This window comes from Macaca mulatta, chromosome 12 (assembly GCF_049350105.2).
Source record: "Macaca mulatta isolate MMU2019108-1 chromosome 12, T2T-MMU8v2.0, whole genome shotgun sequence".
Classification (NCBI taxonomy): Eukaryota; Metazoa; Chordata; class Mammalia; order Primates; family Cercopithecidae; genus Macaca; species Macaca mulatta.
Genome location: NC_133417.1, coordinates 47,256,710 through 47,328,798, shown reverse-complemented (window position 1 = coordinate 47,328,798; position 72,089 = coordinate 47,256,710). Strand labels below are relative to the sequence as shown.

At 36.3% G+C, this 72,089-nt stretch overlaps 1 protein-coding gene across 1 annotated transcript; it reads left to right on the top strand.

Moving 5' to 3' along the window:
• Nucleotides 1-40,285: 40,285 nt before the first annotated feature.
• LOC144333269 (uncharacterized) lies at nt 40,286-53,610 on the top strand. Its single transcript, XM_077956518.1, has 3 exons — nt 40,286-40,521; nt 45,797-45,965; nt 51,341-53,610. Exons 1-3 carry the CDS (start codon nt 40,286-40,288, stop codon nt 51,866-51,868), a joined length of 933 nt encoding a protein of 310 aa, XP_077812644.1. The 3' UTR covers nt 51,869-53,610.
• The last annotated feature ends 18,479 nt before the right edge of the window (nt 53,611-72,089 follow it).

The following is a 72,089-nucleotide window of genomic DNA, read 5'->3' as shown; positions in this document are numbered from 1 at the left end:
GGGGTTCTTGACTTAGTGGACTGCAATAAATCAGATCGCACATGGGCTTGGAGAATGAGTGCAAGGTTTTATTGAATGGTGGAAACAGCTCTCAGCAGATTGAGGGGGAGCAAAAAAGGGGGATGGAGTGGGAAGGTGCACTTCCCCTGGAGTTGGGCCATTCAGTGACTGGGCTCTCCTCCGACCACTCAGCTGAATTTCTCTTGGCATCTGGCTTCTGAGTCATTTTGCTGTCAATGGCCTGTTGGCATCTGTGTGTTCTTCTGCTGCTGTGTTCCTCCTGATGCCCAGCTGCTTGCGTGTTCTTCCACCAGTGTGTTTCTCTCTATGTCCAGCCACTTGTGTCTGTGCCTACTAGGGTCTCAGGGTTTTTATAGGCATGGATGGGGAGCGTGGCAGGCCAGGCTGGTCTTGGAAAATGCAACATTTTGCCACAGAACAGGAGCTGTTGTACTCAACCTAGGTCAGTGGGCAGGCACAGGCCCCAGGGTGGAGCCTTTGCCAGGAACCCCGCCCTCCTCTACCCAGCACTTCCCTGCCCCACTCTCGTATCAGTGTGACTTTCTTCATATTACTAAAACGTTATAATATAATGGATTCTTTTTTAAAACTTTCTTGTCTTTTCCACACGTCTGATAACTTATGTGTCAGTTTCATACTACTCCGATTTTTGAGTCTTTAAAGTATATTTTGTTATTTGGTAGGTCTAGTTTCCCCTCGTTAATATCCTTTTACAGAGCCTTCCTGGCTTTTGTTGAATGTTTGTTCCATATACTTTAATTTCATTTATTTATCTCCCAAAGTCTTTCTTTTTATCCAATTTTTATGTTGATATGGGGATAATTGACATTTGTATAATGTTCTGTGTCTTAGTCCATTAGGGTTGCTATGACAAAATATCATAAGCTGGGTAGCTTAAACAGCAGAGATTCTTTTCTCACAGTCCTGGATGTTAGAAAGTCCAAGGTCAAGGCACTGGGTGAGGGCCTGCTTCCTTAGTTCATAGACAGAAGTCTTCTTGCTGTGTCCTAGGATGGCAGAGAGAGGAATCAAACGCTTTCAGGACTTTTAAAGGACACTAATTCCATTCATGGAGGCTCTACCCTCATGTCCTCATCTAATTGTAATTACCTCTCAAAAATCCCTACTGCCTAATATTATCACATTAGGGGGTAGAGTTTCAACATATGAATTTTAGGACACAAATATTTAATCATAACATTTGGCCATCATATCTAAGAACATAAGATATTATTTAAATTTAACTTTATGTCTTTTCAAAGTGCTTTTCAGAGATTTTCTCTGTCAATTTCTCAATTTTTTAATTAAATTTATTCACAAATATTTAATACTGATTATATATGGAACTTTCCCCTTACATCTTCTAACTGGCCATATTTATACATATAAAAACTGATTTTTATACACAAATTTTAGATTATTTAGATTATTTTATCATTGTGAAAATTTTATCATTGTATTTCTTAGGTTATCTAGAAAAACTGTCAAATCATCTGCAAATGAAAATAATTATTATTTGCTGGTTTTTAGGCATGTAATTGTTTTCCTTTTTCTAGTTGCTTTGAATAATATGTCCAATAAAACGTTAAATTCTAATGGAGTTAGTGGGCATCTTTACACACTGAGATAGCATGTATTTAATAAAATTTTCTTTCACTTGTTAAATGAATTAGCCACTTTTAGGACTGAGAAAAGTGTGTGTGTGTGCGTGCGCGCACACGCGCAAGTTTCTACTTTACTATATATTGAAAAATTAGGAATGGGTATTGATTTTTTTGTCAAAATCTTTGCAGCACCAGCATGTGTAGAGACATTTTCTCCCGTATCTCCTTCTTTAATTTCTTTTAGTTTGAAATGTATTAGGACTTATAAAAAACTGCAAAACGAATACAGACTTTCTATGCATACTTCACCCCATTTCTCCAATTTTTTATTTTTATTTATTTATTTTTTTTGAGACAGAGTCTCGCTCTGTCATCCAGGTTGGAGTGCAGTGGCGTGATCTGGGCATACTGCAACCTCCGCCTCCTGTGTTCAAGCGATTCTCCTGCCTCAGTCTCCTGAGTAGCTGGAATTATAGGCACCTGCCACTAGGCCAGGCTAAGTTTTGTATTTTTACTAGAGACAGGGTTTCATCATGTTAGTCAGGCTGGTCTCAAACTCTTGACCTCAATACCTTACATAACCATATAGCATTGTCAGAGCCATGGGATTGACACTGATACAACACTAATCACTCAAATATAATTGGTATTTGTATTTTACCTTTTTATTACACATGTACTATTTACATTTTAGTACCCATCACTGAATTTGCCATAGAGAATTGTTCTATTATCACATAGAAATTCTGTTGTGTTATCCTTCAATAGTCATACCTTCTTCAATCCTAACCCTTGCAACAATCCATTTGTTCTCTAATCTTTTTTATAGAAATGCAATTATATAACACATAACTCTTTGAGATTGACTATTATTTTCTTCATTCATCAGGTGCCATTCGGATTTATCCACACTTTCATGTGTATCAAAATCTATTGTCTTTTATTGCTGAATAGTATAATGGTATGGATGCACCATAATCTGTTTAACCTCCAACCTGTTGAAAGATATTTCAGTTGCTTGAAGGTTGGGGTATTAAAAATAAAACTACATAAATTCATGTGTAGGTTTTGTGTGAAATTAAGTTTTTATTTCTCTAGAGAAATGTCCTGACATATGTTTGCTGGATCATACAGGCTGTGTATGTTTAACTATATGTGAAATTGTCAATTTTTCAAAGTTGCTGTAGCATTTTACATCCTCCATCAGTATATGAGATATGTAGCTGTTCCACTTTCTCACCTGTACTTCATCAGTTGGTATCTTTAAAATTTTTTAAAGTCTATTCAAGTAGGCGAGACCTTTTACCTTATGTTACATTTATTTGCATTTCTCTAATCGCTAATGATTCTGAACATTTTTTTCCTGTCTATATTCGCTGTTCACATGTCCTCTTTGGTGTAGGGTCTTTCTTCCTATTGAATTTAGGAAGTTATTTGTATATGCTGGATCCAACTCTTCCATCTTGAAAACATGACATTTATGAATACTTTCTCCTGGTCTGTGGTTTTTCTTTTCACCCTCTTTATAAAAATTTTATTTTATTTCATTTTATTTATTTTTTGAGACAGTCTCACTCTGTTGCTCAGGCTGGAGTGGCAGTGGCGCCATCTTGCATCACTGCAATCTCTGCCTCATGGGTTCAAGAGATTCTTGTCCTTCAGGCTCTAAAGTAGCTGAGAATACAGGTGTGTGCCACCAGGCCCACCTAATTTTTTGTATTTTAGTAGAGATGATGTTTCACAATGTTGGCCAGGCTGGTCTTGAACTCCTGGCCTCAAGTAATCTGCCAGCCTTGGCCTCACAAAGTGTTGGGATTACAGGCGTGGGCCACCGCACCTGGCCTTTTTCATTCTCTTAACAGCTCCTTCTGCAGAGCAAAAAGTTTTAAAATTTGATAATGTCCAATATATATTTTTAAAATTTTATTTGAAGCCATGTCTAAGAGTCTCTGCACACCTTTGGCCATAAATATTTTCAATTGTTTTTTAAAAGTGTTTGAGTTTCACATTTTACATTTTGATATAGAATCCATTTTCAGTTAATTTTTATATAGGAAGTGAAGTTTAGGTCAAGGTTTATTCTTTTTCCTGTGAATATCCAATTTTCCCATCACAATTGCTTGAAAAACCTGTGCTGCCACTGTATATCACTTAAGGATAAAAATAGTCTAATACTGTTATCAAAATTGGGAAATATAAAATTGATATAATACTATCATCCAATCTATAATATCCATTCATAAAGGTGCATCAATAATATCTTTGTAGTACAAGAATATGAAGGTGAAAAGATAAAAAAAAGAAAGAAAAGAAAGAGAAGGAGGAGAACAGGAAAAGGAAAACAAAAAGATACGGGAAAAGGAAAGAAGAGGAACAAATTTTAAAAATTTTCTGCTGCTAGATGATACATTAGTAGATATGTATCTGGTTTCTTAAAAACTTTTTCTGAGCCTTTTTTGGCCTTTCTTGACATGGACATATTTGAAGAGTATCAGCTAATGTTTGTATGCTATCCCTCAGTTAGGTTTGTTTGATACTTACAATTAGATTACTGGATTTTTAGCATAAATATGACAGTTGTGATTTTTCTCTTTGAATTATTCTGATAAGGAGATACCAGATTATGTTAGTTTGGCTGATTATTGGTAATGCTAACTTTATTTACTCATTTAATGTAGTATCTTCCAGGTTTCCCTATTATAGGATTAGTTCATTTTCCTGTTATTAATTTTAAAAAATTCTTGTGGAGATACATTATGATTATATATATTTTGTCCTTCATCAAATTTTCACCCACTAATTTAGCATTCATCTATTTTAATACATAAATATCCTTTCTGTTTTAATTGGTATTTTTGTCATACTTGTCTTATTATCTTATATATTTTACTATTTAATTATGCTATTATTTCATTGTGCAATTTTCTTGCTTTTTCAGATTTAAAAAAATATTTTGATATTTTCAAAGTTTGTATTTATATTTAGGTAGTTACCATTATGAGATTGACCTTTAGAATGACATTAATGCCCTTAAGCATCTATTATTGGATAGCACAGATTTAAATGATATCCTTTGATGTCAACCTCTTGTGTATGCTTTTTTTTTTTTTTTTTTTTTTTGAGATGGAGTCTCGCTCTGTCGCCCAGGCTGGAGTGCAGTGGCCGGATCTTGGCTCACGGCAAGTTCCACCTCTTGGGTTTACGCCATTCTCCTGCCTCAGCCTCCTGAGTAGTTGTATATGCTTTTAAAAAGGAGCTTCTTTTACTTTAATTCTGCCCCCTTCTTTTTGAACCCATTTATATAATTGTATTTTTTCTTCTTGTCCAAGGCATATAGGATTTATATCCTAATCTGCCACTCTGCCCCCAACTTTTATATCATTTTATATATGTTCCCATAAGTCATTGGGCTAAAGTGTCCCCTGTCACCTTTAGTTGGGTGATGTGCTTCTTCTAGTAGACATCTTAAGTGCTGTGTATGCATACAGAGTGCTCCCTGAATGCTTGTAGCTTTAAAATTATTTAACTATAAGCATATTCCTAAATGACAGGTGAGCTGTATATATATTGGCTTTTGTATTTTAAATTTAATTTAATCTGTAACTGACAAAAAATAAGTGTACATATGTACAGGGTACAATGTGACTTTTTTTTTGTTTGTTTTTGAGATGGAGTCTCACTCTGTCACCCAGGCAGGAGTGCAGTGGCGCGATCTCGGCTCACTGCAAGCCAATGTGATTTTTAATATAAGTTTACAAATATTCACACACTGATATTTTGTTCATCTTTACATATCTAGGATATAAAATATGACCTTGAAAAAAGCAGGTGATCCATAAAGGTTTAGCAATTGAGTAAAATAATGTAACCAGAAGAAAACATTATATTTTAGTTGTAGAGGGATGGAGCTCAACTGCATGTAGATTCCTTAATATGGAATGACAACATCTGTAGAACTTTTAGAGGACTTTTTTCATGAGGATATTAATATACTCACATTCTTCCTTTTCAATATTGAAGCAACTTGGTCCTGTCTCTAAAAAGTCATGTTTTGGCAAGTTCCATGTATATGCTCTTAGATTCAATTTCTTCTTTTAACTGGCTAATTAATACTTCACCTATCTAACAGTTCTGAGAGTCAGGATAAATGCAAGTGAAACCCCATTATAAATTATGAATTAAATTTCACTACAGAATTGATTTTAAGAGAGTGAAAGCTTTAGTATGACTTTCTTTAGTAGAAAAAAAGATTTTCATGCAATAATTGAGACAATATCAGTTATCTAAGATTGAATCCCCCTCCCCTTTTTTCTATAAATTACTTTTTTAAACTACTCAGATAAAAAGTAGATTTAGAGTAACTTTCCCTCATTTTTAGATATAAAGATTCATAATTATAGTAATATGACAGGATATGCTGAAAATCTGGTTAGAGTGGCCTACTTTTTCTTTGCTGTGGTAGCACAGATCTCTCAAAAGACCACTGAGATTTTGTTTGCCTTTGTCATTCTTCTAAAAGTGTTTTAGTTTCACATTTTACATTTGTCATATTTAGTTTGTCAACTTCGTTTCATCTTCTGTTAGCTAAATGTAATATTGTACATTTTCTGTAAGAGACGTGAGACAAAACATCTAGGTCATCCTTTCTTATAGTAAGCTTAAAAAATATCTTTCCCACTGGAAAGTTTCTCTGATATTATAATAATGAATATGCAGTGAACTTTATTTTGCCAAGTTGCCTCGGTGGTTAGGAGGGATGTGCAGCATGTGCCTCTCTAGTTATGAGTGAGAGACGACCTCATTTAGTTTTAATAACATGTTAGGTGATTATTATTTTATTATTTCTTTATTTCTTTATTTTCGATGGAGTCTCACTCTGTTGCTCAGGCTGAAGTGCGGTGGCACGATCTCAGCTCACTACAACCTCTGCCTCCCGGCTTTGAGCAATTCTCCTGCCTCAGCTTCCTGAGTAGCTGGGATTACAGATGTACACCTGGCTAATTTTTGTATTTTTAGAAGAGATGGGGTTTCACCATGTTGGCCAGGCTGTCTTGAACTTACAACCTCAGATGATCCACCTTGCTCGGCCTCCCAAAGTGCTGGGATTACAGGCGTGAGCCACTGCACCCAGCCAATTATTTTAATGATGCATTTTCTACTTTTTATTAGCTTTGGAGAGAGTCATTGGCAATAGTGGTCACTTGTGGCTGGAGTGTATAAGCAAGTGTGAGTAGCACATGCATCAACGTTTAAAAATATATTGCAACCCCACACAGTGTGTAGGCCAAAAATCTGCAAAGTGGTATTATTTTTTAAGCTATGTGGTACTTTGCTATTTTAGGCAAGCTATACTTCTTACAAAATTGCACTTCCAAACACTATATTATAGAGCAGATGGCCATAAAATCAATTGTATTTCTTCAGAAATAATGCTATATGTAGATGCTATGCTCTTCATCAAAATGTGTTCTCATGATAGCTGTAGAATTAACAATATGTCAAAAAATTAAAACATTAAACCTCAGAAATACGCAGTTATTTGGATAGAAGGCACATGTTTTCATAATCATATTATTTCAATGATACAGATACCCTAAAGATCAGAATTCCAAGATCAGAATTTAAACCAAATTTAATTATTTGCCTGCTGTTAACTATCTAGTTTTTGAAAAATATAAGACTAGATTCTAAATCTCTGTACTCCAGGCCTAATTACATTTCAATTACTTTAAAGCAACCTCCTTTACAAAAATCTAAAAACTGAAGTTATTTATAAGTGAGTTCGTTTGTCTGAAGATACATCATGTCTGACAGGTGTTCTATTAGGTCTTGCACCTGCACAGCTCAAATACTTTCGAAGAATTTTATTTACAACCAGATTATGAGATCCGTTTTGTAGGAAATATGTAACAACTGCAGATATAAACAAGATGGCTTACAGAATGGAAATTTACCATTTTAATTTAGATTCTGCTGGAAAAGGCAGGGGTGAATAAGAGTTACATGTCCATTTCTCACTAGAGTGGTTATGACTAGAAATTCACAAACCTGACTTTCTATTTTTTTTTTTATTTACACATTTACTCAATAAATATTTATGGAACACTCACATTTGACAGGACCTGGTTTCATCCTAGGGATAAAATAATTCATGACCTCTTATTGCGTATTTACTCTGCTTTCATAAAATATCATTTGAAGAAAGTGTATTGAACCTACAAGGTATCTGCTTTTCAGTCTTTGGTATGGAAACTCTCTAGTTACTGTTACTATACACTGTTACTATACAGTATTGTAGCACTCAAAGAGGTAGAAACACAGGAAGATTGTGACTAGTACTTAATACATGGTAGTTGTTCTTTTTCATTTTTCTCTAAAAAGCCATACGTGATTATTCAGTTGTATGTATAAATGAGCTCCGCTGTTGGCCATCTTTTTGCAGAGGACCTCTGTGGGGAACATGAATTGCCCTTAAATCAAGTAGGCTTATATCAAGGAACTAACTCCCAAGCCTTAAAGTGGTTATGCATTCACATAAGGAAGTATCAATCATCAAAAAGTCAGATAAGAAAAAATTTACATGAATCAATCAATGGGAGATTTCCTGGGTGGCCAGAAGATACCTGATTACTCTGGAACTTCACAGAGCTGTTTATATTTCTAATCTGTGTGCTAGGAAAGAATCTGCCCAATGTGAAAGTCCCAAGACTAATCCAGGTAGTGCCGAATCAATCTCTAACAGTGATTAGCGTGGCTCTTAAAAGGGAAGACTTCCCTAAGTGTTGGTCCATAAAAGATAAAAAGCGCAATTTAATGTCCAAAATTTTTTTTAAAAGCTAACAGGAGAAAGCTTCATACCTACCTTTTTAATTAGTTTACAGTCTATGCAACAAACTGTGGTGTCTAAGGGCATGGTTACTGGAACCATAATTATGGAAACCACTTCCCACCTCCAGCACTTTCTATGTTTCCCCATCTGTAACATGGAGCTCATAAGAATACCTACTTCAGAAATTACTTGTAAGGATTAAATGTGTTATTACATACACATATACAACATCTCTCTACTTATTCACCATTCTAATTTCATTATTATTATTACTATTATCATTTTTGTGACAGGGGCTCACTATTTTGTCTAGGCTGGTCTTCAAATCCTGGGCTCAAGTGCTCTTACTGCCTTGGCATACCAAAGTGCTGGGATTACAGGTGTGAGCCACTATGCCAGAGTAATTTTACTATTACTTGATAATGACGACAATGATGATAATGACAACGAGGTAACTCTTCTCTGATGTCTGATATTTTGTAAATATCTGAAGTCTAGAAGTGACTTCAGATAGTTACATAAATCTGCCAACATTTTAGTAAACTAAGAAGGATAAGTTGTTTTAAAATAAATAATAAAGTTTTTAAAAATCAGAATCTGTAGTAGTGGAGAATTACCAAGAGAATTTCATTAATGAAAACATCAAAAATATCTTCCCATCATGACTGTAACACTTTACTACAGATAATGAATGAAAAAAGAGACAGAGAGAGAGAAATAAGCATTTCTAAAAACTAAGATAAATTTGTGTTTAAAAATAAAAGAGAATAGAATTATTATTATTTGTGATATGGGCAGGAGAGGGAAACACTGGTAAAATAGGGCAGTTCCCCAGCAAAGGCCCCACCCTCAAGCCTGAAGATCCCTGGCCCTAAATGGAAACAGGCATTTCTGGTTTTTCACCCAAAAAGCTGCCTTTTGGACTGCCACATTCCCCTATCCTGTACCCATATAAACTCCTAACCCCAGGCTCCAGAAGCAGATGAAAGACGAGACCCGGAAACAAGCAGGCAAGCAGAGGGACAGTGGAGCAACACAGCGGAGAAAGAGAGGAGGAGGAACCTCTAAATGCCCAGAGGAGTTCGGCTGGGGGTGTTCAGAAAGGGGTTTGGCCGCTGGATAGCCAGGATCCAGGGAAGAACATCTTCCCACTCCACGCCCCTCTTCCAGCTCCCCATCCATCCCACCGAGGGCCACTTCCACCACTCAGTAAAACTTCTGCACTCATCTTTCGAGTCTGTGTGTGACCCGTTTTTCCGGGAAGCTGGACAAGAGCTAGGGATACAGAAAGCTATTGCACTGCCCCTCTCCCCTTGCAGAAGTCCATTGAGTTGATTAACACTTAAGCAGCAACTGAACAGGTGAGCCACACCCTTGTCGCATGTCCTGCGATGGGGATCAGTGAACTCTCCCGTTTCAACAAAAGGCCACAAAATTTTCTTTAAGAAAATCCAAAAGAATCAGATAAAATAAAATGAAAATCATTTGTGACTCAATATAAAAGCTAGAAATAAAACTAAAATGCATAAACATTTACATATAGGTCAGCCAAAGTGAAGAAAAAACTATAACAGAAAAAGACACCATTTCAAATTGAGAAAAAATTTACAACAGATTTAGCAATACACCAAAGAGAAAATGTTCAAGCCTCCAGGGAAAAATATCAAAGACACAAAAAACGGTGCCAGAGTGAATGTTAAAGTACTAATTGTGTTTTCAATAATTCATAAATTTAACACATATTGTTAAATTATTAACAATAATTCATAAATTTAAAAGTTCAATAAGATTATTGTAGAATTTGGAAAATGATCCTCATTAACTTTTAAAAGTACAATTTCATAACCAAGAAAATTATAAAAAATTGATGACAAAAATTAAATAAGTATCTTATATAACATAAGTATCTTATATTACATACTACAAAGTTATAGCAATCAGACACGTAACATGAGCACAAGAAATAGACAGCTGGACTAGTGAAATCGCTAAAAACTGCTGTTTCAGAGATCACAGAAGAGTTATATTACCTGTAATATGAGCAACAGAAATAGACAACTGGATTAGAGAAATGGCCAAGAAGCAGATTCATGAAAAAGTTACTTTTAAATATGTATGGAAATTATAAATGCCATTTATATACAGTGATTGATTTTCCATTAGGGAAAACTCTTTGTTGTCCAATTTACATTATACACAAAAATACAAGAATTAATTCCCTTAAATATTAAATAGCTAAAGGTTGACGACATTATTTTTAACTGGTCAAATATGAAAGAATAATTTTATAGAACTGTGGGGAGAATACTTTTTTAAGCAACACAACAAATTGAACAGAAAATCAAAGACTGACAGACTTGATCACATAAAAATTAAAATTTCTGCAAAAAGTTTCATGAAGAGAAATAAGAATAAGCAACAACAAAAAATAGAGTAAGTGACACATTAAGAATAAATATTTTTAACAGATAATAGTTAAACAAAACAGAAAAAACAACCCTATTAAAAAACTGGGCAAAAAATATAGGCAGATAATATACTCAATGAAAGCATGTGAAGTGGCCAAAATGAAAAGATGTTCAATCTCTATAAAAATATGAAAAAAATATCAACCTCAATAGTAATGCAAATTAAAACAAAAATAATTCATGTTTTACCCATCCAGTTTGGGAATAATTTTTAATCCAGTTCTGGCAAGTTTTAAAAATGAAGTGTAAATTGGTTTAACATTTTTAAATGGCAATATGGCAAAATCTAGCAAAACTTTAAATTTGCATACTCTTTGTTTCAGCAGTTCTACTAATCTGGACACACACACATACGTAAAAAAAAAAAAAAGGGTAACTGCTGCATTTTTATAATCGTTCAAAATTGGATGGAGCTTTGAATGAATGATTGCCCCTAAGTACTATAGCAGACACTGTTTCTGATACGAAATAGTTTTTCTGTTAACATTTACTATAATTTTAGTAGTAATTATCATTGTTAGTATCTGTGTTGGATATTTTCCATTTCTCTTCCAGATCTCCACTCTCTACCTATGTCTATCTCGTCTGGACCTGGGAAGCTAAAGTCTATGGAGTACAGCCACAGACCTTTGCTTCTGTTTGGGCCTCACTAGTAAGTGGAAGGATGATTAGAATAAGGCTAAATATTTATTATACTGACTCCCTCCCTGCTAAGTTACTGTGGGTTAGATGCTTCTCTCTCATACAGGCCACAGTTTCAGTCAGGTCCCCTTTCTGGTAGAAAACTTTCTTTTCCTTGTTTCTTCAGGCCTGAGGTGGTAACAGCTCCCTGCTATAGTGAGCGACAAGGTTCTGCAATGTCTATTGTCTGGATTTTTAAGCCTCACTCACACCTTTGTAAATGGTTCCTATAGTTAACTCTCCTCAAAGTTTCAGTGAATCATTGATTTATTGCCAGTCCCCTTTCTGACACTATACATAATAATGTTTAATTTTTCTTTACTGCAGACTATAATAGACTGAATGTTTGTGTCCTTCCCCAAATTCTTTTGTTGAAATCCTAGTCACCAATGTGATGATGTTAGAAGGTGGACCCTTTAGGAGGTGGTTAGATGATAAACGTGGAGCCCTTGTGAATAAGATTGGTGGCCTTGTAAAAGAGGCCCCGGTGACTTTTTATCCCTCTTTCTGCCACGTAAGGATACAATGGGAAGATGGGCGTACACAACCTGGAATAGGGTCTTCCCCAGGGCTTGACCATGCTGGCACCCTGATCTCAGACTTCCAGTCTCTAGAACTATGAGAAATACATGTCTGTTTTTCTTTTTCTTTTTCTTTTTTTAAATTAGCCATCCAGTCTATCGCATTTTGTTATAGCAGCCCATATAGATTAGGATACTAGCAAAGCTCTATTTTATTTGCAGGCCTTTGCCTTCTCTTTTACAGCTTTTTTGTTCAGAGAAGGTAATTTTTTCCTCAACATAATGATCAATCTTGATTACTCTGAGTTAAACATGGTAATTCTATTAACTGGGAAGAATTGGTTTACAAGTGGCTAATGGGGTATGAAGAGAGGGGCTTCTAGGGAAAGTTCTCATGAACTTAAAAAACAAACAGATGAACAAGAAGAAATGTTTTCCTGGTGGATATGGTCAAGTCTGGGTTGATATCTGGCGGCCATTTTGTAACCATTACTGGAGCTAACTTGTGCACCACACATTCTTGCTAATGTGGCATGGAAGGCAATGGCAAGACCCTGGGCTTTGAAGGACATTGATGAACTGACAAATCTATCAACCTTAGGGTTGCCTTCTCTTGTGTATCCTCTTTGGTGAGATAATTGTCCCTTATTATTTAGTAACCTACTTTGAGTTGATTTTCTCTTAGTTGGAATTGAAGACATGCCCACTGACATGAATACTATTGAATGTTGAATATTGAATGTTGAAAAGCACTAAAAAGTATGGTAAATTGGCTGTTATTGAGTTGCCAATATTTCTGAGAATAACTGTTCACAAAAGAAAATTAAATGAAGATTTTATATATATATATGCATATATATCATTGGATATTGCTATACATAAAAAACATCATTAGATTATACATATTTATAAAATAATATTTTGCCTCATATCCCCAAACAAAATAAGTATACATGTTATCTATGTAATTGGTTTATTGAATGTTCTGGAATCAATAGAATATAAAAAGAAAACAACTTATTTTTACCTCATGATACTCCATTGAGCCCGCTCATCCACTTATTCTTCCCTCCTGTGGATGTAATATTTGGCAGATCCCATAGCTCTTGTGAGAAACCTCAAGGATTCATGTGTAACCTGTGTCTCCTTTATTAAATGATCTAGTCTAACCTAATGCAAAGTTTCTATCTTTGATTAAATTTAAATATTTTTTTCAGTCCAACTTGGGCCTCCTTAAATTTTTAAACCTGCATTAGAAAGGCAAACATTTAGGTCTGCTTCACTTTTTCACCACCTCATTCATCTACTACCCCTGCTCGTGTGCTCTCCTTGGCTCCTGTAGAGTTGCAAGAGGGAAAGAAGGTGAGGGATGTAAAAAGTCTTAATTTATTGGCTGGCATATGTGTATCACATTGACAATGCTGGCTAGTTCTCTCATGAAGTTGATTTACATGTTTCTTGGGAGATTTTCTCTGGTGAGGGGCTCAGGCTGAAGCTCTATGTAATGGCAATGCCTCCTTTACCTTATTGTATATCTGTTTCTTCAGCACTGATTTTCTGAGCTCCATCCCTTTGTAGTGGTCATCTCATCCTGTGTGAAATACACTTCGAAGGGATTCATTAAAGATTAGCCATGTTTTTCTTCCTTTAGCAGAGTATATATCTGAAGAATACACGTCTTTTTCTCACTCCTTGTTGTATGTATTAAATATACATCTCTCTGTAATCTGTCTTTCTCAAGCAATTCTACTCAAAATTCAGCTCTTGAGATTTCAATTTTTTTTTTTTTTTTTTTTGAGATGGAGTCTCACTCTGTCACCTAGGCTGTAGTGCAGTGGCATGACCTTGGCTCACTGAAACCTCTGTCTCCCAGGTTCAAGCGATTCTCCTGACTCAGCCTCCCCAGTAGCTGGGATTACAGATGCCTGCCACCACACCCAGCTACTTTTTTATTTTTAGTCGAGACAGGGTTTCACCATGTTGGCCAGGCTGGTCTGAAACTCCTGACCTCAGACGATCCGCCTGCCTTGGCCTCCCAAAGTACTGGGATTATAGGCATGAGCCACCATGCCCGGTGATTTCTGGTTTTTATCAGACCATAGTCTTAGACTCCAAAAGGCCAAGTTCTAAAACTGCTTATCCCAAGTTTTGCCTATTATTTACTTCCAAATATATAAAAGAATGGTAAGAATCCATTAGGTTTCTAAAGGAATTGGAGAATATGAATTTCTTTAGAGGGATATTTGGTATGCTGTGAGATGATTTCTATGTTCTTTTTTTGAGAAAAAAGAGGGTATACCCTGTCATGTAACTGATGATAAGCCGATCATTGAGCTAGATATAGCCACTCTCTTTACAAATGGTTTAAAAGTTTAACTTATAATTTGCCATGAATTGAAACCCCATTTTATTGGCTTTGAGATAATTAAGACTGAGTCTTCAGTTAAAATGTTAAGACCTAGAAAATTTCATTTTTACATGTCATTTCCAGTAATAGATGCGCAAATGCCTAGAAAAAGGATGTCTTGGCATTAAGGAGAAGTATCAAGAAGTATCAGAACAATGTACTTCATGCTAAAGGGGCTAGTTTTAGGGAAGAGAAGGATATGGAATAGGGTGTCGGTCAAAGTAGAAGAGAACATTTAATATTCATAGTATACACTTCTCTTTTGTTCAGATTTTTAAAATGAGCATTCATATATCATTTATGTACCTGTAAACAGCAACAATAACAAATAAAAAAGATGTGAGAGCAACTAGACCTTTGGAGCCAAAACTATTGGAGAATTCATTAGATCACAAACTGTTCAATAATGGAATTATGTATTTTTGTATCACCGGCTCCTTGTACTTACAATCTTGATGCATGGAAAGTTTAATAAATCTGTGCTGAATGTGGAAACAGAAGTGAAAACAATATACTTGAAGTTTCTAATCATGGAGTCAGGGTATATTATGTTTAGACAAGTTGAGGACACTACCACACCAGCTAGAAAGAAAACAGGGGCACACCTTACCCTCAAGTATTATGCAGGAAAGGGAACATGTGTCTTTTTCCCCCAACTTTATGAGATTCATGTGGAATTAAGATTGGCTGTCCTGAGAAGTGAAAATGACCACCTAACCTCGTTGCCTTTGGCACAATTAATATGGTTTTTTGGCAACCTACATATGTAATAAAACATTTTATCTGACTAGGAATTCCTAGAGTAAAAGAAAAAATCTAAACCCCTGGGGCTGCACAGGTGGAGTATTAGATTATGGCAGTATTAACAAAAAGACTTTTCTAGTTTTGTTTGACATAAACACAAAATATACATAAAACATTAATTATGTAGGGAGATTTCACTTATGAAAATATTAATATACAAAAAATGTAACCCTTTTCCAAATTTAGACCATGAAAAATGAATCTACTAATCACCCAAAATGCTAAGTATATTTTTGACTGTTTTTGCTTGACTTAAAATTTAGAAGGGCTTTCAGGGATGTTTGCAAAATCTATCATTAAAAATCAAAAAAAAAAATTGCATTATTATAAAGCTAGCTGAAATATTCAAAATCATTCTTCCAAAAGCTTATTTGAATAATGATCCTCATAGCAATCTCAATCTTTAGAGACAATGCTAAATATTGCAATTTCTAGGGATTAGAGAACGCAGTCCTCTCTTACCATGTACATCTCTTGATCATAGCCTCTAGCACCCTCACCTTATTTCTCTACTCTCCCATCCCCAAGTTTAAAGGCAGAACACAAAGGAAATAGTAGTTTGTATGTCCTAAAAGACAAGAAGCATGACCAGGACTGTAGGATAAAGGCAAGAGCGGGCAGTCTACATTTGCTGTGATGGAGGATGGGAGAACGAACCATGAGCTAATTGGCTTCAGGATGTTCACACCAGCTGTTGGAGCCCTTTTCTTGATCATTGCTGCAGGGTTGCTGACTATGTGGGACTCTGCTATAGAAACTAACATCAAGTAAGAAAAGGTCTGAAAAGAGAGAAATAGCTGTTAATTGGATAGTACTGAACAAGCTGAGCAGTGAAAATGTGGGACTGCCATACCTTGAGGAGAAATTTGGCCAATGCGATAACCTACATATTAGTGACAGCAAAGAATGTCTGCAAAGGATAATTTTCTAAAGGTTGAGACTTTATTCTTGCTTAAAAGTTCCTTACATAGCAAAGGGGTTTATCGTTCACCTATCACTGTCACAAAAATAGCGAGGGCTTTGAGGCTTTCTGCTGAACTTTACAGATATTTGCAAAGCATTTATGTGGCTCTTAAAGGTAAATGTGTTTCACCAGACTTACATAAACACTATTAGGATGAATACAGCTTCTCAGCCATTTTTCTCTTTTTAATGTCTTTGAGTTTACAAATATTGCCTCTGGAATGTAAATGGAACTTCCTTGTTCTCTTACTGTGGTATAGACTCTCAACTCTAATATTGAAACAGAATAAAATTATCTTGCAATGCAGCTGAGATCCTGTATTTGAGATCGTATAATAAAGAATCATTTGTGTGCTAAAAATTTTGACACAGAAGTCTGAGAGGTATAATGAACAATGTGAACTCCCTGAATGCATACAATCCCCATGCACTTTTGGCATTTTTAATGGGATTTTTAGGCATAACATCTTACATAACCACACAGAAACTGTTTCATTTCTAGTCTTTTATCATGAGCAAGAAATCAGAAAACAGTGCTTTCTATGCTAAAGAAAAATTTGCTGGTAATTACACTTTTTATAGTTGAGTTCCTTATAGATGTTTTTTCCCACTTGTAAAGAAAGTGATAGTAACCATCTCATATTTTAACAGAAGAAATGGCAGGAAATAGATCCATTTGCATCACATTGCATTGTATGGAGTTTGTAAAGAAGTTCCTCAATCTTCTGAGATTTTGTTTACAAAGATAGTTTCTATATACTTGGCAATAGTTTCAGTGCCTCTGCAGTTTACAAGCCTCAAAATCTATGAGATTGACAATGATCCACATATACAACCATGTAACTGCTCCAGAGGAAATCTTTTCCCTTTTCCTTTCTACTTTAGATGAATGGCCAGTGGGTATTTTAAAATGGGTGAAGGTCTAATTATATATACATTTTAATGCTAAGAGGAATAAGATTTTTCTCATAAAGTTGGGATGGCCACAAAGAGCAAGGCATTGCTTTCTTGGACATTCAGGGACTTCTAAACATTCTGTGGAAAATACAGACAGAAAATCTACACAATATAATTTAGTTCGGTGCCTTCCACATATAGAAAAATTATATTTGAAAAGCCAATATTCAACTAGAATGGGAATCTAGCCTGTATTTGGGAGTCAACATTAATATCAGAAGAAATATTTAACTTTGATTAATGAATGACAGAACTTGGGAATTTTTAATAGAAATGTATATGTAAATTATTTTAATTAGGGTACACTCAAAGTTTTATAATAATGACAATAATATTGAGCACTATATAAAATGCCAAGGGCTAGTTATGCTCCAGATCCTGTGAAGGATACTTTGTGTACATTTCATTTATACCCAAGCCAATTTTATGAAATAGATACTTTTATTCTCAATTTACACATAATTTAAAGCAACAGTTCTGAAGTAATGTAGCTGGAAATCGTTAAGCTTAAATCCAAGTACTAGTCCCTTTGATTTCTTAGCTTGTGCTCTTGGCAATTGTTTTGATTGTTAATGCTACACGACAAATCACCACACACATAATGGTGTGCAACAAAAACAATACTCACTTATTAATATTAACTTTATGATTTGGGAGTTGACTGTGCAAAAGCAGCTGAGTCTCTTATATTACTACACTCAGTGTCTGAGGCTGGAGTTATTAAAAGATTTCTCACTCACAGGCCCAGCTATTGGGCAGAGAACCCTTACACACGGTTTCTTCATGTAGCTCAGGCTTCCTCAGAGCAGAACAGCAAGGTTTCAAGGGGGGAGTGTCCTGAAAGACAGAGCTCAGAGGAACCTTTATTGTCTTTTCTTAACTAGTCTTCAAAAACACAGCAACACTTCTGCAGCATTGTAAATAGTTGAAGTGACTCACTGAGGCCAGCATATTGTCAAATGGAGGGAAAATATGCTCTGTCTCTTAATGGAATCAGTGTCAAAGATTTTGTGAACACATTTCTTCTTCTTCTTCTTCTTTCCCATTCCGCCCTTTCACCCATTTTTATGCATTTGGGTCCTCACAGCTTAGCTCCCACTTATGCATGAGAACATATGATGTTTGGTTTTTCATTCCTGAGTTACTTCACTTAGAATAATGGTCTCCAATTCCACCTAGGTTGCTGCAAATGCCATTATTTCATTTTCTTATGTCTGAGTAGTATTCCATAGTATGTATATATTTTATTTATCCCCTCATTTTCTTTATCCACTTATTGATTAATGGACATTTGGGATGGTTCCGTATTTTTGCAATTGAGAATTGTCCTGCTATAAATAGGTGCTAGTATCTTTTTTATGTTATGACTTCTGTTCCTCTGGGTAGATACACAACAGTGGGATTGTTGGATCAAATAGTAGATCTACTTTTCGTTCTTTAAGGAATCTCCACACTATTTTCCATATGGGTATACTAGTTTACATTCCCAACAGCAGTGTAAAAGTGTTTCCTTTTCACCACATCCACACCAACATCTTTTTTGATTTTTAAATTATGACCATTCTTTCAGAAGTAAGTTGGTATCACATTGTGGTTTTGATTTGCATTTCTCTAATAATTAGTGATGTTGCACATGTTTTCATATATTTGTTGGCCATTTGTATATTTTATTTTTAAGAATTGTCTATTTATGCCCTTAGCCCACTTTTCGATGGGATTGTTCATTTTTTTTTTTTTCCTTGCTGATTCGTTTGAGTTCCTTGTAGATTCTGGATATTAGTCCTTTGTTCTATGTATAGCTTGCAAACATTTTCTCCCACTATCTAAGTTGTCTGTTTACTTTGCTGATTATTTCTTTTGCTGTGCTGAAGCTTTTTAGCTTAATTGAGTCCCATCTATTTATCTTCGTTTACCCTTGCATTTGCTTTTGGGTTCTTGGTCATCAAGTCTTTGCTTGAGCCAATGTCTAGAAGGGTTCTTCCAATGATGTTTTCTAGATTTTTTTATGGTTTCAGGTCTTAGATTTAAGTCCTTGATCCATCTTGAGTTGATTTTTTATAAGGTGAGGGAAGAGGTCCCAGTTTCATTCTTCTACATGTGGCTTACCAATTATCCCAGCACCATTTGTTGAATCGGGTACTCTTTCCCCACTTTATGTTTTTGTTTGCTTTGTCAAAGATCAGTTGAATGTAAGTATTTAGCTTTATTTCCAGTCTCTGTTCTGTTTCATTTGTCTATATGCCTGTTTTTATACCAGTACATGCTGACTTCATGACCTTACAGTGTAATTTGAAATCAGGTAATGTAATGCCTCCAGATTTGTTCTTTTCCTTAGGCTTGGTTTGGCTATGTGGGCTCTTTTTTAGCTCCATACGGATTTTAGGAATGTCGTTTCTAATTCTGTGAAGAATGATGGTGCTATTTTGATGGGAATTGCATTGAATTTGTAGACTGCTTTTGACAATATGGACATTTTCATGATATTGATTTTACCCATACATGAGCATGGTGTATTAGTCTGTTTTCACACTGCTGATAAGAACATACCTGAGATGAGGCAATTTACAAAAGAAACAGGTTGATTTGGATTTACAGTTCCGCATAGCTCGGGAAGCCTCACAATCATAGCAGAAGGCAAGGAATAGCAAGGCACATCTTACACGGATGGCAGCAGGCAAAAAGAGAGAGCTTGTGTAAGGGAACTCCTCTTTTTAAAGCCATCAGATCTCATGAGACTTATTCACTTCACAAGAACAGCACAGGAAATACTTGCCAACATGTTTCAATTACCTCCTACTGGGTCCCTCCCACATCTCACAACATGTGGGAATTCAAGATGAGATTCAGATGAGGAGACAACAAAACATGTCACATGGGATATGTTTCCAGTTGTTTGTGTCATCTAGTATTTCTTTCAGCAATGATTTGTAGTTTTCCTTGTAGAGGTCTTTCACCTCCTTGGTCAAGTATATTCCTGAGGATTTTATTTTATTTTTGCAGCTATTGTAAAAGGGGTTGAGTTTTTAATTTGATTCTCAGTTTGGTTGCTGTTGGTGTATAGCTGGGCTTCTGATTTATGTACATTAATTTTGTATCCTGAAATTTTGCTAAAGTAATTTACCAGTTCTAGGAGCTTTTTGGGTGAGTCTTTAGGGTTTTCTAGGTATACAATGATATAATCAGCAAACAGTAACTGTTTGCTTTTTCTTTACTGTTTTGGATGCCCTTTATTTCTTCCTTTTGTGTGATTGCTCTGGCCATGACCTCCAGTACTATGTTGAATAGAAGGAAGTGGTGATAGTGGACATCTATGTCATGATCCAGTTCTCAAGGGGAATTCTTTCAAATTTCCCCCATTCATTATACAGTTGGCTATAGGTTTGTCATCAATGGCTTTTTATTAACCTTAAGATATGTCCCTTCTATGCCAATTTTGCTGAGGGTTTTAATCATAAAGAGATGCTAGATTTTGTCACATGCTTTTTTTTGTATCTATTGAGATAATCATGTGATATTTGTTTTCAATTCCATTTATGTAGTATATTACATTCATTGACTTGTAGATGTTAAATCATCCTTGGATCCCTGGTATGAAACCCACTTGATCATGGTGGATTACCTTGTTGATATGCTCTCAGGATCAGTTAGCTAGTATTTTGCTGAGGATTTTATATCTATGTTCTACGAATATTAGTCTATAGTTTTCTTTTTTTGTTATGTCCTTTCCTGGTTTTGGTATTAGGGTGAAACTGGATTTGTAGAATGATTTAGGGAGGAGTCTGTCTTTCTCTATCCTGTGGAATAGTGTCAATAGGATTGGTAACAACTCTTCCTTGAATATCTAATAGGAATTCAGCTGTGAATCCATCAGGTAGTGGGCATTTTTTGTTGTTGCTGGTGACCTTTTAATTACCGTTTCAATCTCACTGCTTGTTTTTTGTCTGTTCAGAGTTTCTATTTCTTCCTGGCTTAATCTAGGAGGGTTGTATATTTCCAGAAATTTATCCATATCCTCTAGGTTTTCTAGTTTAGGTGCATAGAGGTGTTCATAGTAGCCTTAAAAGATCTTTTGTATTTCTGTGGTATCAGTTGTAACATCTCCCATTTCATTTCTAATTGAGCATATTTTGGTCATCTGTCTTCTTTTCTTGGTTACTCTGGCTAATGGTATATCACTTTTATTCATCTTTTCAAGGAATCAGCTTTTTGTTTCATTTGTATTTTGCTTTGTTTTTTGGTTTCAGTGTCATTTAGCTCTGTTCTGATCTTGGTTATTTTTTTTTCCTCTGCCTTGTTTGGGTTTAATTTGTTCTTGTTTCTCCAGTTCCTTGAGGTACGTCCTTAGATTGTCTTTCTGTGCTATTTTGGACTTTTTGATGTAGGCACTTAATGCTATGAACTTTCCTCTTAGTACTGCCTTTGCTGTATACCATATGTTTTGATAGGTTGTGTAACTATTATTGTTTGAGTCAAATAATTTTTAAATTTTCATCTTGATTTTATTGTTGACCCAATGATCATTCAGGAGAAGTTTATTTAATTTCCATGTAATTACATGATTTTGAGGGTTCCTTTTGGAGTTGATTTCCAACTTTATTCCACTGTGGTCTGTGAGACTACTTGCCATAATTTTGAATTTCTTAAATTGGTTGAGACTTGTTTTGTGGCCTATCATATAGTCTATCTTGGAGAATGTTCCATGTGCTCATTAATAGAATGTATATTCTGCAGTTGTTGGGTAGAATGTTCTGTAAATATCTGCTAAGTGCATTTGCTGTAGAGTATAGGTTAAGTCCATTTGCTGACTTTCTGTATTGATGACCTGCCTAGTGCTGTCAGTGGAGTATTGAAGTCCCCAACTATTATTGTGCTGCTGTCTGTTTCATTTCTTAGGTCTAGTAATAACTTTTTATAAATTTGGGAGCACCACTGTTAGGTGTATATAGATAGATAGAGAGAGAGAGAGAGAGAGAGAGCGAGAGAGAGAGGATTGTGTTATTTTCCTGTTGGACTCATCCTTTTATCATTATATAATAGCCTTCTTTGTCTTTTTTAACTGCTATTGCTTTAAAGTTTATTTTGTCTGATATAACCAACTGCTGCTTGCTGTTGGTGTCCATTTGCATGAAATATCTTTTCTATCCTTTTACCTTAAGGTTATGTGAGTTCTTATGTTCCAGTTGAGTCTCTTGAAGACAGCAGATACTTCGTTGGTGAACTCTTACCCATTTTGCTATCCTGTATCTTTTAAGTGGAGCATTTAGGCCATTTACATTCAATGTTAGTATTGAGATGTGAGGTACTATTCTATTTATTGTGCTATTTATTGCCCAAATACCTTGATTTTCGTTCATTGTATTGCTGTTTCATAGGTCCTGTGAGATTTATGCTTTAAGGAAATTCTATTTTCATGTATTTCCAGGCTTTGTTTCAAGATTTAGAGCTGTTTTTATCAGTTCTTGTAGTGCTGGCTTAGTAGTGGTGAATTCTCTCAGCATTTTCTTGTCTGAAAAAGACTATCTTTCCTTCATTTATGAATCTTAATTTCACTGGATACAAAATTCTTGGGTGATAATTACTTTGTTTATGGAGGCTAAAGATATGACCCCAACCCCTTCTAGCTTGTAGGGTTTCTGCTGAGAAATCTACTGTTAATCTGATAGGTTTTTCTTTATGGGTTACCTGATGCTTTTGTCTCATAGCCCTTCAGATTCTCTCCTTCATCTTGACTTTAGATAACCTGATGACTTGTGCCTAGGCTTTGATATTTTTGTGATGAATTTCTCAGGTGTTCTTTGAGCTTCTTGAATTTGGATGTCTAGATCTCTAGCAAGGCTGGGGAAGTTTTCCTCAATTATTCCCTCAAATGTGTTTTAAGTTGTGGCAATGCATGTAACATGTAACATAAAGTTGACCATCTTAATCATTTTTAAGTGTACAATTCAGTGGCATTAAGTAAATTGACACTGTTATGCAACTGTCACCACCATCCATCTTCAGAACATTTTTCATCTTTTAAAACTGAAATGTGGTGCTCATTAAAAAGTAATTCCCTATTATCCCACCCCTGGAACTACCATTCTCTTTCTGTCTCTATGAATTTGATTGCTCTATGTACCTCGTATAAGTGGAATTGTACAATATTTATCCTTTAATGACTGACTTATTGCACTTAGTATATCCTCAAGGTGCATACATGCTGTAACATGTGTCAAAATTTCCTTTCTTTTTAACATTGTGTAATATGCTATTGTCATTATGTAACACATTTTGTTTATTCATTCATCTGTTGATGGACCCTTGAGTTGTTTCCATGTTTTGACTACTGTGAATAATACTTTATGAACATGGGTATACAAATATTTATTTAAGGATTGGAAATGATGAATCATATGGTAATTCTATTTCGATTTTTTTTTTTTTTTTTTTGACACAGAGTCTCGCTCTGTTGCCCAGGCTGGAGTGCAGTGGTGCAGTCTCAGCTCACTGCAGCCTCTGTCTTCCAGGTTCAAGCAATTCTTCTTCCTCAGCCACCTGAGTAGCTAGGACTACAGGTATGCACTGCCATGCCAGCTAATTTTTGTATTTTTAGTAGAGATGGGGTTTCACCATGTTGGCAAGAATGGTCTTGATCGCCTGACCTTGTAATCCATCTGTCTCAGCCTCCCAGAGTGTTGGCATTACAAATGTGAACCACTGTGCCCAGGCTATTTTTGTTTTTTAGAAATATTATACTGCTTTCCATAGTTACTATACTGTTTTACATTCCCACCAACAGTAATGAATAATTCTAATTTGTTCATCTCCTCACCAACACTGATTTTCTGTAGTTTTTTAATAGTCGTCATCCTAATAGATAGGAGGTGGTATCTCATTTAGTTTTAATTTATAATTCCCTAATGATCAGTGATGTTGAACATCTTTTCAAATGCTTTTGGCTATTTATACATTTTATTTCGAGAAATATATATTAACTTTTTTGTCCCTTTTTAAATTGGTTGTTAGTTTTTTTGTTGTAGGAGTTCTTTATGCATTCTGGATATCAATTCTTTATCAGGTATGTGATTTGAAAGTATGTTCTTCCATTCTGTGGATTGCTTTTTAATTCTGTTGATTGTATCCCTTGATGCACAAAAGTTTTAAACGTTGATGTGGTTCTATTTATTTATTTTTAAATTGTTGCCTGTGCTTTTAATGTCATACCCAATAAATCGCTGCCAAATCCAATTGCAGGAAGGTTTTACCTATGTTTTCTTCTATGAGTTTTGTGGTTTTAGATCTTATGTTTAGGTCTTTCATCCATTTTGAGTTAATTTTTGTATATGATATAAGATAAAGGTACAACTTCATTCTTTTATATGGATATACAGTTTTTCCAGTACCAATTTTTAAGGAGACTGTCATTTCCCCATTGAGTGGTCTTGGCACCCTATTGACAATCATTTTACTGTATATGTGAGGATTTATTTCTGGGCTGTCTATTCAGTTCCATTGGTTTATATGTCTGTCTTTATGGCAAAGTTCTATGGTTTTGATCAATGTACCTTTGAAATATGTTTTGAAGTAAGAAAGTGTGGGTCCTCCAGAGTTGTTCCTTTTTATTATTGTTTTGGTTATTTGATGTCTCTTGAGATTCCATATGGATTCGAGAACTTTTTTTTGCAGTGTATATGGGATTGGTTTCTTAATTTCATTTTTGGATTGTTCATTGTTAACTGTATAAAAACACAATTTTGTGTACTTATTTTTCAACTTACAAGTTTATTGAATTCATTTATTAGTTCTGACAGAATTTTTTATTTTGGTTTGGTTTTGTGTGTATGTAGAATCTTTAAGGTCTTCTATATATAGGATCATGCTATCTGTGAATAGAAAAACTTTGGTTTCTTCCTTTACAATCTGGATGCCTTTTACCGCATGTTCTTGCCTAATTTTTCTGGCTAAGATTTTCAGTATTATGTTCAATAGAAGTGCCAAAACTGAACCTCCCATCTTCTTCTTGATCTTAGAGAAAAGCTTTCATTTTTTTTCTCATTGACTACCATGTTAGCTGCTGAGAACATCTTTTAAATCACCATAGGAATTTTTAACATTTGTTTAATGTATTTTTTCTAGAACAACATTGTATTTTACTTATATTTGAGCCACAGGGAATCACTAACATAGCTTTTGGTCAGTTATGCAAAAATGAAAAGATAAAGAAGACCGACAAAGCAACCAATGGCAATGACAAAAACATTAGCCAGCTTATCAGAAATGATATGGTGAAATCAGGTACCATTATTATATTCAAGGCATGCTGGCTTATTTGTAATTATTTTTAATCCCCCAAAGATTAAAGCTACTACCTTCATAAAAATAGGCAATCAAGTTTTAGTTTCAGATTTGTTTAATTATGTTTAAGATTACTTTTTAAAACACATTTTAAGTATGGCAGTGGTAATATTTCATGTAAGTGAGGAAATAATAGATTACTTAATAAGTCATGTTGAGAAAACTTTATGTTGTTTAGAAAAGAAAAATTAATTTCAAGCTTTAACTACCACGGTCCCCAATCTATTTTACAAGGACTAAAAAATTAAACAGGAACAATAAAGCCATCAGAATATAAAAATAATATAGGAAGACAGTTTTTATAATATTGGGTTACAGGAGACCTTCCAAAGAAGGACATAATAACAAAGATTGTCACACATCACAAAATAAGTTAAAGCTTCTGAATAGCATATGACAAAAGTGAAAGGCAAAACATAATGTAACATGTTGTTACAAATATGAACAAGAGTTATTATCAAGAATGGATAAAGAAACTCTACCCAAGACATTTTTTAAAAGATTTACACATAACCCAATATAAAAATTTACTAATTACATAAGCTGGCTATTCAGAAGAAAAGGACAACAAATGAGCAATGGACATTTAAAATCATTTGACCCAACTACCAGTCACAGGAAAAAAAATGATGTTCATTTCTCTGCTAGAGTGGAAGATATTGACACAGTTGGTGATCTCTAGAGTCTGGCGTTTACTGGTTATTTGCCTATGTACTCTTCACTCCAGTTTTTGCTAATTCTCTTCTGTGTTCTTCACGGTAGGAGGGCTGGCGCTTACAGAGCACATTATCCAGCTAATGTCCGTTGCCTTCCAGCCACTTTTGACAAAGTAATGAACCAGTGGAAGACTGCAGGTTGAATCAAAAGAGTAAGTCAAGTTATTTTTTACCCCCTTCATTCTAGTGTAGTGGCTGTGACTGGCAACACTGCTTCCTTGGCTTTGTTTCTAGCTGATAAATTCAGCTTCCTGGCTCTGGTAACACCTCATCTTCCCACTGTCCCTCCACCAGTGTCATACCCAGTGCAAAACATTGGAGTGGTGGGTGTGGGCTATAAGGGAGTACCTTGTAGGAAGATAATTTTAAAATCATATTGAAACCTAGTAACAACCATTCTGTTTTTATTATACCTATGTGCTAGCAATTCTAAATAATGTCAGTGACAAAATTCTCCTCTCACCAAGGCTACCACTCCACATGTACCCACCTTAATTCCCAGCTTGGCATACCATAAATTCATACCACATGGGAGTAATAGCAGTAGCCTTCTAACAATAAGCCTTCTAATTAGTAAATCCCAGAATCACTTCACCACACTTGGTTTGGTTTCTCAACTCTTCAATTACCTGTGTCACAAACTTCCTGTTTTAAATGTAGAGGGGCCAAGGCGGGAGGATACCTTGAGCCCAGGAGTTTAAGGCCAGCCTGGGCAACAGAGTGGGACCCCATTTCTACAAAAAATTAAAGAATTTATCCAGGTGTGGTGGTGCAGGCCTGTAGTCCCAGCTACTAGGGAGGCTCAAGTGGGAGGATTGCTTGAGCTCAGAAGTTCCAAGCTGCAGTGAGTGGTGATCATGGCATTGCACAGTAGCCTGGGCAACAGAGTGAGACCCTGTCTCAAATGAACAAATAAATAAATGTAGAGATACCTGTTTTCCTATTTGAACCCTGACTCATACAGTTAGCGTATGTGGAAGCTGGCACATTCATCTGTTGTGGGTGTTAATGAAATAGATATAAATTCTTAAGATGGCAATTTGATAATATCCAATTTTAAATGTGCATTTACCTATTATAGAAGTGAGAGTGAAAGGTAACAGAGCTTATGTTTTCTAGATTAAATTCTTTTGTATTAGTTACTTGCACTAGTTTTTAAGTAAAATTATGTGTTTCCAATTTGAAAAGGAAAAGAAAGTTGTATACTTTAAGCATATATGGCATACTGTCAAGCTGAGAATGTAAGTGTGCATTTCTGATTGTCAAGGTGTGTCTACATAGCAGAAATTAAAAAAAAAAATAAAAATATTAGTTAAAGACGAACATGACTGGAACAAAAATCCCAAAAAATAGAGGGAGGGAAATAATCAATGGTGAAGGATGGACCTGCTGCTAAGATGCAATTAATTTCCAAACAAAATACATAATGAACTGGGGTGTTTCAAGGTATGTTATGAAACCTGCTGTAAAGAAATGAAAGGTAAGTAATCCTGCCAGCTCAGAAGGATGTATTCTAGTTTCATCAAAAGTTTAAGAAGTAAGCAGGCTTTCAGGGATCACTTTTGCCAAGCTGCAGGAGGTCAATGAAGTGGGAGCCATGTGTGTTATTGTAGAAATGTGATGGATAATTCATAGCCAGATAAAGCATGCAGTGCTGAGTGGTGCAAAACACCAGTTCTCAGAGTTTGTGACACAGGCACCTGGGGAATGCCGTTATTGTCCAGGTGCTACACAGGCAGCATGTCTTGGCTGTAAACTTACTGAGTAATATGTCTGACACATTACTATGAGAAACAAGCTATCAATGTATCTGGAATCAAGCAGACCTGAGTTTGAATTTATAACCTCACTATCAGTGAGACCCCAAATACATGACTCAAGCTCTCTTAGTTTCTTTCTCATCTACAAGATCCAGATAAAAATCCTTACATCGTATACTTATTGTATGACATGGGTAAGCACTTATAATAGCCCAATGCTCTTCTATTATTCAAATACTCATAATTTGATGAATAATTCATCAAAATTCACTTATATTCAAAACTGGTTTGTTGTCATTATGAAATATTCTCAATCAGCTACTGTTGAAAGTAGGCCGACTATTATATTGAGTTCCACAAAAATGATTTTTTACACCTTAGACAGATTGGAACCAACTAAATGTAAATATTATGAATATATGAAGTGGTGACACTAAAGTTTGCTAGGGAGATACCCATATTACAAAAAATAAAAGTAGTCATTTTAAATGACATCAGTGTAAGTGGAGAAAAATCTCAACAAAATAATACCAGTTAGGAGACAGTAAATGTCAGCAATCTGACTGACAGATATTATGTGGGATTCTTATCCAAGTTCTGTGATATGAAAAGCAATTAACAGTTTCATGTGATAGTTATTGTACATTTTATAAGAAAAAACACACAAAGCCCTTACTATGCACCAAGTGCTGTAGCATCTCACATAAATTAACTCATTTCATCCTTATATAAACATCATGAGATGAATGTTATTATTATTCCCATTGTACAGATGAGGAAAAGTAGAGGGTAGGTATTTGAAGTTAAGATATTTTAAGTTAAGAATAGAGGTATCATATTTTCTACTTGAATTGCTAGCTCAAGAGTAGACTAACATATAGTGCACAAAGCAAAACTGTGAGGTATGGTGATATCGTTTGGCTGTGTTCCTACCTAAATCTCATCTTGAATTATAATCTCCCTAATCTGCCTGTGTCTAGCGCGAGATCTGGTGGGAGGTGATTGGCTCAGAGGGAGCTTCCCCTATGCTGTTCTCCTGATAGCCAGTGAGTTCTCACAAGATCTGATGGTTTTATAATGGGCTCTTTACCCTTTGCTATCATTCTTCTTTCTCCCGCCATCATGTGAGGAGGTCCAAGCTTGCTTCCCCTTTGCATTCCACCATGATTGTAAGTTTCCTGAGGCCTCCCCAGCCCTGTGGAACTCTGAGTCAATTAAACCTTTTTCCTTTATAAATTACCCAGTCTCAGGTGTTCTTTTATGGCAGTGTGAGAACAAACTAATACGAACTAAATGAACACTTGGAGTCTATTTCAAGTGTTATATCTCTGTTGTTAGCATTTCAATTCAAAAAGATGTTACTATAGCAACTCTGTGATGGTGTTTCTGTGCCTGTGTAAGTTTTTTGAGGATTTCTTTGATCAGAATAAGGAAGTTACTATTAATTACTACTTTTCTGAGAGATAATGCATTTTTAATTGATGCTACTGCATTAAGTTGATCACAGGGCTTTTCTCCTCTATTCTATTATTATGATAAATTAGATTGGTTTTTAAAATGCTTTAACATTTGCTTTTTGAGCTAAATCCCACTTAGTCTATGCACTAGATCTTAGTTTATGTGCTATCATTTTTCTAAATATACATTGTTGTATTTGATTTGCTAATTCGTTGTCATGGGTGTTTATGTCTAAGTTTATAAACGATGTTAGTGATCTGTAGACTTATTTCTTTCTAAGGTCTTGTCTGGTTTTGGTAATGTTGTCCTTATAAAATTCCCTAAAAAACCTTCCCCTGCCTCTGTATTTTCTGAAAGAGTTTGTATACAATTAGTATTATTTCATCCTTAAATATTTGGTATAATTTACCAGTAAAATCATCCAAGCCTAGAGTTTTCTTTATGGGTTAGTGTATTTAATTTCTGTAGTAGATACATAATTATATAGGATATGAATTTCTTCTTTACAACTCCATATATCACTTTCATATAAATTACTAATATGTTGGCAAAATTTTTCATAACATTCTCTTATTATTGTTTTAATCTGTAGGGTCTTGTAGGAACAACTCCTCTTTAATTCCTAATATTAGTGATTTTTGTCCTCTGTTTTCTATTGATGGGTTCAGCTAGTTGTTTACAAATTTTGTTGACTATTTTCAAAGAACCAGAAACAAAAAGGTTGATTTTCTTCATTGTCTTTCTTCTAGTTGGTTAGTTTCATTTCTATTTTTTATGGAGTAGAACCTTGACTTTAAACTTCTCTTTGTTTAAATGAAACAAAATTAAAACAAAAATTTTACTTCTAAGCATTATTTTATGTGTATCCCCAAAAGTTTTATATGTTTTTACTATTGTTCAGCTTGAAAAATTTTCTATTTGCCTTTGTGATATTTTTCTTTTACCAATAGATTTATTATTTATTATAGATTTATTTTACCAATTATTATTTAATTTTCAAATATTTGGTGGTTTCCTAAACATCTCACTACTATTTATTCCTACTATAATACCATTGTGATCTCAGAAGATAATTTATGTGACTTTAATCATTATAAATTAATTGAGAATTATTCTATGTTCCAGCTTCTTGGTGAACACACCATATGCACTTGCCTAACATGTGTATTCTAAAGATTTTGCATATTATATTTTATAAATATCAATGAGATTAAGCATTTGTGAATGGTATGCAGATGCTCTACGTCTTTATTTATTCACTTTTTGGTAGATTGTTTAATTAATTGTTGAGAGAGAGAGGCATTAAAATATCTTCCCGTGGTTTAGAAGTTGTTATTTTTCTTTTTCATTTTGTCAAGTTTGCTTCATGTATTTTGAGGCTGTTAGAAATATAAACATTTATTATTGCTATTTCTTCCTGATGAATTGACCTGTTTTTTGTGGTTCTGAAATGCCCTCTCTTTATCTGGGTAATACTCTTTTATCTTGCAGCCTATTATGCTTCATATTAACATAGCCATTCCAATCTTCTTACACTTACCATTTCTATGGTATATTTTTTTTCTATTAATTTGCTTCCAGTTTCTGTATGTCCATACTTTCTTTATACTTCTTGTAGACAACACACAGGTGAATCTTGTTTTTTATCTATTTTGATAATCTTTGACTTTCAAATGGAGTTTTTAGTTTATTAAAATTCATCATAATTAGTGTTATGTTTGGATTTAACTCAAAAGAAGAACTTGTTTTCTGTTTGATCTCACTGATTTTTCTTCATTTTGTTCACCTCTCTTGTCTTCTTCTCTTTAATAAATTAGAAATTATTTTATTTTTGGCATTTTTTTTCTATTCCTTTTGACATTTTTTACTGGTTGTTATAAGGATTAAGACATACATCCTTAACTTTTTTCACAGCCTACTTAGAATTAATATTTTATCACTCTGCATAAATGCAGAAACCTTTCAACCTAGGCCTATTCAACACTCAGGTGCCATTCTTCATCTCACTGTTTGTATATGCACTATATCTCCATATATTATAAACCCTAAAACATAGCATTAACAAGTTTATTTTATACAACCATACTAATTTTAAAGAAAGTAGGAACAAATAAATATTTTTTTCATTTAGCAGTCTGATTTTATTTACCAACATGATTCACAGGTTAAACTATTATTTCATCGCTTGCATTGTTTCTTCATGCAAACCCGAGAAATATTGCCAATGTTACAGTGTTCTGAGACCATGTTTGAAACTTAGAAAATAGATCTTACTATACATAATTGTTCTTAAAAACACAGAAAATGAACCTAACCATATGTCTATGTAATAATACAATTCTGATGCTGCTAAAATAGACATATAAAATCAGCAATTATTTTAAAATCAGAAAATTAATAGTTAAAGGATTTAGTTAGTTAATACATGTTTTGAAACTTTTATTCACCCATCACAAAGGAACTTTTCTGCTATCTTGCCATGAATTTATTTTGATCAAATATCAATCTGCTTTTTTGCCATACTTTTATGTTCATACACATTTTTGTTTCCATGCTGAATCAGTGTCATATTTTTGAAGATATTTTAAGGAGCAATTAAGCATAACACATGTAGTATTAATAATACACATAACTCAATTGATTTGAAGACCATATGAGCAACTATGATTAATTTTAGGCTTTCTGAAGAAATGACACCTGTATCCTGACTGCTGCCTGACCAGTCGTTAATTTTTAAATCCTCTCAAATGCAGAGATCTCAAAATGTGCAAATGCATTTCTTAGCATACATAACATACTGCTAAATATTTTACTTGATTTTTTAATCAAGAAAATAAGCACACCTATTGCTTGAAGAAGGAGCCATTCCTCTAGATAAATATATGAGACATTTTTATTTGTTTGATCCTTAACAGAGCATTTTGGTCTATTTGTTTTCATATGTTAAAATACACAATTATTAGAAATTAATGCCACAGACTATATTTTTTGAAAATAAAAAAATCCAGAATCAGAAGTTTGGCCAACTTTCCAGACTGAGAATAAATTAACTTGAACTTTATTTTATATTGTGGTTTGTACCCTCCCTACACTCCTATATATCATATGTTCTAATATAGAGTTTTTGATGTCTGTTGAAAGAACTGCATAGAAAAAAGTCTGAACCTCACCTTCCTCTGTGCCAAGGCTTGTTTGTCTCATAAAATGAATAGAAAAATTGGGAGAAAGGTCAACTTGTGTTATCCTTTTAAAATAATAGAAACCATGTAGAAATAGTATATTTCCTAATAAGCGCTCTTATTTCCAAATAAGCAATTCTGATGAGGCACATATAGGGAGCAAATTTTAAAGGAGGATTTTAATTAGATATGTATATTGCAAATTTTAAAATAATTTGTAGGCATCTGATCTGCCCCCAATGACCTCATCCCACCTGCCCTTTAGTTTGAAATCTTTTTCTTCTCCAGCTCCTTGCATTTCTGCACCATTATGATGTTTTTCACCTGTATGTCTTCTTCATGTGCCCTTGTTTCATGACTTGACTTTCTTTTTCATCTTTGCTTAACTAAACTCTTTTTCATCCTTTAAAACTCATGGCATTGCCTATTCTAGGAAGTTTCCTCTGATTTGAGGATATTTTATTCGAATCCAAATTTTAGTTAAGAGTTTTTGGGGTTCTTTTTCTCCTTAACTTTTTTTTTTCTCTCCTCCTTTGGAATATAGAGTTGGAGTGTTCTGGTTCTGTGTTAGTCAGCTTGGCTACCAGAACAAATCCCACAATCCCCGCTTCCGGAATTGTGATGTGTAACCCCATCTGTGGCTTCAACGTTAGAAATTTATTTTCTTACAATTCTGGAAGCTGGGATGTCGATGATCAAGGTGACAGCAGACTTGGTTTCTGCTGGGGGACCTCTTCCTGGCTTCTTGCAGGCAGCTGCCTTGTGCTTTCTAATGTGGCAAAGAGAGAAAGAGAGGTGGGGAGAGAGAGAGAGAGAGAGCTCTTCGGTGTGTCTTATATAAGGACATTGATCCTATTGGATTGGGGCCCCACCTTTATAATTTCATTTATCCTTAAAGCTTCTATCTCCAGACACAGCTGCCCTGGGTTTTAAGACTTCAACATATGAATTTGGAGAAGACACAAACATTCAGTCTGTAACAGATTCTTTGAGTAGTTCATTTAAAATCTGAGAAACAAAGATGCACAAGAGGGCAGCTGCCTGCAAGAAGACTGGAAGGGGTACCCCAGTAGAAACTGAATCTGCTGTCCTCTTGATCTTGGACATCCCAGCTTCCAGAATTGTAAGGATATAAATTTCTAACATTAAAGCCACAGATTTGGTGTGTCTTATGTAAGGACATTGATCCTATTTTTCTGTGTAAAAACAACTGTTCTGTAGCCTCATGGATCATGCCTTCAGGGTCATGAGCAGTAATATAATCTCGCTCTTGAACTGAAGTGGCATCATTACAAAATGTGTTGAATAGTAGAAGGGATTGTCATCCAAAATGGAGTTAGGTTCCCATCCTTTTTCATTCCCCGCAGGTCTCACCCACTAATCCTCTGCGATTCCAAGGTTCCCTGGGTATTATTTCTTATTTGTTGGTTTTTCATTTACTCTTGATTTTCTGGTGTCCTGGGTATTTTCATTTTCCCTTCAGATCCACTCTTTATTCTAACCCAGTCTTGACACAGCAAATGATTGGATTAATAAGTATAGTTCTTTATTAGCTACATTTTCAGTCCTAAGTTTGTTGTGTGTTATTGTTACAGATGTGGTCCATAATATCTAGAATCATTCTGGAGTCTGTCATTTGGACCATCCCGAATTTTCTTCTGAAATGCAAAACAGGAAGGAACAAGTGTTTCCTTTGTGCAGTAAAAATAAATAGTTAGGACAGTAAATCAAAACTCCAATCAGTATGTCCTGCGTTTATGGTGGCTATCTAACATAGAGTTTTCTGAAGACCATTTTGGATTAAGTAAAATGTTGATAGAGCTTGTTGAAGAATGAGGAGTGAATTTTATCTTATAGAAATAGAACATTGGATTTGCCATCATGGTAAGGCACACTAGAGGAAACAAAAGTGGTCAACTGAATATTACAGAGAGAGGGAGAGAGAAAAAGCCAAATTATCTGAGCATGAATAGAGAGAGTAATGGTAGGATTAAACTTCTGATATGAGACATATTGTCTCATGGATCTTTTGAATTTGAAAGGTGTGATTTTGTTTATTCTTTCTGCTTCTCATTTGCATGTAGGCCTGATGGCTGAATTTAGATAATTTGCTGATATAAATTCTCTCGCTTGATGACTTTTGTTGAATATGCCTTCTTTCAAAGGGGCACCAAATGGAGAGAAAATATATATATAACAATTAGGATGTCTCAAAAAAATTACAGTAGTCCTTTGAAATGAAGACACAGATGGGAAAATATAGTTCTCGATTTTCCTAAAAATACATTCCTTTGTTGAGGATGGGGAAGCCTGTGATACCTACATATAACTGATTAGATGGATAGTGCTATTACATTTAACTGGAAAATCCAACTGCAAACTACCTGCAAATGTTCTCTAGAAAATAATGAAGGTGATTGGTGTAACAGAGCTTAATCTGAAGGAGGATATATAAATATAAATATAATGCTATATTTAGCATTATAGAAAAATCATTGTGCTTGGTCTGAGGAAGACAAAGAGGATGATAAAATGTAGTTTTTACTTCGTGCTGGTATAGTGGTCATAAGGGTGCGAAGATCATTGGTAGACCAGTGCTTGGGACCTCAAACTGGAATGCACCACCACCTTGAACACACAGAGTCTATGGTATAGAAAGACTTTCTCTCAATAATGGTTTAGATAATTTATGACAGAATCTGGAGAATTGTGCATGCAGACTGAATAAAGCATTAGTTAATCCATAGTCCCAGAGATCTGTTCTTATGGTATATAGAAACTTATGAATGATTAGAAAATAGTTTAGAGTTGAACTACCTAGATGTTTTTATTATTCTTTCTGTCTTCCTGCCCCTATTTCACTTGCTTTTTATTGTTGTTTAAGAAATGCTGTAATATTCCATATGGTGCATCAACCTTCAGGACCTGGAGAACATTTCCTCTAGCTAATTTAACACCTGTATATTCTCCCAGACATAGCTGGGTCTGGTAGCCTCATGGACCATGCCTGCTTTCGTGAAGGAGGCAGAACTCACAGTTCTTACTGAGGAATCTCTTCATCAAAGTATCTCCCCATAATATTGTAGCTTGTTTCTAAACAGAAAAAAATATTTATCCCAAATATTCAGTATTCCTTTTGTTCTGTATAAAATAAAAGAATTTCTGATTTTAATATTCTTAAAAGCTAAATTAGCAATATAACAGCTTAGCTGCATAAAGTGTAATATGTAACAAATTGCTGTGTTAAAATAGAGATCTAATGATACCTTCATTAACTCGATCACTGAAATGGCAAACCCTTTTCCAACATAACAGTTTCTATAGATACCACATGCTTATGATCAAAATTGCTTTTCTGAATGTGTTTTACTCTCCCATTTGATTGTATTTTATATCTTCTTTCTGGCTGTAAGTTACAATTAAACATAAGGAAAAATAGTGCAAGGCAAAATATACTCTGCATCTGTTTTACTGCTCAAATAAATACACAATCTGCACAAAACAGATTTTCCTAGTGAGCAAATTTCACATGACTCCCTAGATAGGTTCTAGAATTTTTTTAATGCCACCAGGGATGCACCAAATGTTGCTGGAGGAAATTTCCATGTATTCTAACTACCTACCAAATAGCTAAATACTCTGTCAAAAATGTTTAATTTAAGCTCTTATAATAATTGTTACCATAAAAGATGGATCCCGGTTGATAAGTAGATTTTTATCCCCAAGCATAAATATATTTCCCTATTAAGTATTGTTTTGCAAACATACAAATAATTGTTTTGGGGAAAGAGCCTTTGAAACAAAAGGAAACTTAAAAAAAAATCAATGACAATGCTTGATTTGTAGAAACTGTCATTTTTTTTCTCTGTAACTTTCAAAGAGTTTTATTAGTGTTTTGTATTTTTTTGTATTTTCCCCATATATTATAATAATAAAATTAAATCAGACCACTAATGACGAACCAAACAAAATGTTATTCTATTTGCTATGAGAACAGTTTTATGTTTGAAATTTTATACAGATAATTTCTAACTAAATTATGGATAAAATTATGGCAAGGAACCAGTGGACCAAGGAACCATACTGAAGCCTGAGGCAAAAGGAAAATCTAGTAATGCTGGATTTATCTTTACTACAATTTTTGACATTTTGTCCACCACAGATTTTTTGGATTATTTTTGATTTTTTAAAATGCTGCATTAAGATAAGATTTCTCTTGGTTACTGAGGTTTGGCATGCTCTTAAATTTTGCATGTAAGATAAGTGTTTCACATCTCATTACCTTCACTGTTGTCATAGTTTTGCAAAGAGTGATATGTTATAATTATTAAAATTGTTGAACAATAGTTTTAATTATTAAAAACTGAAAGAACTATTATGAATTTCACAAGTCTGATTCATTTCAGCTTGGACATCATGATACTATCAGCCATTGTAGCCCCAAAGATCTCCAAATAATTTGGCTTGCACCCTCAGCAGAGGTTGTGTTATGATAGTGATATTTTATATAGGTTAGTGAAGTACTTTATAATTTATGGAATGTAAGACTATCACTTTAGTTAATATACTCAATAGTTCAGATATTTCCACATTGATGTACTTTTTTGTTTCCACATTAACACGTTGTTTTAAATACTCTGACTCAAGCTACATTTATCCCTTGTGATGTTGAAAGTTCTTATGAAAACCTTTTCCATGCGCAAATTATATTTAGAAAAGCTGTACAGGACATCCTCTCTTGAAACTTCACAGTTCACATTAGTATGTTAAATACTCTAAATGTTCTGTAATAAATGCAATTGTTTAATTTTGATTAATTCAGTTTTTCCCAAATTATTGACCCTAAAATCTTTTAGTGCATTTTTGGTACATAAAACTTGTTAGCCTTTATAAGTACGTAGGTGTATTAGTTCATTCTTGCATGGCTATAAGGAGATACCTGAGACTAGGTAATTTGTAAACAAAAGAAGTTTAATTGACTCATGGTTCTGCAAGTAGTGCAGGAAGCATAACACCAGCATCACTCAGCTTCTGGGGAGGCCTCAGGAAGCTTTTACTCAAGGTGATAGATGAAGAGGGAAACAGGCATGTCACATGGTGAAAGCTGGAGCAAGAAAGAAAGAATGGAGAGGAAGTGCCACACGCTTTTAAATGACCAAATCTTACAAGAACTCACTGTCATAAAGATGGCACCAAGCCATGAGGGATCCACTGTCATGATCCAAACACCTCCCACCAGGGCCCACCTCCAGCACTGGAGATTACAATTCAACCTGAGATTTGGGTGTGGACAAACACAAAAACTATATCAATATAATTTCTCAGAACACAATTTAGGAAATACAATTTTGAAAGAAATTAATAGACATTTGTTATACTGCTATACAAGAGCATTTATAGTAGTTTTTCAGCCTCAGTTTTATTGGATTGCAAATGGATATGTGTTTGGAAATATTTCACATGTATATGACCTCATTTTACAGCTTTGGAAACTAAAGAATATAAGGGAAAGAGGTCAAAGATGAAATTACTTTTCTAACCCTAAGCCATATATTAATTCAACAGAAAATGATCCTTTGAAAAGCATAAGAACTATATTCTATTTCAAATATGAATCCTTGAGATATTTATACTGTCCTATAAACCCATTAGTTCTCCTTTTTAAAATATTTTCCAACGTCTTTGAATATCTAGACTTTCTAATATCTATCCTGTATTTTGTCAGGTGCTTTGGTAAATATTCCATGCTTTCCTAACCAGTTTCAAAGTTTTCTTGTCTTAGTACACAAGCCTACTCCTCAAAGAAGCATTTTAGGGAAGATCCAAGCGGTTACTTAGATATTTCTCATCATAAAATTCCTCTACTATCCTGTGAGGCCTTTGAAGCTAAAAGTTGTGCTTTATTATTTAAATAAATTACAATGGGTATCATATTGCTAAATAAACAAAGGTGTATCATTAAAATTTCTACCCTAATTAAAGTAGCCAAATTATGGGTAATTGTTAAAGTTTTGATAAATCTCCTTCATCAGTAAGAAATTTTATATTATTTTCTTTTCAACAAATGCCAATTGAGACATTACCAAGTGGTAGAGGGTAATACTGAATACCATCTGGCATAGTTGAAAGTCTGGACTATGTAGCAGTTATACCAGGGATCAAATGTTCTTCCTTTATATGTTGCAGGCAATTAAGATGTCACCTTGAATGTATATTACTATAAAATGGAGATTTTGCTGGACTTCTAAAGGGATTAAGTGGCATAATATATTCAAAAGAGCCTAGTAGCTCCTGTCAGTTCTCAAGAATTTCTTAATGAAGGGTGGCAGAATATACCACCCTAAAGCATGCCACTTTGACAAAGGATTCATTTGAGATAAAGACACTTGAAAAACAGCAAATCCAAGAAGAGCATTTTAATCTCCCTTTTCTTCCTGAAAACAGGAGATAAAACCTCCCATGTGGAAGATGCCCTCCCAGTACCAGGAGAAAAAAGAATTCTTCCAAGGCATGTCATAGCTGAGAAAATTCTGCACAAACTGACCTTGTTAAAATAATTCTTAACTTTTTTTGTCTCCTCACACAGTTTTGTTACTTTAACCCCATCTGAAATTTAGGTTTTGTCAATTCTTTGTGTCTTTATTTTCTTATGAGGGCTCCTGTGTCCTGTAAAATGTATGCCTTTCTCCTGTTGACCTATCTTATGTCAATTTAATTTTTAAGCCTAGCTGAAAATGCTGATAGAGGTAAAGTTTTGCCTCGCTTACACTAAGTACTTACTGGGAACACTGTATTATCTTCAGCATTGCCTTTCCTCAAAATAGGCACTTAACATAACGTTTACATTTCATACACAGGACTCCACAGAGGGAAAGCAGAAAGTATTTTATTTTCACCCATGTCTTTGCCTGTGGATAAGATCTCATTCTGGTTCCATCACTTTTTAAGTCACTTCTATATAATAATAGACTGTTGATCACCTTTATTTTCCCAAGTGGTTCAATAGGTGATATGGTTTGGATGTTTGTCCCCTCAAAATCTCATGTTGAGATGTTATTCCCAGGGTTGGAAGTAGGAACCGGTGGGAGGTGATTGGATCACGGGAGTGGAACCCTCATGAATGGCTTAGCATCATGCACTTGGTGATGAGGGAGTTCTCAGTTCACATGAAATCTGGTTTTTTAAGAGTCTGGGACCTCCTCCTTTTTCTTGCTCCCTCTTTCACCTCACCATGTGATACTGCAGCTTCCCCCTTTGCCTTTCACCATGATTATAATCTTCCTTAGTCCCTCACTAAAAGCCAAGCAAATGTTGATGTCATGCTTGTACAGCATGCAGAACCATAAGCTATTTAAACTTCTTGACTTTAGAAATTACCGAGCTTCAGGTATTTCTTTATAGCAGTGCAAGGAAAGACTAGCACATAAAATTGATACTGAGGAGTAGAGTGCTGCAGTAAAGATACCTGAAGATGTAGAAGTAGCTTTGGAACTGGGTAGTGGGCAGAGGTTCGAAGAATTTGGTGGGCTCAGAAGAAGAGAAGAAGATGAGAGAAAGTTTGGAACTTTGTAGAGATTGGTTAAATGGTTGTAACCAAGATTGCTGATAGAGATATGGACAGGGAAGGCCAGGCTAATGAGGTTTCAGATGGAAATAAGGAACTTACTGGGAACCAGAGTAAAGGTCACATCTGTTATGCACTAGCAAAAAGCTTGGCTGCATTAAGTCCAGGTAATAGGGATCTGCAGATATTTGAACTTAAGAGTGATGCTTTAGGGTGTTTGGTGGAAAAAATTTCTAAAAAGCAAAGCATTCAAGAGTTAGTATGACTGCCTATGATCAGATGAGAGCTAAGAAATGACTTAAAGTTGGAACTTATATTTAAAAGGGAAATGGAGAATGAAAGTTTGGAAAATTTGCAGCCTGGTCATGTAAAAGAGAAAGAATCCAAGAGGGCTGCAGAGCAACCACTTGCTAGAGAGGTTAGAATGACTAAAAGGGAGCCATATGCTAATATCCAAGAAAACAGGAAAAAGGCTTTGAAGGCATTTCAGAGATCTTGAAGATAACCTCTCCATCACAGGCAGAGAGGGATAGAAGGAAATAATGGTTTCAGAGATCAGGCCCAGAGCCCCACTCAGAGCACTGTTCCAGACAGTTCAAGTCATAAACCTTGGTGGCGTCTATCTGGTTTTAAGTCTGCAGGTGCCCAGAATGCAAGTATGAGGGAAGCTTTTTGGCTTTTACCTAGATTTCAGAGGATGTATGAGAAAGCCTAGATGCCCAGGCACAAGCTTGTTGCAGGAGCAGAGCCCTCACAGAGAACCTCTACTAGGGCAGTGCAGAGGGGATATGTGGGGTTGGACCCCCAAACGGAGTCCCCACTAGGGCATTGCCTAGTGGAGTTGAGGGAAGGAGGCTGCTGCCTTCTAGCCCCCAGGATGGTAGAACCACTGGCAGCTTGCATCCTGACCTGGGAAAAGCCACAGACACTCAATTCCATCCCATGGAAGCAGCCATGAGGGCTGTGCCCTGCAAAGCCATAGGGGCACAGCTGTCCAAGGCCTTGGGAGCCCACCCCGTCCAACAGTGTGCCCTGGACGCAGGACATGGAGTCAAAGGGGATCATCTTAAAGCTTTAGGATTTAATGACTGCCCCGCCGTGTTTCAGACTGCATGGGGCATGTAGCCCCTTTCTTTTGGCTGATTTATCTTTTTGAAAATGAGAATGTATACCAAATGCCTGTAACACCATTGTATCCTGGGAGTAAATAATTAGTTTTTAATCTCACAGGTGGAAGGAATTCATCTTCAGGTGAGACTTTCAACTTGGGACTAGGAGCTTGGGACTTTTGAATTAACGATGGAATGCATTAAGGCTTTTCAGGACTATTGTGAAGGCATGATTGTATTTTGAAATGTGAGAAAGATATGAGATGGGGTGGGGGAGCAGGACGATATGATTTAGATGTTGAAATGTAATTCCCAATGTTGGAGTTGGACCTGGTATGAGATTATTGTATCATGTGGATGGACTCCTCATGGATGATTTCACACCATCCCCTTGATGATGAGTGAGTTCTTGGTCAGTTAGTTCACACAAGATCTGGTTGTTTAAAAGAGTCTTGCACCACCCCGTTCTCTGTCTTGCTCCATCTCTCAGCATGTAATACCACCAGTTTCCTCCTTTATCTTCCACCATGATTGTAAGCATCCCGAGACCCTTACCAGAGGCTGACCAGATGTTGGTGCCATACTTCCTGTACAGCCCGCAGAATTGTGACCCAATTACATCTTTTTTCTTCATAAATTACCCAGCCTTAGGTCTTTCTTTTTAGTAACACAGTAACGGATTGCCATGGTAGGTAAAATATTCAATTTAAATTAATCACAAAATCTTCAAACTATAAAGTTAAGATTATTTTCCCTTTTTCCTTTTGGTAATGTTTTAGGTCAGAAATGAACTTTTTCCTCCACCTCTCCACCACCTTTCAAACTGTGGCTTTGACTTCTTCAGTGTTTTAGGATGTGTTGGAAAAATGAGGCAAGGTAAGTTACAGGAAATGTATTGCTTGCTGGGTACTGGTGTCATTTCACTCTGGCCTCCTCTGAGTTTAGTAGATTTTCTAAGCTGGTTCTTTCTCTCATGGGAATAGTTTCTGCTTCTCCAGGGTTTTGCTGACACTGTCCCTTCTGCATTAACATGTCATGAAGAGGATTAATTTCATCCTTCAGCCCCTGGACATTTCTCAGTCTACCTGTTTTGCTGGGTTGCAGTGACCCTTCAGTGATTATTCGTTGACAGGATTTAAAATGTCACCAAGTCTGCTCTCTTCCATGGGGCCCATATTGGTCCATGAAAAATATCCACATATAATTTTCCCATATCTGAAGTCGGAGTTTAGCCAGTTCTCAGTTACATTAGTATCTTGGGGCTTCCATAACAATGTACCACAGATTGGATGGTTTAAACAACAGAAATTCATGCTTCACAATCACAATTCTAGAGGTTGTAACTCCCTGATCAATGTGTTGGCACTATATGTTTGTTCTGAGGCCTCTCTCTGGCTTGTAGATGACCATTTTCCCTATGTCTTCACATGGTCTTTGCCCTTTGTGTTTCTGTGTCCCAATCTCTTTGTACAAGGATACCAATTGTATGGAATTAGGGCCTACTCTAATAATATCATTTAACCTTAATTCCTTCTTTAAGGACCCTGTCTCTAAATACAGTCACATTCTAAGAAGCTGGGGGTTAGAACTTCAACATGTAAGTTTTAAGGTGACACGGTTCAGCCCATAACATCAATATAGGCCAAACTTTCTCTGTCTCTGTCCACTATTCTCTGTGGTTAGCCATAGCCTATGCATCATACATTGAAATTTGTCAAGACACTCTAAAAACTAAGATTCTATCTCCTAAAAATACCGAGAGATAGATAGATAGATATTGCAGGTTTTCTGAGCAGTCCTTTGTAATTTCTCCTACTTTACTTGAGGGGACAAAAGAAAAAAATTGCACATCTCAGCAATTTTACCTAAATATATTTTATTTTATGGCCTTCTTTTTCAATTGTCACCCTTTTTACATGTTTGAGGTGGTTATTAGGCCAAGATTTGCAAAACATTTTTTCAAGTCTATCACAACTTTTCTAATAACTCATATTAAAATACATAAACAATTAATTCATTCACACACATTTAGAGACCTGGCTACGTTGGGGGAAAATAAATTAGATTATAACAGATACATTTTCTCACTTTTTAGATATTAAAAAATACAGATTTTCCAAATCTTTCTGTTTTTGCAAATGATTTGGACAGAAAGAAACAGAGACAGAGAGGCTGACAAAGCCTGTGTCCACAGAGTCCCTAAGATGCCTTGATAAAATTTGCTTTTCCACATCTCACTTTTATCATTGATTCTTAACATTCACAGGGTTTCAAAGCTTACTAAAATGTTAGGATTTTTCTCATCCCTTTTCCTAAACCTTATAGGAGACAGAAAATCTCTTATTTGAGATTATTTTGTATTGCTGCTGTACATTCTCTTGATAAGCCAGAAAAAGGGAGCAAGTACAGGTCTGAAAGAAAGTAGAACCTACCATGTATGACACATGTGTGCACATGCACACCCCCCCACTCACACACAGATACACACACACACATCCCACATCAAAAAGAAATTTGCCAGTTTAGAGATGATGCTCAATATTTTCTGAAAACTTGGAGAAGAGAAAATATTGAATAGGCAAAAATGATCAGTGATGTTTTGGCAATATTTCTATGTATGCTAGGTATAAAAACTGCCTCAATGGTAAGAATTTGATGTTTTTATTTAACACAGAGTGGCTGGAGGATCCTTAGCTAACAATATATATTTTTTAAATTAGATATATATTCAGAGGACTTTACATCATCATAAACTTGATATTTGAAAAAATAGCATATTAGCTACTTTTTTGTCTTTTGAGGTCTTTAAATTTAGGGAACTAGTATTTCCTTGCTCTCAAATACATTTGAAAACATAGCCTCTAGAATTAGTAAGCTAAATTATGCTTCCAAATGTGCTCCTATACACAAAACTACAAAGTGGAGCCTATGCTCCATTTCCCTTATGCACTATTTCTCTTCATTCAGATGGAAGATATACTGATCCACCTATCAATATATATTTGGCCTATGAAACTTGAACTTTTTGTAATTTGAGAACCATATTCACTAATAGATGTAACATTAATAAAATCTCTTTGTCCTTGTCTTTGTTTTTCCATTCACGTAGTTTTAAAAAATACTTTTTAAAAATTATTAATTTGATCCAAATTAATCCCATTATAGATCAATGCTTTGTAAGTATTATGTAACATAAATTACCTTTTCCCATAACCAACTATTTCATAAAGTTCAGATGTTTCTCTTCTACTCTTGTTACTCTGTCATATCCAATTTGAAAAGAATCAGCAGTTTTACAACATATGTTGTGTCAGAGTGCACATTAGAAAATGATTAACTCAGTTGAACCTATGGAGAAGGAAAAAAAGAATAAATAATTCTACTATGGTTATAATATATGAATTAATATATTTACCTCAAAAAAGTGTATAAAATCTGTATGATATTAAAAACTCAATTACTTCCTTTCCAAAATAAGGATCAAGACACAACAGAGTTGATAGATTTATACAGCAGTAATGTCAAGCATTTTCTGCCATTTTTAGATTGTGAGAATAGCATCACCAAGCATCTGGGTTGTTCAGTGGATGCCTCCCAGCAATGTGTTAAATAGATCTCCTCCTATATTTCAAGCACTCAAACCTAGGTGCTGATATGTTTTCCTGAGATAAGAGAAAGATATATTTACCCATTAATGAAGGGAATTTCAGAAACCCAATTTCACCAACTCTTACCTCATCATTCATTTTCTTCTTTTTCTGCCTGACTTCTCAGAATAATGAGAAAGGTGACTGAGAAATCTGGAATATGAATGTGAATAAGCATCAAAGATATGATAAATCTAAAATAGTTGCTGTTTTTTCAAGTAGTGTCACCCTGCTTTCAATTTCTATTGTGTTCCTTGATACTGTGTAGAAAATGTAAAAAATATACAGCCCTATTTCCTTTCTTTTCCTCCTCCAAAAAAATTAATATAGTGTGTATCGTGAATGACCGCATTCACACTAAAGTAATTGTCCGGAGCTGCATGCCCCGGCCATAGCGAATAATAATTGAGGATTAAACGCCTGAGCTATATTCATTTCCACCCCACACCTTCTCCCTATCTTTGCCTTTTTTTCCCCTGTACTAATACCTCATTAAAGATGGCGCTCTTCCTGCTTCTTCTTCACTCACTTTTCCCGCACCCGAGAAAATTGTTACTTAATAGCGCAAGCGCAACATGACGTCCGACCGGAGAAACCGAAACTAACCTGGCCATGCCCTCGGCAATGAGATCATTTCCGCCTTAGCCCAACCCCTTCCCTTCCAAGTGTATATAAGGCAGTGCATTACCGCCATTAAACGAGACTTGATCAGAGCACTGTCTTGTCTCCATTTCTCGTGTCTCTTGTTCCCCAAATTCCCACCCCCTCCTCCAGGGCCTGCTCTGACTATCCCGCGGGCTGGGATACGTGGCGCCCGAACAGGGACCTGGAAACGAGGGACTCCATGAGGAAGAGGACGCCAAAGGACGGTCGACCGCTAACGAAGACAAAAGGAGTCAAACTCTTCCGATCACCGCGGGAACCTGCCGCGTCAGGATCGAAGGTAAGTGACGTGTCCGAAATGGGACAAGAATTAAGCCAACATCAAATATATGTAGGACAATTAAAAGAGGCTTTAAAGATACGAGGAGTAAAGGTTAAAGGTAATGATTTGTTTAAATTTTTTGATTTTGTAAAAGACACTTGCCCTTGGTTCCCACAGGAAAGAACTATTGATATTAAAAGATGGCGTAGAGTAGGGGATTGTTTGCAGGACTATTATAATACTTTTGGGCCAGAAAAAATTCCTGTAACCGCCTTCTCTTATTGGAACCTCATTAGAGATTTAATAGATAAGAAGGAGGCCAATCCGCAAGTCATGGCTGCGGTCGCTCAGACAGAGCATATTTTAAAGGTTAGCTCCCACTCTAACCTCACAAAGCCTCCGCAAGATATGGAGGAAGATCTCATTTCCCTCGAAAGTGATCATGAGGAAATGAAGTCTCCTTCTGTAACAGATAAAGAAATACCACACGAAAACAAACCAAAAAAATACCCAATTTTACAGATGCTTCAAAAGGAGGAGGAAATTAATAAGCCTAATCAATTGGATATAAATTGGGATGATTTAGAGGAAGAAGTGGCTAAATATCACAACCCTGATTTGCCTCCCTTTACTTCATACCCACCCCCATATAATAAGACACATAATGAGGCTTCTGCGCCCATTGTTATGGCAGCAATAGATCCCAAAGAAGAATTAAAGCAAAAAATTGCTCAACTAGAAGAACAGATTAAACTTGAAGAGTTACATCAATCATTGATAATTAGGCTCCAAAAGCTAAAAACAGGAAATGAAAAAATACCTAACTCAGATGCTATGGAGGGTTCCTTGCGCCCACTTCAGCAGCCTGGACAACATGTTCCAAGAGGGGGGTTAGTTGCTAGCCGACATAGAGAAGACTCCTCCCCCAAAGACGTTTTTCCGGTCACGGAAACCATAGATGAACAGGGACAGGCTTGGAGGCATCATACTGGATTTGATTTTACTATTATAAAAGAGTTAAAGACTGCTGCCTCTCAGTATGGGGCTACTGCTCCATATACTCTTGCTATGGTGGAATCTGTAGCTGAGAATTGGCTCACTCCTACAGACTGGAATACCTTAGTCAGGGCAGTTCTTTCTGGGGGAGACCACTTAATTTGGAAGTCAGAGTTCTTTGAAAATTGTAGAGATACAGCTAAAAGAAATCAACAGGCAGGAAATGGTTGGGATTTTGATATGTTAACTGGTTCAGGTAATTATGCAGACACTCAGGCCCAAATGCAATATGACCCTGGACTGTTCTCACAAATCCAGGCTGCTGCTACAAAAGCCTGGAGAAAACTTCCCGTTAAAGGAGATCCAGGGGCCTCGCTCACAGCGGTTAAACAAGGACCCGATGAGCCATTTTCAGACTTTGTGCATAGACTTATGACCACGGCAGGTAGAATCTTTGGAAATGCAGAAACGGGTGTAGATTATGTTAAACAGTTAGCTTATGAAAATGCTAACCCCGCCTGCCAAGCGGCAATCAGACCTTATCGAAAGAAAACAGATTTAACAGGATACATTCGCCTTTGTTCAGATATTGGGCCCTCATATCAACAAGGCCTAGCAATGGCCGCTGCTTTTAGCGGCCAAACAGTAAGAGATTTCCTCATTAACAAAGGTAAAGATAAATGGGGATGTTTTAGATGCGGTAAAAGGGGACACTTTGCAAAAGATTGCTGTGAAAACCAAAATAAGAGTCCAGAAGCAAAAATCCCAGGCCTTTGCCCAAGGTGTAAAAGAGGAAGGCACTGGGCAAACGAATGTAAATCTAAAACTGACAGTCAAGGAAATCCTTTACCCCCCAGGCAGGGAAACGGGATGAGGGGCCAGCCTCAGGCCCCGAAACAAGCATATGGGGCAGTCAGCTTTGTTCCAGCCAGCAACAGCAATCCATTTCAAAACTTAGTAGAGCAACCCCAGGAAGTGCAGGATTGGACCTCAGTTCCACCTCCCACACAATACTAACACCTGAAATGGGACCGCAAACCTTAAATACCGGAATATATGGACCCTTACCACCTAACACTTTTGGGCTACTTTTAGGAAGAAGTAGTGTCACCATGAGAGGCTTATAAGTCCTCCCTGGAGTTATTGATAATGATTATGAAGGAGAAATTAAAATTATGGCCAGAGCTATTGATAGTATTATTACTGTCCCTCAAGGAGTTAGAATAGCTCAGTTACTCCTGCTACCTTTGGTTAAAACAGATAATAATATCCAATACTCTAATAGAAATATAAAAGGTTTCGGATCATCAGATATATATTGGGTGCAACCAATTACAAATCAAAAACCCTCTCTAACCTTATGGTTAGACGGGAAGGCATTCACTGGACTAATAGACACAGGGGCTGATGTAACTATCATTAAACAGGAAGATTGGCCCTCTCATTGGCCTACTACAGAAACTTTAACTCACTTGAGAGGAATTGGACAAAGCAGTAATCCTAAACAAAGTTCTAAATACCTAACATGGACAGATAAAGAAAACAATTCAGGCCTCATTAAGCCATTTGTCATCCCTTACCTACCTGTTAACCTTTGGGGGCGAGATCTACTCTCTCAAATGAAAATTATAATGTGTAGTCCAAATGATATAGTTACTGCACAAATGTTAACTCAAGGATACACCCCTGGTAAAGGTCTTGGAAAAGGAGAGAACGGTATCCCACAGCCTATACTGGTTTCAGGACAACTTGATAAAAAGGGGTTTGGAAATTTTTAGCTCAGGCCACTGACATACCTGCACCTGAAAGGTGCGCTGACCCCATTACTTGGAAGTCAGATGAGCCCGTTTGGGTTGATCAGTGGCCTTTACTCAATGATAAACTAAGTGCTGCCCAACAGTTAGTGCAGGAACAACTAGCAGCAGGACATATTGAGGAAAGTAATTCCCCTTGGAATACACCTATTTTTGTTATTAAAAAGAAGTCTGGTAAATGGAGACTCTTACAAGATTTAAGAGCAGTAAATATCACTATGATCCTTATGGGTGCCTTACAACCAGGATTGCCTTCACCGGTTGCGATTCCTCAAAAATATTTTAAAATCGTTATTGACCTTAAAGATTGCTTTTTTACAATTCCCCTTCACCCTGCTGACCAGAAAAGATTTGCCTTTAGTCTTCCATCTACAAATTTTAAACAACCAATGAAGCGCTATCAATGGAAAGTCTTACCTCAAGGTATGGCCAATAGTCCTACCTTGTGTCAAAAATATGTAGCTGCCACTATAGAGCCAGTCAGAAAAACATGGGCACAAATGTATATTATACATTATATGGATGATATTTTAATAGCAGGAGAAATTGGCGAACAAGTCTTACAGTGCTTCGCCCAACTCAAACAAGAGTTAACAGCAGCCGGACTACAAATAGCCCCAGAAAAGGTACAATTACAAGATCCATATACTTATCTTGGTTTCCAGATTAATGGACCCAAAATCATAATCAAAAGGCCGTTATACGTCGTGATCATTTAAAAACTTTAAATGATTTCCAAAAATTACTGGGAGACATAAATTGGCTTCGACCGTACTTAAAGCTCACCACAGGAGAGTTAAAACCTCTTTTCGATATATTAAAAGGAGACTGTAATCCAAAATCCCCCAGGTCCATTACTAAAGAAGCATTAATAACACTCCAACGGGTAGAACATGCCATTGCAACACAATTTGTTACCGGTATTGATTATTCTCAGCCATTAATATTCCTTATTTTTAACACAACAATAACCTCTACTGGCCTATTTTGGCAGAACAATCCCATTATGTGGGTACACCTACCCTCCTCCCCTAAAAAGGTTTTGTTGCCTTATTATGATGCCATAGCTGATCTAATTATCTTGGGAAGAGAAAACAGTAGAAAATACTTTGGAATAGAACCCTCTACCATTATACAGCCCTACACTCAATCACGCATCCATTGGCTGTTACAAAATACGGAAGCCTGGCCAATTGCTTGCTCTTCTTATACTGGCGCGATTGACAATCATTACCCACCTAACAAACTTATTCAATTTTGTAAACTTCATGCGTTTGTATTTCCCCATATTACCAGTAAAGAACCTCTCAATGACGCATTACTAATTTTCACTGATGGATCTTCCACAGGACTTGCCGCTTACACTTACAATAATGTAGTCGTTAAATTCCAGACCACTTATACATCAGCTCAGCTGGTCGAATTGCAAGCTATGATTGCAGCACTATCAGCTTTTCCTTGTCAGCCACTTAACATTTATACAGACAGCGCCTACCTGGCTCATTCAATACCCCTCTTAGAGACCGTGTCTCAAATTAAACATATTTCAGACACAGCTAACCTATTTTTACAATGTCAACAACTTATCCGAAAAAGGACTACTCCCTTTTTTCTTGGGCATATTAGAGCACATTCAGGATTACCGGGACCTCTAACACAAGGTAACGCAACAGCTGACACAGCAACAAAAACCATAGCCACAGTCACTACAGACAATTTGCAACAAGCGCAAAAAGCACATGCCTTACATCATTTAAACGCCCAAACCTTAAGACTTATGTTTAAACTTACCAGAGAACAAGCTCGACAAATAGTTAAACAATGCGCCAACTGCATAACATATTTACCTGTTCCCCATCTAGGAGTTAACCCCCGAGGACTCATCCCCAACGAAATTTGGCAAATGGACGTTACTCACCACTTAGAATTCGGTCAAGTAAAATATACCCATGTATGCATAGACACTTATAGTGGATTCATCAGTGCAACTCTCCAAACAGGAGAGGCCACCAAACATGTCATAGCTCATTTATTACACTGCTTTTCTATTTTAGGAATACCCAAACAAATCAAAACAGATAATGGCCCCGGTTATATAGCCAAAACCTTCTTACAATTTTGTAATACCCTACAAATTAAACATACCACAGGCATTCCCTATAATCCTCAAGGACAAGGTATAGTAGAAAGAGCTCATCTGTCATTAAAAACTATTATCACAAAATTAAAAGGGGGGAGCTGGTACCCCGTGAAGGGTACCCCCAGAAACATACTCAATCATGCCCTGTTTATCCTTAATTTTTTAAATTTGGACAGTCATGGAAAATCGGCTGCCGACCGTTTCTGGCATCCTGAATCTCAAAAACAGTTTGCAATGGTAAAATGGAAAGATCCACTCGATAGCTCATGGCATGGCCCCGATCCAGTTTTAATTTGGGGAAGAGGCTCAGTATGCATCTTCTCACAAAAAAATGATGCAGCCAGATGGCTGCCTGAAAGATTGGTAAGACAAATAAATCATAACCATTGTCAGTCCAGGGAAGATAAATCTCCCTGAGAAGTTCTTTCCTTCTTGTTTTTCAGAAAATGAAGCCTAACATGAAATTCCTTTGGAGAATAATCGCTCTATACAACATAGTGACAGTCTATGCAGGTTTTGGTGACCCTCGTAAGGCAAGAGAATTATTACGAAAACAATACGGCCAGCCTTGTGACTGCAGAGGGGGACAAATATCTGAACCTCCGTCAGATAGAATCACCCAGGTGACCTGCACGGGCAAGACAGCTTACCTAATGCCAAACCAGTTATGGAAATGTAAGTCTACCCCAAGAGATACCTCACCTAGCGGGCCGCTCCTAGAATGCCCTTGTAGCTCTTTCCAATCTTCTGTACATAGTTCCTGTTATACCTCCTATCAACAATGCAAATCAGGCAATAGAACATATTATACGGCCACGTTACTAAAAACACAAACTGGAGGCATTAATGACGTACAAGTATTAGGATCCACTAATAAACTTGTACAATCTCCTTGTAACGGCCAAAAAGGAAAGCCTGTTTGTTGGAGCACTACCGCCCCATTCACATTTCTGATGGAGGAGGCCCATTAGATATTGCAAGAATTAAAACCATCCAGAAAAAATTAGAAGAAATTCATAAAGCTCCATATCCTGAACTTCAATATCACCCTTTAGCCTTGCCTGAGCTTAGAGATAATTTTAAGCTCGATGCCCAAACCTTTGATATCCTCAATGCTACTTACAATTTACTTCAAATGTCCAATACAAGCCTGGCCCACGATTCTTGGCTTTGTCTTAAAATGGGCCCCCCTATTCCTCTAGCCATACCTAACCTTTCATTGCCCTATGTCAATTACTCAAATGAATCCTTAGTAAATAATTCCTGTCCTATTACCCCCCCCCTTAGTTCAACCGATGACGTTTTCTAATTCCTCTTGCCTCTTTTCACCATCATATAATAACACTAAAGAAATTGATTTAGGCTATGTTGTGTTTGGCAACTGTACTTCCATAATCAATGCCACCAACCCTTTGTGTGCTATAAATGGCTCAGTTTTCGTTTGTGGAAACAACATGGCATATACGTATCTACCTACAAATTGGACAGGGCTTTGTGTTCTGGCCACTCTTCTCCCCGACATTGATATCATCCCTGGAGATGAACCTATCCCCATCCCCGCTATTGAACATTTTATTTATAGACCGAAACGAGCCATACAATTTATTCCCTTGTTGGCTGGACTAGGAATCACCACTGCTTTTACTACAGGAGCCACAGGCCTAGGAGTCTCATTAACCCAATATACTAAATTATCCAATCAATTAATCTCAGATGTACAGACCTTATCCAGTACTATACAAGATTTACAAGACCAAGTAGACTCGTTAGCTGAAGTAGTTCTCCAGAATAGAAGAGGTCTAGATTTGTTAACGGCAGAACAGGGAGGGATATGTTTGGCTTTACAGGAAAAGTGCTGTTTTTACGCCAACAAAACCGGAATCGTCAGAGATAAGATAAAAACTTTGCAAGAAGAACTAGAAAAGCGCAGAAAAGGCTTGGCCGCCAATCCACTATGGACTGGACTCGATGGACTTCTCCCCTATCTCCTGCCATTTCTTGGTCCTTTACTCACTCTTCTACTTTTCCTCACTCTCGGGCCTATAATCCTTAATAAGCTTATGGCATTTGTCAGACAACAAATTGAGGCCTTCCAGGCCAAACCTATACAGGTCCATTATCATCGCCTTGAGATGACTGAAAATGGTGAGTCTTATTTACCTTAATAAGACCACCTCCCCTGTGTGCTGAACTGGACAGTCAATGATGGGTAAGAGGACACTATCTCCATCGGAGCCTAAGACAGGAGGGCCGCCCTTGCTGCTGCCTTATCCCATGACGGGCCTAGAAGGTGGGGGTGAGTTGACCCAACCTAAGACAGGTGCAGTTCCCGAAGGGTTTTTCTTGTCATAAAAATATAAAAAGGGGGACCTGTCCGGAGCTGCACGCCCCAGCCATAGCGAATAATAATTGAGGATTAAACGCCTGAGCTATATTCCTTTCCACCCCACACCTTCTCCCTATCTTTGCCTTTTTCCCCTGTACTAATACCTCATTAAAGATGGCGCTCTTCCTGCTTCTTCTTCACTCACTTTTCCCGCGCCCGGGAAAATTGTTACTTAATAGCGCAAGCGCAACATGATGTCCGACCGGAGAAACTGAAACTAACCTGGCCACGCCCTCGGCAATGAGATCATTTCCGCCTTAGCCCAACCCCTTCCCTTCCAAGTGTATATAAGGCAGTGCATTACCGCCATTAAACGAGACTTGATCAGAGCACTGTCTTGTCTCCATTTCTTGTGTCTCTTGTTCCCCAAATTCCCACCCCCTCCTCCAGGGCCTGCTCTGACTATCCCACGGGCCGGGATAAGTAATAACACTTGAATTTACAAAACCATTTATATAAATTGATTAAGGATTTAGCATGCTACACCCATTTAATTCTTAAAATTGATGATAATAAAATCATATCCATATGTCCCAAGACTCACCAGTCTTGACTATTGAATGAGGTCAATTTTATTATACATGAATCAATTATAGGAATAAGGATTGATACCAACCTGAATTTAGGCAGCTAGACCCATCAAAATGTCTTAACTGAGAGATACCGAAGAGTGACACATAAGAGCCCTAAAAGGTTTAGCAACTAACTTGTCAGAGAAAGACTTTGAAAAAGCAACCAATGCTATGCTAAGGGGAAAATTTAGAGTGAAAATATTTCAAACAAATATTTTTAACAGAAATTTCAAAGTTGTAGACCTCCTTCCTCTATTGCAAACATCATCTTTCCTCTACAACTCTTCTTTGGCTAAAATGTATAATCCAGCCCTGGGTCAGCCCTTTGATCCCTGGTGAAGACAGAGTATGAGATCTAAGTTCGAGGGCAAATCACCTCTAGACTGAGGGCACTCCTCCCTTTACTTCTGACTTCTCTCCACCACTCTTCTTCTCAAGCTTTTAACTCAGGTGATTTGGAGTTATAGTCTGGCTGCTGTTCCTTTGTGGCAAAATCAGTTATCAAATATCTTTTGACATTTTCCTTCTACCATATTCTGTCTTCTTTTGTCCAAGATACTTGGTGAAGTCTCACTGATGAGTCTGTTTATCCCTTTCATAGTCAACAGGGACCCTGAGCGTCCCTGTTGACTATGAAAGCACATAAAGTGCTTTATGTGGTTCCCACAAGAGTGGTCAAGAAGGCCCTGGTCCCCAACTTTAAGCCACTGTTTGTCACCTAGGACTTGAAAATATTCTCCCTCCACTTAGAGTCTTACCATGTCTCTATGAAAAAAGAACCCACTAGTTTCTGGTTCTTTCACTTGTATCCATAGAGATCCAACCTGCTCACAGGACTCTTGAAATAGACAAAGTTCCAGCTACTTCACTTTTAACATTCTCCCGTAAGGTTCTCATTATTGTCTCTTTCCTAGTTAAAAAAAAATTTTTTTTAGTCATATTTACAGCTGTAACCTAAACAAGAAAGGGGTGGATTAAATGAAAACAGTATCCCCACTAAGAATACCTGTGTGTTGAATCATTTCATTTTTCAGATCCACTCTTCACCCTTCTTCCTCTTGCTCTGTGCCCCTGAGGGTACCCTTTGTGGATTTCATCAACAGATTGCCTTTTCTTCCAGGTTGGATAGGTCGGTGAGAAGCATGAGGGAAAGTGAGGTCAGATTATCCATCCTACTGAATAGCTCCTGGATCAATCTCAGCAGTCAACAATGTTCCTCTGTCAAAGACCACAGCTTCTATCTACTATCAGGTGGCCCTCTCCTATGATTTTTAGGTTTCTTGGATTTCCAAGCAATGACTCCTTCTTGGCTTCAAGATTAGAGGTTACAACCGTTCCTCACTTACCAATCCTAGGGCTCTTTGCCAACTCTGGTCTGTTTCCTTTGTGACCTCTCCTCAATCATCTCATTTGGATGTGGAATCTACTTCAACATTCTCACTCAATCTGCTCTCTATAATAGTAAACCTAATATGCCCTGTGATAGCCCTTTAAAAAGAAAAGATATAAAAACATCTAAATCAAAACGTTGTGATGTCCCTCCACCTACACAGCTAAGGATTTTCAGCCTGGGTCCTCTTACCTTCTTCCTCTATTCACTTGATTCTCTTCATATCCTGAAACATTGTGACTTAGATAATAAGGGAAATGTTAACTAGCTTAAATTAGTAAGCCTTTTATTTATATGTAAGTCATTTAGTAATATAAAATAAATCATTTTAAATAATAAATCAAAACGTTGGGTGTGGTGGCTCACACCTCTAATCCTAGCATTTTGGGAGGCCAAGGCAGTTGGATCACCTGAGGTCAGGAGTTCGAGACCAGCTTGGCCAACATAGTGAAACCTCATCTCTACTAAAAAAATACAATAAAATAAAATAAAAACCAAAAATTAGCTGGTGTGGTGGTGTGTGACTATAGTCCCAGCTACTCGGGAGGCTGAGGCAGGAAAATCACTTGAATCCGGGTGGAGGAGGTTGCAGTGAGCCAAGATCATGCCACTGGATCATGTACCCCAGCCTGGGCAACAGAGCAAGACTCCATCTTGAAACAATAATAATAATAAATCAGAGAATTTTTTCTATATGATGAGAGCTTGCTTTATGTTCAAAAGTCAAAAGAACAGTTATCTAGAAAGTATTGCAAATAGAAAGTTCCTTCAACCCAGTTTCTTCTTGCATTATGGAGATCACATAGTCGATGACTATTCCCACCAGGAACATTTCTCTGAAGTAATAGTCATTCTTTGATAAGTGAAGGCCAAGTCACAATCACAAAAAGGCCACTACAAACCATTGCTTCCCACTACCAGAGAATTTCCAAGAAAGTGTAATTCCCAGGCATCCCACTAGATTTAAAACAGTACTTCAGAAGTCCACTTACTTAACATATGCTAAAACGGGCCACCTTCATTCACACCACTCCACTACTCCTCAGCTTAACTCTCCAAGAATTCCTTTATATAAAAACCAGTTTTCCCAGATTTTAAATAGTAGTTTATAGGTTAGGGAATAAGAGCACTTGAATAATAAAAGATATATAAGTAGATAGTTTTCAAAATTTATTCATAATACTATCCTTACAAACATAAATTGTTAAAATATTGTATTTGTGGTCACACTGTTCATACAGTTTTTTTCCTGTATTTTTATAAATATTATGTCAAAAGCATTTGCTCTGTTTCAAAGCATATGTCTTTGAAATAATTTTTTTCATGCTGTACCATATTTTTTACAAAATTACATGATAAATACTATAATGTGCTGAGAGATTCCCTGTTGTTTGGTATTTAGAAGTTTTCTAGTTTTTAGTTATATTTTGGATTGTTTTATAATGAACTTCTCAAAAGCATAATTCCTATGTGTTAGGAATTATAATTATGGATAATTATTAAAACCTTGACTTTTGTTACTAAAATAGATTGCAAAATCATGCTTTACACTCCCACCAAGAATTAGAAGAGAAGTCTGTTTTCCCACACTCTGATCTATTTCTTAATCCTAAAGGGAACTACATCTTAGAGAGTTTACGCAGCAAATATCCAATGCAGAGATAGCATGTACATTGGATATTAGTTTAATTTCATAGCCTTTGTATTGTGAGACTTTAAAAAATATTGTGCATATATTCTACATTGAAGGTTATTCTATTTCATTTATGTTTTAAAATCATGAATTTTTAAAATCTGTTTTGTATCTTGAATATGTATCATCTTCTCTGAATATTGTAATTCTCTACCATGAACATAAATTAATAATGTTTTAATTATCTTGAGAAAACAATTAACTTCTTTGGAAATAATACATTTTATCTCCATGTATATTACTAATTTTTGGAAAAAAAATACGGGAAATATTTTAGTTCATTTAAAACATTATAAAATCTGTCCATTTTAAAGTACTCAGAGAGTCCTTAAAATATAGCAATGCAGAAAGTAAATCGTACTTCAGTTGCCATCTCTACTTCCATTTTCATTAGTTTTACTTCTTTTTTTTTTTTAATTGTACTTTAAGTTCTAGGGTACATGTGCACAATACGCAGATTTGTTACATATGTATACCTGTGCCATGTTGGTGTGCTGCACCCATCAACTCGTCAGCACCCATCAACTCGTCATTTACATCAGGTATAACTCCCAATGCCATCCCTCCCCGCAACCCCCTCCCCATAATAGGCCCCGGTGTGTGATGTTCCCCTTCCCGAGTCCAAGTGATCTCATTGTTCAATTCCCACCTGTGAGTGAGAACATGTGGTGTTTGGTTTTCTGTTCTTGCGATAGTTTGCTGAGAATGATGGTTTCCAGTTGCATCTATGTACCTACAAAGGACACAAGCTCATCCTTTTTTATGGCTGCATAGTATTCCATGGTGTATATGTGCCATATTTTCTTAATCCAGTCTGTCACTGATGGACATTTGGGTTGATTCCAAGTCTTTGCTATTGTGAATAGTGCCACAATAAACATATGTGTGCATGTGTCTTTATAGCAGCATGATTTATATTCCTTTGGGTATATGCCCAGTAATGGGATAGCTGGGTTCTAAAAGTTGAAATATACAAAAGAAATTGGTAGCATTTTACCTTTATAACTTTAAGACACTCACTCAAACTATTCTGTAAAACAATTGGCACTTTCTGACCTTCTCGTTGTTCTTCTCATATCCAGGACATCCAAGTACGTTGCAAGATGTTACGGGAAACTGCTCCCTAAATGTGTGTGATACATGATGTTTGCCTTTACTCCTCTAATGACGGTTGAAAGTTCAGATCACTGCTTTCCTTTCAAAGGACAGAGCAATGGAAAAATTTACAAGTGTATTCCTTACAACAGAATCGTTTCCAAAGTCATGTTTACATTTACTTATGTTGCCCAATCAGACCAATATTCTAATACGCCAAGTCCAAATCAGGTCTCTCTTGATGAGGAAAAGTTGTTTTTCTGTTCACATATGAGAAGAATGAATTGTAGGAGAATGTGAGTTACCATTGCCCAGGGCAGAAATATGGTTTCTAGAGATTCCTGTTTAACTTCCCTGCTCAATATTTAGCGGTACACTGGGAAGTCAAAGCCAGCAATTCAAGGAGCCAGCTGGCAATGTAGAGAACAATTTGGCCTTGAAATTTGACCCTGTATGAAGATGAAATGAAATGACTGTGTAAGCTCCTTAAAAAATATAAAAGTGTTATAGACAAATGGAAGGTATTATTACTTAGGTCAGATAAAATTTGTGGACAAAAACAACTCTTTTTCTTGCATTCTCTGGGCAGTGTTAGTAGTATAGTTGGGCTATGATGTGGAACTTTCATGGGCTTTAAGATAATTCCTGGAGAAGAGTAAGCCCAGTGGCCTTTTTATTCTTTTAGAGGGCAAACAAGAGATATAAAATAAAAAGTGGGCTCCAGAAACAACAGTTACACAGGACTAAACAAATAATCTAAAACTTGAAGGTCACAAATTTACTCTGTGTTTTTGTTTTAGACAGAAATTTACTTTTCTAGAAAGATAGATGTAGAGATAGCTTTAGGAGGGAACCTAAGTGTGTCATTTACATGCGTCATTCCTCAGTATATTCTCAAGCCCTAAAGAAGGGCCTGGCACAAAGGATGTTCTTTTGAGTTAGTGAATAAAAATTTGGCATGCATTTTGTCCAAACGGTCTCTAATTACCAGATCTCCTCAACAGAGTACTCTTGACATTGTTTCCCCACTATCTTAAAGCAGAACCACAGAATACAAGAACAAGTTAGCTGATAGCCTGGATTACCATAATACACCCTGCCACTGACCTCAAAATGATATTCCTATTAATCTAAAGAGATTTCTTCTCTCTGACACTCTTAAGCTCATATAACCAAGTTCAAATCCATCTATCTTGTCATGATACCTCAAAGGATCAATATTTTTCAGTTTATAAAATACTTTCCTTGCTAAGCTAAGTTTATGGTAGCTATCCATATCACATATTACCTTCCTATACATATTCTCTTACCTATTATCTCTGATACTGTCCTTGGTTTTTGCCCTAGTAAGTACTAAAGCAGCTCAGTGAAGCTGGTTTGTTATCTGTTGATTGCAGACAGGATATTTTGGGTTTACACTTCTACTGAATCATCCAGACACTAGCGATAGATAGCAAAAAGCAAAGCTGAAATATGAAACAAATGCATGCCCACTCTGGTAATTCCTCTGGAGGCCATCTACTGGAAGTCAAAATTTCTGTGCATTTGATACCTGTGCAGTTAACCGATCAATGAGGACTCTGATTCTACAAGACTGGTGGGTGCATGGATGAGGCACCCAGTTTTCCTTTTGTCTCTATCACCCGTGGCTCCTGCATGGGGGTTTCCACTAGCAAATCACTGATCTAGCTTACTGACTTCATTGGTTTCCTAAGGATGCTGCAGTAAATTGCCACAAACGTGGAGGCTTAAAACCACAGAAATTTATCCTTTCATAGTTCCGGCCATCAGAAATTCAAAATTAGTGTCAGCAGGGCCATACTGTCTCTGAAGACTCTCAGATAGAATCTTTCCCTGCTTCTGGTGGCTCCAGGCATTCTTTGGCTCATTGCTGCATCACTCCAGTCTCTGCTCCAGTCTTCACCGTACCTTCTACTCTGTCTCCTCCTTTTCTACAGAAATATTTGCCATTGGATTTAGAGACCACCCCATCCGAGATTATCTCATCACAAGATAGTTAATTATATCTACAAAGATACTTTTTCCAAATGAAAGTTTCTGGGGTGTAGATATATCTTTTAAGAAGATCACAATTCACTACTCACTATACTGATAAATAAAGGTTGACTAATATTCAAGATTCCCACTGTCCCCCTCATGTACAACTACTCTGTTTCCCAACTTTTGCCCACCTTTAGCAAAAACTCCTCTCTGTGTTCTTCCCTCGTCATAGCCCTTGTTGAAAGTCTCAGTGGAGCATTACATCTGGAGTCCGAATGGTAAGCAACTAAAAACTAGACCTTAAGAAACACAGATCTGAATTGTAAAATGAATTTTTGTAATTCCTCTCCTTTGAGGAGAGGGTGGTGAACTTTCCAATCATTCTATGACTGAATAACTCCTCTTGAGTCATGAAAAAGTCAAAATAGGCCAAAATCTGGTGATATTGAACACATTCACCTATTCTGTAAACCTTGAACAACTAGAGTCTGCTAAATGTACACACAAAAACTAAGCATACACTTTCTATATTTAAGTATTTAACTATGTAAGAAGAAAGTATTTAGAAATTAAACAATTACAAAACAGTTAAATAGATATCATTCAAATTTTAGCTTTAATTGAATCTGACAGATTATTATGTTCTGAAACTAAATGACCACTGGTGAGACAAATGTGATTGCTGGCTACTGGATGTGTTCTGAGATGTGCTGACAAAAAGAGTCAAACTCTGTAAAATATTTGAAGAGATTTATTCTGAGCCAAATATGAGTGATCAAGGCCCGTGACACAGCCCTCAGGAGGTTCTGAGAACACGTGACGAAGGCGGTCAGGCTGCAGTTTGGTTTTATACATTTCAGGGAGATGTGAGACTTCAATCAAATACATTTAAGAAATACATTGGTTTGGTTTAGAAGGATGGGACGGCTTGAAGTGGGGGGTGCAGTGTGTGTGGTGCTTTCAGGTTATAGGTAGATTTAAAAATTTTCTGATTGACAATGGGTTGAGTTTATCTAAAGACCTGGGATCAATAGAAATAAAATGACTGGATTAAGATAAAGGATTGTGGAGTCCGAAGTTCTCATTGTGTGGAGACGGAAGCCTTCAAGTAGCAGGCTTTAGAGAGAATAGACTGTAAATGCTTCTTTTCAGACTTAAGATCTGTTGATATTAATGCCAGGGAGGTATACTGAGGCATGTGTCACCTCTGCTTCTGGTCATGGCCTGAACCAGTCTTTCAGGTTCAATTTTAAGAGTGCCCTGGCTGAGGAGGAAGTTCATTCAGATGGTTGGGGGCCTTAGAATTGTATTTTTGGTTTACAGCTCTGTGTTGTAGGATTGTGCCACTATTTTGTCCACCCAAGTGACTGACTGTCTGACCTTTTTCCAATATTGGGCTGAATTGGCATTTCTACTCTTTAGGCAAACTCTGTTTCCTTCTCCTTATTAGAATAATGAAAGGGGTATATTGAGTGCTAATACAACTTTTAAAATGCAACGATAACACCAAAACCAATGCAGGACTGTAAACTCTTAAGCAATTAAGTAAATTATACAATTAATCTCCAAAACGAATCCATCCACACTTACTGGCTTCAAGTTTGGGATGGAGATTCTGTATGCTTACACCTTTTGGGTTGAAATGAGGATGCTGACATCTGGAAATTTAACTCAACACCAAGGTGTCTAGGGAATTACATTTTTACATGTAAAAAGTCTTGCTTTAGTCTGAGAATTAGGTACTGAGATGAATTTTTCTCTGGCTGAATTTCAAGCAAATCAGGTAATATATGTCGTTCATTAGAGGGAGAAAAGGGATAGCCATAAAGTCATATCACTCAATTTTTCCAACTAGCTCTAATACCGGTCCTGAGAGCTATAAGGGACACTTTTTAACTGTTTCTCAACAACTGCTTTCAGAGATTGCAGACTGATGAAAATATATGGTTCTTCACTACATCATTGTTATTCAAGTAGAACACAGATTGTTATATATGGAAACTACTGTCCCTATAGAAAATGTAAACAGGGTCATTGTTATTCAAATAGGACAGAGATTGTTATGTATGCAAACTGTTGTCCCTATAGAAAAGGAAGAGACACAGAGTGGAAGGTTATATTGAAGACTGAGTCAGATGGTAGTGATGAGACATGAGCCAAGGAACACCTGCAGCCGCCACCAGAAACAGGGAAAGATTCTCCTTGAGAGCCTTCAGAGAGGAAGAATACGGTTTTATGCTTAGTCTCAAACACATAAAGTACATAGGAATACTGTGGTTCTGCAAGTGTCTAGAATAGTCAAGTAAAGAATGTGTGGGTCTCAATACTCTAATGTATTATAGTGTTATGCATTGAATTATGTCCCTCCAAAATTTGAATGTTGAAGCCCCCACCACTAATGTGACTGTATTTGGAGAGAGGGCCTTTATGGAAGTAATTAAGGTTCAATGAGGTTATATGAATGGGCCCCTAACAGGATATATAACTTGTGTCCTCATGAAAAAGAAGCGACATCGCAGCTTACTAACTCTCTGAGCAAGCACAGAGGAAAGGCCATATGAGTACACATCAAGAAGATGGCCATCTACAAGGCAGGAAGACAGTCCTCACCAGAAACCAAATTCACCAGCACCTTGATCACGCTCTTCTGCCCTCCAAAACAGTGAGAAAAGAAATATCTATTGTTTGAGTTACCCAATCTGTGGTATTTTGTTATGGCAGCCTGAGCTGACTAATACACATGACAAAGTGTCATTGGTCTCTATTATTCCACATAATAACCCTACTCTGCACTTTGCTGTCCAGCTTTAGCTATCACTGTTACCAGTGGAAGTTATCCAAGTTACCGGCTGCAATTCTGCATGGGGTCTGCAGCAACCTCAACTATTGCTTCCTCAGAATAAAGAATTCAACTGAGGGTCATAAGGCAGAAGAAGAGACCCAGGCAAGCTTTAGAGCAGGAATGGAAGTTTATTAAAAAGCTTTAGAGTAGGAAAGAAAGAAAGGAAAATACACTTGGAAGAGGCCCAAGCAAGTATCTTGGAAGTCAAGTGCAGCATCTGACCTTTGACTTAGGGTTTTATATGTTGGCATGCTTCTGGGGTCCTGCATCCCTTTTGCTTGATTCTTCCTTCAGGGTGACTTGCCCACATGCGTGGTGGCCTGCTAGCACTTGGGATGTGAGCATGTGCAGTGTATTTACTGAAGTCATATGCATGCTCACCTGAGGCATTCTTCCCTTTCCTAGCGGAATGCCCCTGGAAGGTCATACTCTGACATTTTTGCCTCTTAGTATGCATGCTTGAGCTCACTCGCCGAGTTCCTAAAAGGTGCTGATTATCAATTACAGGTGTTTTTATCTATTGGGAAACTACCTTTCCCTGGCACTGTCTTGAAACCAATTTTTATTTTAGAGAGGCAGTGTGACAACTGCCTGACCATCACCTGGTGGTCAGCTGACATTCCCGGTGGGTGAGGGGAGTGCCCTCCTGCCCCACTCATGCATGGCTAGCTACCTACTGTAACAGTAACTATAACGTCAAAGTTTGACAGAAATGGTTTCATCTGTGACTTGGCTGAGACATCGTCAAAGCATTCTGTTTTGCAGAGTATGGGAAATTATTTTAGGTTTAATCAAGTTCTTAAAGGACAAAAGTTGGCATCACAAAAACTCCCATCACCACTGGCACTAATTAGTCTTCTTCCTGACAGCTGAAGTAGGTATGACTAGGACTGAATATTAAGCCAAGATGGAATAAATCACTTTCTCCCTTAGAGTTTATCTTTCTTTCCCGTGGTTGAGATATTTCTCCCTAGAAGTCAATGGAAACTCGTACTTTGCCATTCTGGTTTTCTGATCAGTTATTTTATTATTTTGTCATTATGACATATTCCACACAACAAAATGGTAGAAACAAAAAAACAACTTATGACTCCTCCAAAAAGTGATACACAACAGTAGTATATTTTGAAAACACCTGAGTAATATAAAACCTTTTGTTCACATTAGAAATGATGCACACAATGTCCATTCCTATATTTCTGAAATGAGTTTTTTAAAATGTACTAAAATGGCTTTAATTTATTTCAAAATGTAGAAGAAAGTATTCATTAAATCCATAAATCATTGAAAATTCAAATTGGTTGACCATCAGGTGAGTCTCTTCTTTTTATTTAGCTTACTTAGCACTTCTACTTTGTACTTTGAATTTGCAAAGTGCTTATCAGCCTTATTAGTTAACCCTTGTAATGTGCCCATGAAGTAGATGGATGGCAAGCATTAGCGTGACATACATTAGTGTAGTCCTTTGAGAGATGCTGTCAATGAAGCACAGGGAGGTTAAATGATTGCTACACAATTGCCCATCAAGCCCAAAGAAAAAAGTCTTGGTCTCAATTTCCTACCTTCTAACCCTTAGCAATAACAAGGGTAAAACTAAACATAAGATCATCCACAAGCATCTAATGTGTAGTCCCCTTTAAAAATGAAGGCTCTCAAATGCATTTTCTTAGGGTACTGAAAATCTATCCATTGAACAAGTATATTAGATATATATTTCTTTGTCACTTCCCCATTTAAGATGGGATCATCTTAAAAGACTATGACATAAATTGTTGTGGAAAAGATCGATTAGTTTAAAAGCTTTTTCCTTTTAACAGATCAGATAGTCATTATATTTCACCCTTTTGTGTGTGATTTTCATTGAGCCATTTTAATCATTTATTCATCTGAAGAAATTTCACCAAAAACCGGGACATTCTACAAATCATTTATCAGTTCTGGCTTTCTGTGCTAATCACTGAGTTTGAACTTCTGGGAATTGGGGACAACTGCCTGACTCTAGAATCCATATCTTCAGAAGTAGATTTTCTTGAAGAGCTCTTCAATTCTCCTCATGGGTGAGGCTCACTACTTCATTTATACTCCTTTATCTCATTTGAGAACATCATTAGGAAATGTTTATGAGATGTCAAAGAGGGCTATGTTTTGAACCCAAAGGTAAAGGGAAGATATTGCAGTCAGCTTGATGGGAAGAAGCCTAACTATTGCCTTTTTTGGATGAATCAATCTTTTAATTTCCCTTCTGTCACCAGTATTTGGCTCCTTTGTTATTTCACAACTGTATGTCACCTTTAGTTGGAAATGAACACAGAGAAAAAAAAGCATTCAGGGTAAATTCATATTATTCCATTGGCTCTTTGGTTATATAAATGAAAAACTGGCATAAAAGTTAAAACTATTAAGATAAAAGGAAATTCACAGATATAAATTATTCCACTGCTTGGACCCCATGCTAGAAATGCTAGAAATTTCTAGCATTTTGAAATAGCATCATAAAATAGTGACTGATATTTGTAATAATATTTGCATTTTATAAAATACTCCCATTTTAAAATTTAACTCGATACTTATATTAAGTTTGAGAAGCTGTTATTATATATTATCAATTCTAGATGACAGCTCGAAAAAAAATAAAGTTCAAAGAACCTGAGACATGTTAAAGTCACAGGGATGATATAAGTTATAGAGCCAGGACATGAACCTCTTGACACCAAATCCAAACAAATTATCTTTATAATTTCCTCTCACTATTTTATGCTATGGTTCTAATAGTCAAGCATATTCACGCACATATATTATATCTTGAAATATCTGTGTTATCACCCAGTTGTACCTAAAATGACAAATACAAAAGTCGTGGCTGAGACAATACCAACATAGATCTTGACAAACATTTGTCATATTAACCCATATTAACCCACAGATATAGGCCCAAATATCATTTTCAATAAGCCGTTAGAGATTTTTTGACATCTTATCTGCAATTAACCAAGTGGGTGATTTCCAAATGAAAATTGATCCAGAAATGCTTCATGTGATTATTGCATAAGAGCAAAAAATTACTTTTAAATGTTCCAGAGAATAAGTACTTAAGTGTTAATTTAGTACCTGTCTATGTGTCCAGCAATTGCTACATCATCTAAAAAATATTTTCAGTACTTTATGTATCTCTCTTATGGGCTATTAACGAGAGTTAATGTGCCCTGAGAAAGACCCATCCCATGGCAAACAATTTCTGCCCACTTCATGAAATCATGTTGCCTACAGAATCAAGTCAAATCCTCTTACCCTGACATTCAAGGCCCATCAAGACGGGTCCCAATTTCCTCTCCAGCTTTCCCCTAACTAATCATATTCATAAATCTACTTTTATTTCTAAACTCATCTCCTGCCCCTTCTTTAGATTTGCAGTGTGTTCTTTTACATGCGTACTTAAAATATCTTATCCTTCTCTCCTGTCTATCCAATGCTTATTCACTTGTTACTATCCAAATCAAGACAGAGTTCCTCTAAAATATCTCTTTACTATTATTCCAGCTGTAATACATGTTACGTCAATTTGAAATGTAAAAGGCACTGCTATTCTTGCATCATATACAGATTTTAAAATCTCTGACATCATTTTACTTTCACAATTTCATTTTTTAAGTGGATCAATATAATCAAACATAATGTTTGCTAACAATCACTAAATGTTAGGGTCAGACACCGGCTAAACACTTCAAATACATGTCCTCACTCAGAACAACAATGCAGAAATTGCTACTATTATTGTTCTTATTTCAAAACTGAGCAACCCGGGGCCTAGAAAGGTTTAGTTACATGACTACTGTTACAATGGGGAGACAATTGACAAAACAAGAATTTGAAATTAGGTATTTCTGATCCTAGAACCCAATGTTATCTTACTTCACCATCTCTATCAAGGATCACCATTAAGGATGCAAATTATGAATTAAAATAATTTATATCCTTAATGTGATGGTGTATTCTGTATTAAATCCCAGAACAGAAAATAACATTATTTAAAAACCTGTCAATGAAAATAAAGTCTGTGGTTTAGTTAATAGTAGCATATCAAGTTAATTTCTTAGTTTCGACCAATACTCCATTGTTATAAATGATATTCGCATTGGGGAATCTGGATATAAAGGGTGTCTCTGTACTGTCTTTGAAACATTTCTGTAAATCTAAATGTGTTCCAAAATTTTTTAAAGTTTTAAAAATTCATATGAATAATTTATATCTGCTCATAATTAATGTTCTATTTATAGTTTCTCAGTCATCTAATTTTCTCTTCTTTCATAGCCTCAAAATAGTATACTTACCTGTTTAATAGAATTTGCCTTGTTACTTATATTTGTGTGTGCATGCATATGTGTATGTGTGTGTGTGTGTGTGTGTGTGAGAGAGAGAGAGATTTTTGATTTTTTCCATAAGCTTTTGCTAAAGTCTCATATATAATGAAAGTGTAAATGAAATTTGTTAAATTAATTTCAATTTGAGTTGATAATTTTGAGGTGATTTTTGGAGTTGTGATCAAGTTTCACATAGTCATCCTCCTTCCCTCCACTTTAATTTTCGCCACATGTATATAGCAAGATGACCATTAAGACTGATAACTATAGTTTGTGGTTGTTAAATAAAAAAGCTAAGGCATATGATCTCAAAACTATGGCACATGACACTGCTATAAAAATTCGCCCCCAGATGGTGGTTTTAGACATTTTGGAGAATGAAATCCAGTATTATGTAATATCCATCACCCAAGAAATGTAGATTTTGAATTCAGAAAATAACAACGGATGTTTCTTTCCAAATGCAAAATCATAATCTGATGTGTTTCCTTTCTGTTTTTTGTCTCAAAAATTTATTCATCCATGCATGGAAGTCTAAAATCTTTTCAAAAACAATTTTATTTTTTTTCTTAGCCTGAAGAAGGGAAGAATTTCTAAAAATAATAATAATGATAATACTGAAAATAAACCAACAACTTTCTTTTGATGGTTAAAATTTCCCTGAAAACCAAATAATCTTATCATATAAGATGTCAGGACAATATATGTGACTTCATAAAGGCAAAAACCTTTTCTGGTCCCAGACTCCAGGCTCAGCTCTCAAGGAAGCGTGTCTGCCAGTGCATGCCTTGTTCCAACGAGTAAAGAAAGTGACAAGGGATGATGACAAATCTATGTCTCCTACCCTAAGGGCTCAACCCTTCTTGAGCTCGAAGGTAGTTTTAAAAATTAACCCTCCAGCGTTACTGTGCCTTTTCTCATTGGTAAATGTAACAAATCAGCGGCAGTTGAATTAGAGTTCTTTGCCCTTGACACCTCAAAGTACTGCTTAGCCCAGTGAGTTAGCGGGATATTGCAATGGCACATTACAGCATCCTGATTTCCGAACACTTTCATACTTAAGAACAGACTGACAGGACACTTTAAGTCATCAACCAGGGAAGATTTCTCCACTTGTGCCTTGAAAATGGGAATAAATGCCCAAATCTATACCATTGTGCTTCCTTTGCTATCTATCTTGTCAAAATGAAAATCGACGTGGGAATCAAGTCAAATGTGCTTCAGCAGATTAGAGAAAAATAATGTATATTTTTCCTCTTGAGTCACTCAGAGCAACTATCATTTCCTGCTGTGCTAATTTGTCTTGGGCAAGTGGTTCTCAAGGTGAAACTTTGAAGGTCCTATGTATGAGAAGCCAGTGCTACATAGGGTGAAATAAACACAGAAAGAACAAAGTGTGGATAATAGAATTATAGAACAACTGTAAGTTGCATTTTTTTTTATCTTCAAGAGAATATAGTGTTCCCTTGAAAACTATTAGAAATAATTAAAAGAGAAGCTGTAAAATTATAAGTAAAATATTTTTCTAATAAAAAATAAAGGAAGCTGTTTGGTTATTTCTGTTTTTCATTCTGTGTGTTTTCTGTTATTTGATCTCAATTTATCCTGAGGCTCCCCTGTGTAAGGTCAGGGAAGCAGGGTTGCCCAGGAGAGGTGAGAAAGGCCTATGGAAAAAAAAAAGAAAGAGATAACTGATGGATAAAACTTGGACTATTTGAAGAATGAATTCTGGTCAGTGTCAAAAGCCAAATGTGATTCACTGTATAAACCACTCATTCATCACCCTGCCTACATGTTTGCTTTCTCTGCTAACACTATTATATTCCCTTTAGTGCACCCCTACCACCATGATAATTTACTCACCTCTGTACAGATCCATATTCTTTTTCAAGGAAATGACATGCTGCCCTCATTTCTAAGTCTAGATGTAATCTTTTTAAAGAAGAGACACTGGGATATTCAAAGCAAAGAACAGATAATTCTTAATAATGTTTTGCCTTCATGAGATCACTTTTTGAAATCCGTCAAGGCAACCTACACTGAAGACCCCAAATATTACAATGTCTCTATCCCCATCCTTGGGACTCACCAGCAAGTCAGGTTGTCTAAGAATATCTCATTGCTGCAGAACTCACTGTCCAAGCTACTGTTAGCAGAGAGGAAACAGGGAGAAAAGTAACCCAGGTGACTGTCTGCAAATGGGCACAGATTAACTGTTCTTTGTCTAGAATCCTGGTGGAATACTGAAGAGCTGCGGAAAGTCATTTTCAGACACAACATTGAGAACAGAGCTGAAAGATGATACATGTGTGTCCATGAATTGCAATGAGTGTCACACAAGTGGAAGAACCATCATGGAAATTAATTTGGCCTAAAATTGTATCCAAAGGAATAGTTTTAGGCAAGCTTCAGCATGTTCCTGCAGCTGACAATTTGTTTAATTAAGAAGGTTATAAACCATTTGGTTGAAATGGACAAAATTCTATGAGATTGTGGAGCATATTCATAGTCACAGGTTTATCTTCTCTCCTTGTATTCAACTGAGGATACTAATTCAATTCATTCACAAAGCAATAGATTTTATTGTGGACAACGTTGGTTTCCTTCCAGGAATCAATTCCCATTTTAAAAGGAGGGCCTAAAGTGTCTGGGCCTCAGCCAGATGTTTCTACGAGGAGAATGATTAAAATTATTGCTAATTCCATGGTGAGTATTTTTCTCACCATTCTCATATTCCACCTTCAAGAGTCAAAATGAACCATACTCTGGATTACATATTTCTGCCAAGGTTATTTTAATTTGTTTTAGTCTAAAATAAATTTTATGAATGTAAAAAGAATTTAGAGGAAGCACAAGTTTGATATGGACATATATACAACATTGAGACCAAGATAAATGATATTGATCTATGGAAAGATAAATGTATACTCTGAAATTATGACCATTCCTATTAAATTAAAATTCTTTAAAGAAGTTGTAATCACTAAGAATCACTTTGAAATTTTTTGCAGTTAATCATACAGATGCTCCTTGCCTTATGATGTGGTTATATCCTGATAAACCCATCATAAGTTGAAAATATTGTAAGTCCATAACACCTTGAGTCCACGTAATCTCTTAAACATTACAGTTTATCCTAGTCTACCTTAAACGTTCTCAGAACACTTGTGTTAGCCTTAGTTGGGCAAAATCATCTGGCATCACAGAATACTGCAAAGCATCTGTTGTTTGCCCTTACAATTATGTGGCTGATTGGGAGCTGTGCCCCAGTGCCGCTGCCTGCATCATGAAAGAGTATTGCACCGTGTAACACTAGCCCAGAAAAAGATCAAACTTCAGAACTCGAAATATGGTTGCTACTTAATGCATATGGCTTTCACACCATCATAAAGTCAAAAAATCCTAAGTGGAACTATTGTATATTGGCGACCATCTGTATTTTTAAGTCTTTACTTTTAACAATATTTTAATCTGTATGTTTATGATACTAACCCACAGCATCTGCATTTTAGAAAAGGGCAGTAAAAGTGAAATGACTGGTTTCCTGTGAGAACCCAACTCTTATGAGTAACACACATATGTCAGCACCAAAACTTCAAATTCTAGAATTTATGGACAATATAAGACTTTCCATTAGTCTGTGATTTGGCCACAGGTTTGCCTGTCTGGTCATTTTTTTATTTCCATTACTGTGTAATACTTACAAAGAGCACTGATCTTTCTGTTGAAGACAACTCAAAATCAAGATACTAAAATGTAAGCATCTGTTACAACTCTTTTGACATTTGTATTACTATTGCATTTGCTACTAAAATTTCAGTCTTTAAATACTACTATATAAATCTATGCAAGGCAAGCAAGTTAGGAGGTACGATTATGCTTTGTAATTATTTTCCAGAGAAAAGCACTAAAGAGATTTCACTGTCTGTGGTGCATACTGTCATAAAAGTGGTTTGGAAATCAAGTTGGCCTCAAGTAGGAGAAATTTAAATATCACAGCCCTCCTAAAAATGTTTATTTTCATATTCCAGATGAGGAAATTTAGCATCAGAGAAAATATCGTAATCAGTAAACCCTAGCCAATAAGAGAGATAGGCAGGAAGGCTAGGCAGGAAGGCTATGATGTAATCATATATCCTCATAGAACCCTTGGACAAGAGTTAGGGATGATTATGACAGCATCGGGTTAGTTGGGAAAGGCTTTGGCACCTCTCCTTATTTAGAGCACAGCACCTTCAAATGCAACTGGTTTATGTTGGAATTGCAAGTAAAAATTTGTTTGAATAATATATAAACAGCTTAGATGATTTACTACATTACGCATAGAGTAACCCAACTGTCCTGGTTTGCCTGGAACTGAGGGAGTTGCCAGGAAACAGGAGTTTCATTGCTACAATGGGGAAAGTCTTAGAAAAACAAGGATAAGTTGGTAACCCTACTAGTCTACTTTCCATCAAAATATTAATTTTTTGAATATTTCAGACTCAACAGATGGGAAATAATGTATATTGAGGGCTCTAATGTGTGCGGAACGTAGCCCTGGTCCATAGCTTCACATGATTCAGCATTGCGAGGGTTTGTACATTTCCCCTGGGCCTTGACTTAATGCAAGAGGGATGCAACTCAATACTGATCCATCTGACCATACCTATGCTCACCCTTTTAAAAAGTATGCATAAATATCTACATTTAGATATTAGAATTAGATCGTTTCACATACTACTTCCCTGAAGCAAGGGCTTTCAAAACTTTGTGACAACAACCCACAGTAAGAAAATCAATCTTACAATATTGCTTAGTACATGTATCACAGATAAGTGTTACAGAAGTTTCACAGATAATTTTTATGTTTGTT

What these genes read in the sequence shown, in the direction of transcription:
- LOC144333269 (XM_077956518.1), top strand. Translation starts at nt 40,286, where the DNA reads ATGGTTGTAACCAAGATTGCTGATAGAGATATGGACAGGGAAGGCCAG. An exon ending in AAAAAGCAAAGCATTCAAGA is followed by an intron (nt 40,522 to 45,796) that starts GTTAGTATGACT and finishes CCCCTCCTCCAG; the next exon opens with GGCCTGCTCTGACTATCCCG. An exon ending in CTGCCGCGTCAGGATCGAAG is followed by an intron (nt 45,966 to 51,340) that starts GTAAGTGACGTG and finishes CTTGTTTTTCAG; the next exon opens with AAAATGAAGCCTAACATGAA.